This window comes from Drosophila pseudoobscura, chromosome X, assembly GCF_009870125.1.
Source record: "Drosophila pseudoobscura strain MV-25-SWS-2005 chromosome X, UCI_Dpse_MV25, whole genome shotgun sequence".
Classification (NCBI taxonomy): domain Eukaryota; kingdom Metazoa; phylum Arthropoda; class Insecta; order Diptera; family Drosophilidae; genus Drosophila; species Drosophila pseudoobscura.
Window position 1 is genome coordinate 34,705,655 of NC_046683.1, and position 72,089 is coordinate 34,777,743.

The following is a 72,089-nucleotide window of genomic DNA, read 5'->3' on the forward strand; positions in this document are numbered from 1 at the left end:
AAATCTAGCAGCGCCTTCTGATGGTCATCGCTGAGGATTAGGCGCTTTAACTCCATCAGCTCATTCTTAGCGTCGACAAAATTTATTGCGTTGTCTGACCAAATTTGACGCGGCTTTCTCTGGTAGATATGAAGCGCTTTAGGCCATGAAGAAAAGCATCTGTGGATAAGTCCTTTATTAGCTCCAGATGAACAGCCTTGGTAGCGAAACAAATGAAGACGCAGCCGTAGCACTTGATTGGAGACTTGTTGCGTGCCTCCGGTTTGTAGAAAAACGGCCCACAAAAGTCTAGTAATTAGTAATTGTAGTGGTATTTTTTTATTTTATGCTTATTTTGAATGCATGTCTAGTTCTCTTAGAAACTTTCGTGCTAATCTTCCTCGAATATTAGTCTAACAGATATCTTTCCTGCATGCTCGCGTAACAGCCTTCTGCTGGTGTCACACGGGCCACTTGACGGTGCAGTAATTGCATCGCCTCTTGAAAGATGCAGGTATTGCATGTCAACGTCCACAAATATGAGTTTAGGGTTATTTTAGATTTCTGGGAGAAGTGGATGTGTGTAACACCACAGTTCGGCTGCGCTGCGACTTCCACGTGCTTACTCATTTCCTCTCTCTGTCTTTCTCTCACTCTACCTCATGCAGTGTGCACCCATTAGTGGTGCGGAGCAGAATAAAATGGCTGGTGTTGGTGTGAAAATATAAAAAAGAGACAGATGTAAACAAATTTAAAAAAAAAATGTATAGAGATGAAATCCAATAAATGTTGTTGCCAAAAAATCTATTCGTCCTTTTAGCGAACAACGGTACCAAACGACATATAAAATGTATTCTATAAATTACATAAATCATTAGATACATTTGTTCTGACTAAGTACCGGGTATAAAAGTAGAGCAGCGGCCTTTGCCACGGCTCACAATGTTCCCGCTCGTATATACGTTAATACGAATGGACAAATCCAAATGCCGAAAAATGGGCTGTCACGTTGTGTACTGAAAATAGGTTGTCTTGGCACAGAGTTGTTGGAGCAGAAAATATATTCTTTTGAAAATATAACCTTCCTAAATAGTAGAAAAAACGTCTCTGTCTCCAATTCCCAATCCGGCATATGAATCGTACATAACATAAAAACTGGTGTCAGAGGAGGACCAGCCAGCGGTCCTGACGCAGTTCATCGTCCAGATCACACGTCTAAATGAGCGAATTCGGCAAGTGGAAAATTATCTCGAAGATCAGCTCTAATCCGTACTACTCCTAGCTATGATGGCACAGCATTTGGCGTTTTCATGACACAATTCGAAATGTCAGCGTCGAGAAATAATTTACGTAAGCCGACCACGCGCCCGCTTCGGTTCTCTCTTCGATTCCCGGCGCAGATAAATTGAACGGAGAGTCCCTTTAAGAGTTCGCCACGGACATAGAGCGACTGACATGGCTGACTTAAGTGAAAACGGTGACAATGGGTCCGTGAGGAAGATTAACGTATCATACAAAGAAATGACACAGTAAATGATCGACGCTACAGTCCAGACCGAAACTACGTCAAAACTCCGTTCTGTTCAGCTTGAAGAATATTCTTGCAAACGCAAGACCAGTAGAACATAAATAAGTAAAAATAAGCGGAAACTGATGCAAGCATGCATATATGAACGACGCTAAGTCCTCGGATGTCCGGTAAGAGTAAGAGGTCCAAGAAATGCAGAATAGATTGCCAGAGTTGTCATTTATTTATTAATTACAAATTATCTGCTAATAATGGATTAATATTTTAAAAGACCTAACTTAATTCAGGTGATTGTAAGTATTAAGTGCTATAATTGTTCAAAAATGAACACATTATTGTACACGTTCATTTAAAAAAAGAAAGCTCGATGTATAAAGTGTGGTAACAAAATTACATAAAGTAGATAATTATGACTGCCGGGTAGTGAAGTGAAGAGAAACTTATCCATTATGGTCCCAAATAACACTTACATTTACATGCATGCACAAATTGCCACACGCATTAACGTACCCGAGAGTCTGGCGATAATAGGTTAGATAGAGGAGGCTGCCAGGCTCGCTTGGAGCTAGTCGCACTTGGGCCGGTTTCGGCCCGTTGTGATAACGCTTGGGATCTTTCTCTTCCTGCGATGTGAGACTTTATGTCAGCAATTATCCCATCCAGATGCTCTCACAAAGTTAACGATCTTCATGGGACATAGTGTAGACATCTCCGAAGCCACTTGAGGAGACAAAGGGACGAAATGGCTTTCAGCTTTCAGCAAACAATGTACGCACCTGCAAGCTGATTCGGCCTGAAAAAAGCTCTCAGATCAAGTGAGCTTTTAGCTCCGCTTTCAGATACAGTGTGCGCGAGCCCTAACACAGTCGTATTGCGTTTGCCGTCTCCCTCTCCGTGTCTGACGCTTTGTGTTTGTGTTTATCGTGTTCGTTTTGTGTTTGTGTTTTAGCGAAGGCCGTTTGTTCGTTGTTGTTGTTGTATTGATCTACGTTATTGTTTTTGCTACTTGGTTGGTTGGTTATTGGTTATTGGTTTCGACTTAAAGTCATCGTTCAAGCATTTTCCTCGATTAATCTCACCTTTTTATACCCGATACGCAAAATGAGTATTGGGGTATATTAGATTTGTGGTAAAAGTGGATGTGTGTAACGTCCAGAAGGAATCGTTTCCGACCCCATAAATTAAATATATTCTTGATCAGCATCAATAGCCGAGTCGATTGAGCTATGTCTGTCTGTCCGTCCGTCCGTCTGTCTGTCCGTCCCTTTTAGCGCCTAGTGCTCAAAGACTATAAGAGCTAGAGCAACGATGTTTTAAATCCAGACTTCTGTGATATGTCACTGCTACAAAAATATTTCAACACTTCGCCCCGCCCACTTCCGCCCCCACAAAGGACGAAAATAATTTTAAAGATATGAGAAAACCAAAAACGCAGAATCGTAGAGAATGACCATATCTTTTAGACTGCAGAATCTGAATCGGATCGTATTATTATTATAGCCAGCATCAAGAAAACAATTTCATTTTTTCTCGCCCTGTCTCTCTCTCTAACACACACGTAGCATAGGCGGCTTTGCTTAGAGTAAAACATTAGCGCCTAGATCTCAGAGACTATAAAAGCTAGAGCAACCAAGTTTGGTATCTACACTCCTAAGATATCGGACCGAGATAAGTTTGTTTCAAAATTTCGCCACACCGCCTTTCGCCCGCGCAATGGACGAAAGTCTGGGGATATTCACAAATCTCAGAGACTATTAACGCTAGAGTAACCAAATTTGGTATCCGCACTCCTGTTAGATCTCACTATCAAACGAATATCTCCCTCACCCCCTTCTGCCCCCCAAGGGACGAAAATCTGTGGCATCCACAATTTTACAGATACGAGAAAACTAAAAACGCAGAATCATAGATAATGACCATATCTATCTGGCTGAATCTGGATCAGATCGGATCATTTTTATAGCCAAAAGGAACAAATCTATTTGCAGTGGCTACGCAGCGCGTGACGTCACGCTCAGACTGATTTTCTGTCTCTTTCGCACGCAATCTTTGTCGTGGCGTTTAATATAAGCGGCGTCTGCCGGAGGAGAGTCATACTGACTTAGTATCGGGTATAACTGTAGAGTTGCGGTGTCCGCAGCAACTCACAACGTTCCCCCTCGTTTATATTTCTCTTACCTCATCTTTTCATAATGATTACTTGTTGTGCTAAACGCTTCCGCTCGGGTGCCACACGGCGGTCTCAACTGGACCTGTTGGTATTGCACAGCTATTGATAACGACATGCGGGTTTTTATTAGAGAGACTCATACTGAATTCGCTGCGCTCAACTCCGGACTCAAAATGCTACAGCATAAGTTTATAGCGTTGTTGAGCCTCCTTCAACCTCTACATCTCCTCTTTTAAAATTCTCGTCCCGGATAAGCATGTCCATAGCTTGTTTAACCCCTTTTCCGGGCCGGTGCATACGATTTGTCAGCTGTTTACAAATCGTCCCACTAGCCCTGAACATCGAGTTGGTATTCTTCCAACTCCATCTCCGTGTGCTACACCTTCTGTAGCAAAAAACTACTTTCTCCTGATACGGTAAAGATTGCCTATCAGAGGTTCGTGGTTTGGGCAGCAAACTCAAAAAGTTACATAGTGATAGGCCGATATTATCGATTCTTCGAAACATGGCTCAATTTCTTATTCCGGGGTTTTTATAGAAAAACTTAATATATATAGGTCGGATCGTCCATCTCGTAGTGGCGGTGTCCTGATTGCTGTCCGTTCTGACATAACTTTTTTCTGTCGAAGGTCATAACAATATTGAAATAATAGTAGTTAAACTTCGACTCTTCTCGATAAATTTATATATAACGTGCGCTTACATCCCACCTTCCACTGAATTTTCATGCTCCACGCAGCCCATTTTCAAACTGTTGCGCGCCAACTTAGAGAGTCCGATTGTCTTATCGTCCTTAGAGACTTTACTCTTTCTCCATCCGAAGACTCCAACCAGATGTTCCCATTCATGCAGCACGATTTCGTTGATTCTCTGCCCGACTCATCATTGGGTCAGGTAAACGGCATATGCAATAGCATACGTAGGATTTTAGACCTTGTCTTTACTACCGACTCAACGAACGAAATCAGCAAGCAAGTAAGCAGGTCGGGCACAACATACAGAGAAACAAAATCGTGAAAAACTCAAGTGATACACAATTATTTATTAAACAGATTGATTTTTTCACATCATAAACTGTGTCCGCATTGAAAGACAGCAATTGTCTGTGTAAATAATTGAAGGAAATACTACAACGCCAATTTTAATAAATTACAGTGGAATATATTTGTTATTGGTTGTGTTGTTTAAGAAGAATATTGTTCTGAACCACTCTCAGTAAACCAGCATTTGATCAGTTCGGAGTCTCTGAGAGAATAACGTAGCCATACCTATTAAAACGGCAAAGCGATTGGCAACGCATAGTAAAAGAGTCGGCAAAGAAGTATATCAATCCGTTAATAAAGCAGTATTTCAAAGTAATCAATGCAGTGTAAACCTCTGTCAAGCAGTACCATATCAAAACGTCTGAGAGAACAATCTGGAACTTATCTCATGGGTTAGAAGAGTTCTGAAGAAATACCATATAATATACAGAACCAAACTAATCACGGCAAATACGCAAAAGTCTAAGGGTGTATTGCAGGCCAAAGAGGATAATTTCACAGCTATGTGCAATCAAGTTATTGGTATGGCAGAAGATGTGAAGAGACTTACTAAACGTGTCCTGCAATTGGAAAAGGCGGGTGAGGTAATCTCCTAAATGTAATCCAGTGATAATCCTGCGACTAGAGAGTGTGAGAGAGAAGGCGGCGTTGTTGCGAGCTGTTGGCAATTATCGCATGGAATTCGACTGGCATGCTGCGTTTTATATTAATGAGCAGCTGTCTAAAGAAAATCTGGCTGTTTTCAAAGAGGCGGTGAAAATGAAAAAAGGAAAAGCATTATGAGCTGTTTTCACTCGTCGCGCGATCGTGCATGTTAATAAGCATCCAGCTGGAGAGATTTTTAGAGTGGAGACCAAGCATGACCTACAAATACTGCGGGATACATCCGAGGATGAGCTTTCAGCAGGTGATCCAGGTGCAGTTAACAGGCCAGCTGAGACAGACCAGAATAACCTTTTTCGTTAGTAAAACTTCCCTTAGCCATAGTAATATAATTTTGAAGTTTAATGTTTTATGTTTTTATATAGTTATAATTGATTTGTGTATATTGCGTGTGCATGGTCCATAATATGAATAGACTTCCAACGAATAGTAGGATATTGATTCGTACGCTGGCTAAACAAAAAGATGGCATAAATATTTGTCATATAAATGCTCAGAGTCTGTATGGTAAGATTGATGAGTTCCGATATATGTTTGAACAATCGAATGTTGATGTAGTTTGTTTTTCGGAAACGTGGTTCATGCCGCATCTATGTGATAATGTTATTTTGTGTACCGGATTTGATCTATACCGATCTGATCGGGAAGGAAATGGTGGGGGTGTTGCTGTATACATAAACAAGAAACTTAAATCCAAATTAATATGCAAGCACCCTCCAGAAAGTGCAATAGAATACCTTTTTATAGAATTATCGGCCTCTAACAGTTCTCTTAAATTACTATTGGACCGTCTGTTCCAACCATACCGCAATACAATCTACCAACAAGTAATTTCAGACCTATCTGTAAGCTATACTGACGTAATTATAATCGGGGATCTAAACAGCAATATACTGAAGGAACGACATATGGAGTCAGCGATGGCATCGTTAGGCTTGCATCTAGTCAATAATAGTAGACCAACACATTTCTCAAACACTGCAAGTACATTATTGGACCTTTGTTTTGTCAATGATAAAGAAAAAATCGTTCTTTATGATCAGTTATCTGTCCCAACATTTTCCAGACACGACCTACTTTTCCTGACTTATGATTTTAATTGTAAAAAGATTGACGACGACATATGGTACCGAAATTTTAAGAGCATTGACATTACCAAACTTAATGACGAATTCAATACATATGACTGGAATATAATATTTAACATGGATGATGTTAATTCTCAAGTAGAACAACTACGAGCTCACATAACATGTCTTTATGAAAAATACGTACCGCTGCGTAAATTAAAGATTGCACCAAAGAAAAATCCATGGTTCAATCAAAGCATATAACAAATGGAAACGCAACAAAACGTCTGTTCAGTATCAAGAATTTAAAACTTTAAGGAAAAAAACCAACCTATTAATACTGACAGCTAAAAAATCTTTTTATTCTGTAAGGTTTCAAAGTGCAATATTAACAAGAAGGACATGGAGGGTGTTCGGAGCAGAACGCAGCCGATTAGCTGCTTACCAAATAGCACCTAATTCTTGGCCCTCAGCCGCTTATTTTGTTTGTTACTTATGTCTATGTCACTCATTTGTTTGTTAAAGCTTTGCGCTTGCTTGCCCTGCTAAACGCTCTCTGCCATCTCGCTCTTCGCTATCTCCGCTTTGCGTCTGCCTACCGACATCGGCCGAGCGAAGCTGCGCTTAGCGATCGGAGCGGCAATGTAAAGGGCAGGCAAGCCACACTTGCAATTTGGATGTCACGCATTAAAGAACATATCGCAATTTTATTTCTGCGCCGAGTTTTATTTAATTGAAATAATTAGTCGGCCTCCTTCGGCCTCTCCCTGTCTTTTCTCGATACAAGTAGGTGAAGAAGCTCCATTTGTGTCTAAACTGCCTCAACAAAGGCCATTCATTGCAACGCTGCAAGTCAGGGGCATGTAGAAATTGCCAAGCCAAGAATCACACTCTGCTCCACATGCAGTCGGGCGCTGACGCTGAGTTGCCGTCGCCGAGCACGGAACCGACCCAGCATGATCCTGCAAGTGCCCTAGTTGCAAGCAGATATACCAGCCCTCCCCCCTCGAGTCAGAAATCTCTGCCCAGCCAAAACGTGCTGCTAGCTACCGCAATCGTATATGTCAGGGGCCGTTTTGGATCGCTTATTCCATGTCGTGCCATTTTAGATTCCGCTTCTCAGGTTAACTTTATAACATCGAGACTCGCCAATCAGCTGCAGTTATATCCTCACCCGTCTCACGTTCAAATCGCCGGTATTGGAGAGTCAATTCTACCATCCAGCAAGGCTGTAGACATCGTCGTGCAATCTCAAGACAAAAGCTATCACGGTTTCCTCTCTGCAATTATCACTGCCTCAATCACAGGAATGCAGCCTAACTTCGGCCTAGACGCAAAGGATTGGCCAATCCCAAATAATCTAAAACTGGCTGATCCTAATTTCGCCAAGCCCCAGCGTGTCGATCTGTTGATAGGTGCTGGTTTGTTCTTCGAATTAATGTGCGTTGGACAGATTCGACTGTCAGACCAATTGCCAACATTGCAGAAGACGAAACTTGGCTGGATTGTGTCAGGAAGTATTAAAAACTCTGAGAAAGCCCGTGCGGCGCTAGCAGCCGTTGAAGATCCTCTGTCATCTCCGCTTGCGAGACTAATTTGTGCGATATTGTAAGGCGTTTTTGGGAAGTCGATGGAGATTATTCGCCCTCATCAATTTCGGAGGAAGATGTTCATTGCGAACAGCATTTCGTCACAAACTGCATTCGCCTAGATTCCGGAGCTTACTCCGTGCGTTTGCCAACCAAATTCAGTCTAGAGGAATTAGGAGAATCGTATCAGCAGGCGCTACGTAGATTTCTCAATTTGGAGAGGAAGCTAGCAAAAAATGCACAGCTTAAGGAAAAAAATATGGAGTTTCTCCAGGAGTATCGTGATTTAGGACACATGTCGCCAGCTTCGCGGCAGTCAGACCGCCCGCAGTACTTCTTGCCTCACCATTGCGTCCACAAGCAGGATAGTACAACCACCAAATTACGCGTAGTGTTCGATGGATCTGCCAAAACAGCGTCTGGAGTATCACTGAATGATGCGCTAATGGCTGGACCCACCATCCAACCTAAAATTTTGATAACTCTGCTTCGTTTCCGCTTTTTTAAAGTCGCCTTGTGTGGCGATATCTGCAAAATGTACCGCTGTGTACGCGTTTCCCATCCCGATACGCACGTGCAGTGCATCCTATGGCGCAATGACCCGAAGGAGGAGATTCAGGTGTTCAAGTTGGAGACTGTTACTTACGGAACCAAAACTGCCGCTTTCTTAGCAATTCGTGCTATGCATCAATTGCCAAATGATGAAGAATTACGTTTTCCGCTTGGCGCAGATGTTGTTCGAAGAGATTTCTATGTCGATGATCTCATATCTGGAGGGGACAGCATTGATTCTGTCATCAAGATTCGTCAGCAGGTAAAGGAGCTACTTTCGAAAGGATGTTTTCCCATACGTAAATGGTGTTCCAATGAACCCGCTGCTTTGGAAGGCGTATCGGAGGCGGATCGCGAAAAGTTCCTTACCTTTCATGACGGAACTGAAGTAACCAAGGCGCTTGGTCTAGTTTGGGATCCCACCACGGACAATCTTCTGTTTAGCTTCGCTCACGTCGGAGCCGCTGCAGGCCCAATATCGAAGCGTTCGGTCCTGTCTACACTAGCTAGGTTCTACGATCCTCTAGGGCTCATCTCTCCCATCATCACAAAAGCTAAAATATTTATGCAGTCGCTATGGAACGAAAGCCTAAAGTTGAATTGGGACGAAAGCCTGCCCCAGGATCTACATTCGACTTGGATTGAGCTGACTTCGCAGTTGTCGATAGTCGAAAACTTTATGTTTCCACGTTACGTGCTTCGGCAGCAAGCCAGATTAGAAATGCACGCGTTTTGTGATGCGAGCCAAGCAGCATATGTATACATGTGTTCGGAAGCTCTTGGCATTGTGCAAAGTCATCTCTTATGCTCTAAATCCAGAGTCGCGCCCTTGAAAAGTATGACTATCCAAAAGCTTGAGCTATCCGCTGCCCTCGTATTAGCCGATAGTCCACCATAGTTAAGGGATTATCAGCTCCATGCCAAATACATTGCTGGTCGGATTCGTCCATAGCCCTTGCCTGGATTCGAGAATCACCATTGAATTTGAATATATTTGTTTCTAATCGAGTTCAGCGGATTCAGGAGCTCACCGCTGGAATGACTTGGCATCACGTGCCCACAAAGTTGAATCCTGCCGACATCATATCACGTGGATCCAAGCCCACTGAACTAATGGATAGCAGCCTTTGGATCTCTGGACCACCATTCTTACGTCTTGCGAGCTCGGAGTGGCCTGCAGGCTTGCAATTGCCAACCGATGTACCAGAACGTCGTCATGCAGCATTGGTTGTTTCAAACGAAAGGGATGTATCGTACGATTGCAAATTTCAAAACTCATTCGGATCCATGCAGCGCGTCTTTGCTTACATATATCGATTCTACATTCTCAAGGACAAAGGCATAGCGCGGTCGAAGGGTCAACTTACCGTAATCGACATCAAAAATGGTACGCATTTGCTCATAAGGGCAATACAGCAGCAACAATTCGTCAAAATTTCTGGCCTATTGGTGGACGCAAATATGTTGCGGGAATCATTCGCAAATGTGTTAGATGTTTTCGTTTGAAGCCAGTGCTGAGGGAACATATCATGGGAAACTTGCCTGCGGATCGCGTAAGGACTAATCCAGCATTCCACACAACGGGCGTTGATTTTTGCGGACCCTTTTATCACAAGTCGGAAGTCAGAAGCAGGCCTCCTATCAAATGTTACATCGCTGTTTTCGTATGCTTTAGCACCAAAGCAACTCATTTGGAAGTCGTTCGTGATCTATCTACAGAATCCTTTCTGGCAGCATTAAGGCGTTCTATAAGTCTACGTCCCAAACCTCGAATCATTTGGTCAGACAACGCAACAAATTTTGTAGGAGCAAAAAATGAGCTTTTGGAGCTTCGTCAAATGTTCCTCAGCGATCCTCATACGTCGGCTGTGTCACATCTCTGCGTTTCTAGTGGAATCGATTGGAAATTCATCCCCCCTCGCTCACCACATTTTGGGGGTTCGTGGGAGGCGGCTGTTAAAGCAGCTAAATATCATTTTCATCGCATCGTCGGGACCTACATTTTTACTCTTGATGAAATTCAGACCTTGGCTTGTGAAATCTCTGCTTTGTTAAATTCCCGTCCGCTTTATGCAATTACAGAAAGTCCCGATGACCTAGATGTGCTCACGCCAAACCACTTTCTCAATGGAGCCCCGAAAGCTGCATTCGACGAGCCAGATGTGACGCATCTCCGGGTCAACCTACTTAGTCGATGGCAGCGGCTGTGTCAAATGAAGCAGGCGTTTTGGAGAAAATGGAGCACGGCGTATCTTTCGATTCTTCAGGAGCGGAGCAAGTGGCGGTCATCGTCTCCAAACATCAAGCTAGGAGCGCTAGTCATGATGAAAGAGGAAACGCTGTCACCATTAAGGTGGCCGCTTGGCCGCATTGAGAGCGTCATCCCAGGAAAAGATGGAACCATCAGGGTAGTCGTCATCCGCACTCAAAGAGGCCTTTTCAAGAGGGCCGTTGGAAAAATTGCGGTTCTGCCCCTTCAGGATGGATCTGTTGAAAGTCTTTGCCTTCCAACGGGGGGTGAATGTTCGGAGCAGAACGCAGCCGATTAGCTGCTTACCAAATAGCACCTAATTCTTGACCCTCAGCCGCTTATTTTGTTTGTTACTTATTCCTATGTCACTCATTTGTTTGTTAAAGCTTTGCGCTTGCTTGCCCTGCTAAACGCTCTCTGCCATCTCGCTCTTCGCTATCTCCGCTTTGCGTCTGCCTACCGACGTCGGCCAAGCGAAGCTGCGCTTAGCGATCGGAGCGGCAATGTAAAGGGCAGGCAAGCCACACTTGCAATTTGGATGTCACTCATTAAAGAACATATCGCAATTTTATTTTTGCGCCGAGTTTTATTTAATTGAAATAATTAGTCGGCCGATTGGGGATAAAAAACATTATCTCCACAAGGGGGGTTCAAAGACTTGGGAATAGGGAAGAGGACAAATAACACCAAAATTGATGTAGACATCGATGAATTAAATAGAAAATTTGTGATAAACGGGGTACCTGAAGTAGCATATAATCATTATCTTGACAATATACCGAATAGTTCCTGTTCAGTCACAGACATGTATTTAATGAATATTAGGAATATACAGTTCAATCTCATACACAAATACTCATAAATAAAATTGTTCATGTCATTTCATGTAACTGAATATGACGACACGAAAAATACATTAGCAATTAAGAATAGACAATAGCACTTGTAAACTCGAACCCACTAAAAGGGATCAAGCAATAAACTATCTACTTTATTGCTGCCAAGTACCTAAGTAAATACACTGAAATATAACCCCGCACAGGGTAAGTGTACCCAATCTAAAAATACACTCACAAGGAGCCTGTGCGTTCCTTCCCATAGAATAAGAGTACCACTGTTAGCTATATAAGGAGATGCATTTGATCAATAAAAATCAGTATCAGAAACAGTACCATAGCTGCCTGTCACTCATCTTCCATCGCAATCAACAGAGGCTGTCGCTGTGTCTTCAGATCCTCACTTGCGCACCGTAGGATACCCTCTCCGCAGTCCAACTGGTTCAAGTTCTAGTTGCGACGACCAAACTGTAGACGGTTTATGTACCGTATGCAACCCAGCTTCCTACACCTTGGTCATCCATTCAAACTGTATAACAAGCTACAGTGAAAGGATTCGATCTGGACATCAGATTGAAGCAGTCAACAGGACATCTTCAATAAAAATTTTGCATCAGGCCATACACTTACGGTAGCATCTCCTTCCAAAAAGTATCACTTTGGCAAATCTGACATATTCAGGTTATCAGCCAACAGAAAAACAGCTATAGAATTCGATTACCACCAAGGTAATCAATTTTTGTTGTTCCGTGCGTTCCATAGATTGGAAACAGCACAAATCCCTCCATCCAACACATCACCGGCACTATTATCTTTCTGACCGACAACGGTTGCGATTCGGAGCGTATCCAGCTGCAAAGCAAATAAAACACTCCCAACGGGTCAAAAAGTAATAAGTACAAACAGATAGAATGGATACACATATGGAGGCAGAAGCTGCCGCTACAATGGCAATGGATGCGCAGCAAGAGATTGGCGAGGAAATATCGAGGTGCATTCGGAACTATAAAAAAGATTCCCAAGAACGAAAGCAAACGGCCTCTTATTTTCAAGCCAAAATATCAGCACTCGAAAATGCGTGGAATCGCTTCAACAAAAACGACTCCAAACTTCGCGATACAGACAAAACGGATGAATACGTAAAATTCCGTGAAGACTTACGTACAACATAGCCGTCAGCCGTCGGGTGCTATAGGGGGATAAACGGATGTCGGGTCGGCTCGTCACAACTGTAGACTTGGAAAGGGGCACGGGTGCCTCGGGTTCATGGCTTGCCCTGGATCCAAGGCGACTGTGCTCCGCGTCATAGGATACAGGTGGGCACGAGCGAACCGGCACCCGCCGTAACTGTACACACCGGCGGAAGTGCGACTATACTCTCCCCGTGAGGGCGGCTGGAAACAGGTCCTGGTACGGTCATGTCTCTGCCAGGATGCTGGCGAATTGTAGTCGGGCGGAGAGAAGAAAACTCTCAGTGAAATAACCCCAATCCAAGGTGACACTGTCATATGCCGAGGGATGCATGGCCGAGGGGGTGCTCGGTCGCTTATATGCGGACTCTGGATACCTGCCGACCTCCAGTTTTAATAAGGCTTCCCGGGGCACGCGGGCTATGCCCCGGGCGACTAACCCCTTCCCGCCTACTCGTGGGATCAAATATGCCAAATTTAAATATTAAAACAAAAAACACCGCAAAGGAGCACGGCACTCCTCCTAAAGTGCCGGAGGGAAAAGACCATCCCTCTACAAACGCATCTGGGAAACCAGTGCCCAAAAAGACGGGGAAGGAGACTAAGTCGGTCCACCGTCTCGAGGCAGCAGGCGCTGTGAGGAGAGGACCGAAAAGCCAATCGGGCCAATCCACGTCGGGGGGCCCCAAGGGCGACCCGGTTACCGGGGGGGCGACCATGCAGAGCGATATCGCGGCTGGCGGACCCCTTGGGACCGGGAACCCCTTGACAACCCCGGCAGGCGGCGCCTCTGCCTCGAAAGATAGGCCCAAGTTTCAGGACAAAAGACGTGCGGCCTTCATCCTGGGCAACGACGACCCGGTGTTCCTGGCGTCTGCCCAGGGAATCGAATCGCGGCGATGGGCCAAGACAGTCCTGCCCGACTACCAGCCAGCCAAAGCTGGCAAGGCCACAGCCAAGGCCCCAAGCAAGCGGCAACGCTCGGCGGAGGACACCGCCACACAAGTCCAACAGGCCAAGAGGACAAAGACATTGAGCAACCGCTCGTTTGCCGAGGTGGCGAGGGGAAAAACCCTGATTGGAGTCCTAGACAGCGGCTCTAAAGACGGGCAGATCCCTAGGGACAAGTGGCACCTCGTGGAAAACGAGCTCCAAGACCGTTTCCTCCAGGAGTTGGAGGAGAATGGAGGACCACCGCCCAAGTGTGAGGACGCCGGGTGGCACCAAGGCAGGGTGAAAGCCATCGCCTGCCAAGATGCTCGCTCGGCGGCCCTCTACGCGAAGGCGGTAGCGTCGCTCAAGGAGGTCTACCCAGGAGCCCAGCTGGAGGTCGTGAAGTGGGAGGACATCCCCAGCAAGCCGAGGGCCAGAGCGTGGGTCTCGGCGAAGCCTGCAGAGCCGGATAAGATTCTCCGGATTCTGCAGGTCTGCAACCCCCACCTTCCCACAGCCGATTGGAAGGTGGCAAAAGTAGAGGAGAGCAACGGGCAGAGGCGCCAAATTATCCTCGTCCTGAACGAGGAGTCGGTCAGACTTCTCCACGACACGGAGGGCGCTGTGGACTACGGCTACAAGAAAGTAGTCGTAGTACCATACAAGTCCGACTCCAAAGGCATGCAGCCGACGGTCGAGCCAGACCTGGAGCCCCCGGAGATCCCTAGTACGGAGATCAAGCCTGCGGTGTCAGACGTGGCATCAGTGGTGTCGGATGACATTTTAGATGGTTACGTCTCAGACGTGAGCGATCTCACTAGGGATCTCAAACACATCGGGGTCGCGGAGGAGTTGGACTCTTCGGATCCTCGGAAACAGGGTCTCTGGTCTGAGGACTCCTGACTATAAGCTATACGTAGCTGACTCCGCAGGTAAAACTCGTACCTGCATCCTTGCAAAAAGAGATTTGCACTTATTTTTGCTCCCAAATTTCAGCAATGAAGACCAAACAGCAGTGAGCCTCGAAGGCCAGGGGTGCTCACTGAGGATCTGCTCCGCATACATGGGGCATGAACAACCAGACCCCCCTCCACACGCGCCTCTCCGGGCTCTAATCGCAGACTGCTCGGCCAAGGACATCGGCCTAATTGTGGGGTGTGATGCCAATGCACATCACTGTCAGTGGGGAAGCACTGACACCAACGAAAGGGGTGAGTACCTCTTCAACTATTTACTGACCACTCAGATGGTCCTTCTAAATAGGGGGAGTGATCCCACCTTCATTATTAAAAACCGCAAGGAGGTCCTGGACCTCACACTTGCCTCTCACGAGTTACACGGGAACATCGTATCCTGGAGGGTCCTGGAAGAGCACTCCTTCTCGGACCACAGGTACGTGGAAACCGTATTCTCTTTTTCACTACCGAGACCAGCTCAATTTCGTAACCTTAGGCGGACAAACTGGGCTCGGTACTCAGACCATCTCTGTCGTGTTCTCCCTGAGACTCCACCTGAGGAAGAGATCTCCAGGGAAGCCACGAGTCATCTTGTTAAACTATTTACCGACGCCTGCAATGAGGCGCTCGATAAATCCTGCCCCTCTAGCAAGAGCAGAGGCCGGAAGAAACCTGAATGGTGGAATCCGAAACTGAGGGAACTCCGGAAAGCCTCCCGAAGACTCTTCAATAAAGCTAAGGCCGAAAACGCTGAGCAGAACTGGGCCGATTACAAGGCCAGTCTGTCAGTTTACAATAAAGAACTGAGGAAAGCCAAACGCGCCTCATGGCGTAAGTTCTGCAGCGACATTGAGAATAACTCGGAAGCCTCGCGCTTGCGCAAAGTTCTCTCGAAGACTACACCCACTCTGGGCTACCTGAAGAACGCCGACCAATCATGGACAACGTCCAGTAATGAGTCGCTAAATCTTCTCCTTAGCACCCACTTTCCCGGCTGCGATGAAAACAGACCACACTACATCGCGGCTCCCTCCGTTGCCTCAAGTGGTATCATGAACCTGCTAAGCCAGGAGAACATTTCGTGGGCAATAAAAAGCTTCAAACCATACAAATCCACGGGACCAGATGGCATCATCCCTGCCCAACTGATTCACGCTGGACAAAAAGGCACTAGTTGGCTCAAAAGGATATATGAGGGAATCTTCTCCCATGGATATATCCCGGAAACCTGGCTTCATACCAAAGTCGTCTTCATCCCCAAGGCAGGCAAGCCCTCGCACACTGCCCCCAAAGATTTCAGACCCATAAGTCTATCGTCCTTCCTTCTGAAGACGATGGAACGGCTTTTGGGGATGCATCTCACGGTAAATATTCCGCCTAGTCTATTCTCAGACTCTCAGCATGCCTATCGGAAAGGAAGATCCACCGAAACGGCCCTACACACGATCACATCAATCATAGAAGCGTCCATCAACTCTAAGGAATACACCCTGGTAGCCTTCCTGGACATAGAAGGCGCCTTTAATAACATCCTACCGACCGCCATCACGGGTGCACTGACGGAACTGGGGGTTGACTCCCGGACGGTGAGCCTGATCGATCAGATGCTACAATGCAGGACGGTTGAGGCATCACTGGGGACGTCAACGTCCACCAGATTTGTCAGTAGAGGCACCCCGCAGGGCGGAGTCCTCTCGCCCCTCCTATGGAACGTGGCAGTGAACGAACTGCTGCGGGAGATAGAGGGGGGTGGCTGCCGCGTGGTGGCGTATGCGGACGATGTTGCTATAGCATTCTCGGGTAAATTCCCGCAGACGCTATGTGAGTGCCTGACAAGCACTCTCATGAAGATGTCAAAATGGGCAGATAAATGCGGGTTAGGCGTCAACCCGTCTAAAACGGAATTGGTGCTCTTCACTAGGAAGTACAAAGTACCGGCACTGATTCCCCCAAGACTATGTGGGGAAGCGCTAATCTTCAGCAACAACGCCAAGTATCTTGGTCTAATCCTCGATAGAAAGCTCGATTGGAAATTGAGCATAGAGGATAGAGTAAAGAAGGCCACAGTAGCCCTCTATACTTGCAGGAAAGCCATCGGACTAAGATGGGGAATGACCCCCTATATAGTTCGGTGGCTTTACACCACCATCATACGACCGATCATGCTCTATGGAGCGGTAGTATGGTGGCCAGCCTTAGACAAAAAGACATGCCTCAACAAACTCAGCAGAGTTCAACGCATGGCAGAGCTATGCATAACTGGCGGGCTACGCACTACTCCAGGGGAAGCCCTGGATACTGTGCTGGACCTCCTCCCCATAGATCTCATGGGAAAGAAAATGGCAACACTTTCCGCACTCAGAATGAGAGAAGCCGGACTGTGGAAAGCGTCCGCGGTCGGGCACTCGGGAATCCTGACGAGACACCCGCAATTACCAGAGAGGACAGATTATTGTGTCCCTACTGATCACCTCTCGACGCCTTTCCAGGTATCAATCCCACTTAGGGAGGACTGGGAGATGGGCGAACCAGGCCCCGCAAATGCGGTTCACCTCTACACTGATGGCTCAAAGTTAGACGGCCGCGTGGGAGGCGGAGTCTACTGCAGCGAGCTGAACATCAGTCATTGCTTCAGGCTCCCGGACCACTGCAGTGTGTTCCAAGCGGAGGTTGTAGCCATCAAGGAGGCCATTTCCATCGTCTCCAAACTATTTCTAGACACGCACTTAGTGTGCGTTTTCTCGGACAGCCAAGCAGCTATTAAAGCTCTAGGCTCAATATCGTCGAACTCAGCGACTGTAAATGACTGCCGCAGGTCTCTGCACGAGATCGCAGAGCAGTTAGACCTCTTCCTTATATGGGTCCCAGGCCATAGGGACATCGAGGGGAACGACGCCGCCGACGAGCTAGCAAGGCAGGGTACTACAATTCCTCTCCTTATGGAGAGGGAGCAGGTAGCGATGCCTCTGGCTACGTGTAGGCTCCTCACGCACGAATTGTTTGAGCAAAATGCCAATAGGAGATGGCAGCAAACCGTTTCCTGTAAAATCTCAAGATTGATATGGCCATATCGATCGAAGAAGCGCTCAGCCGAGCTGTATAGTCTCAGCAGAGCACAGTGCTCTGCAGTTACTCGAGCCATTACGGGACACTGGCAGATTGGCACTCATGCCTCTAGACTGTCAATCCCTCATAACGACTTCTGCAGGAGTTGTCGCGACGAGGAAGAAGAGGAATCGGTCGCCCACTTCTTCTGCCACTGCCCAGCCCTTGGAAATCGTCGTCTTCGTTTTCTCGGGGCTGCTTTCCTAACAGACATTTCGGACCTGTCCGAAATCAAACCGGGGACCTTGTCCAGATTCATCCAAGCCTCCGGATGGGACTGCCCTTAATTTGCAACAGCCTGTTTCTCCACGGTTTCTAGGCACTGGGAAGGGGCACACGCCCATGCGGCACCACAACGGACCTTCTATAGGTCCAAGTGAGCTTGGGAGGGTTTCATCACTCTCCCAGGCTACCGCCTGAACCTAACCTAACCTAACGTACAACATGTAAGCAACACATTACGATCTTTACCGAATGCATGGATAAGCTATGACAGACTACTAGTGCTCGTGGGGAACGTCAAATCGTCTTTAAGGAAAAGCATGAGAATCCTCCAGTAGATCCCAGAGAAAGCGGTCTGATCCAGCAGCCCTCGAAGGATTACAGCAAACTGCTTTCACTATGTCGCAGACAAAAGGCCATAGTAGTGAAACAACTTTCAGAGGCGGAAGGACGCACATCAAGTGATTTGATAAAATCACTATGGACTCAAGCACAGGAAGTCCACTTCACAATTCATGAGGAATACGAGGACCCAGTGGAAGGAGGACATGGTATCCTACCTAACACTGGAAAGTAAGGTCCAAAAAGCATGGGCAAAATCAGCCACACCAAACACGGATAACGTGCAGCTTCCACGCAGCAGCATCTCAAAGTTTGATGGGGATTTATTCAAATCGACCCAGTTCTTCGATCTGTTCTCATGCATGAAACCAACATGCCTACGGTGAACAAGATGTGGTATTTTAAAACCACCGTTAGCGGGGAGGCAGATAGATTGATTCGACATATCGATCTAAAGGAAAAAAATTATGAAGCCGCTTGAGAAATACTAGTTGACGCATACAACAATCCCAGAGATGTTTCGAATACAGTACTGAACCGCTTCCTCAATCATCAAACAACTAATGACGATCCCAAGCCATTAAATGTGTTGTACATAACAACCATAGAATCCCTTGCATCACTAAAGGGATTGGCCATCAATATATCTACATGGGATCCAATATTGATTGCCATTATCAGCAACAAACTGGTTGTTACAAATAAGGCCTTGTATGAGCAATCATTGGGAAGCTCAAAGGACATTCGAAGAATTTCGTCCAATTTCGTTGGTTGTATGAACCGTCGCGGGAGTGTTAATGTGGTTTTAAAAAGTCCCCGAGAATCGAGGTGTTTTTAGCATAGGCCAGCAGTTCCTGAGGCGTCCTTTTGGAGGCATCTTCCAGTGATGCCAACACTGGGGCGCCCAGGTATCTCCTCCTTGCCCTTGAGAGAACCGGACAGTTGCAGATGAGATGTTCCAGGGTTTCGATAGCCACAGGTTCCTCACATTTCCTGCAACTGTCTCTGTTGGTGATGCCTAGCTTTGCTGCATGTGCAGCAGCCAGACAGTGACCTGTTAGTATTCCCACTATCAGTCTGCAGTCCTTTCGTGGTAGGTGCAGTAGGTAGTGGCTAAGTTTCTCGTTGCGCTCCTTGCACATTATCTTCGAGGTTCTGCAGGTGGTGGTACTCCTCCACCTGCTATCAGTCTGTGCTCTAGCCTGCTTCTCTAGATCGCCTTGCAGCGTTCTAAGGGAGACAGGCACCGGTTCTCCTATTCTCCAGCCCGACGCTTTCCTTAGCTAGTACGTCCGCCGTCTCGTTTCCTTCGATGCCTTGGTGGCTGGGAACGCAGTAGATCCGCATTGACTTTGTCGTGCTTAGGGTATCTAGTGCCTCTCTGCTGGCCAAGACACTTCTGGAACTGACCGCGGACGATTGCAGGGATCTTATCGCCGCTTGGCTGTCGACGAATAAGTTGATCGCATCGTGCACTCTTTAAGTGAGAAGTGCGACCTCTGCAGCTTTCCTGATGGCAAAAACTTCTGCCTGGAATATGCTGCATTGGTCCGGTAGCTTATACGACAGCCTTATCTCAGGGTCTGTGCAGTATAGGCCCGCTCCTAATCCTCCGTCCATCTTGGAGCCGTCTGTGTATATATTGAGGTGCTCAGTTTGGTCCCTTCCAATTTTCCAGTCTTCAGGTCCCAAAGATGTGGTTGTTTTGACGTCAAGGCAAGTTTGGGGGGTCATGTAGTCAGTTGATCTGGTCATTTCCCTGCCGATTGAACTATGCCCGTATCCTTGTGGCGATAGATTTCCTGATGCTATGAGGCGTTGTGCTGCCTTTCCCGCAATCAGGCGAGCGTGAATGTCCAGGGGGTCGACTCCGAGTATGGTTTCGAGTGCTTTTGTTGGGGTTGACCTCAACGCCCCTGTAATACAGAGCAGAGCCTGTCGCTGAGTCTTTTCCATAAGCTTATGGTATGTCTTCTTTTCAGTAGCCTGCCACCACACTAAGGCTCCATACAGCAGAGTTGGTCGCACCACCGAGATGTAGATCCAGTGCATTAGAGCAGGTGACAGGCCCCATGTCCAGTACTGTGCCTAGGTATTTCACCTGTGATTTTGGGGTCAGCCTAGTTTGGTCAATTTTTGGGGGGTCCATATCGGTACCTTGTACCTCTTGGTAAAGAGGATGAGGTCCGTCTTGTCCGCGTTGATACTGAGTCCTACCTCTTCCGCCCACTCACGTATCTCCCTGAGTGTACGTTCCATTAAGGAGCTGAGGGTCGATGGACATACACCCGTAATAAGTATGCTTATGTCATCTGCATAAGCTGTTATCTTTGGGGCCTTCCTTTCAAATCTCTTGATGAGGTCGTCGACCACCAGATTCCACAGTAGTGGCGACAGGACTCCACCCTGAGGTGTTCCTCTGTGTGCCCCCTTTACCATGGAAGCAGTGCCCCACTCCGATTGCACCCGTCTGCAACTTAGAAGGTTTTTGATCCAGACGTTGATTGCAGGGTGTATGTTATTCGCTTCTAGGCGACTTGTTATTTCGGTTGTGGCCACGTTGTTGAATGCTCCTGAGATGTCCACAAATGCTCCCAAAGCATACTTTTTGTTGTGAAGGGCGCTCTCGATGATGGATACTAGCGAGTGTAGTGCCGTCTCCACTGATTTCCCTTTAGTGTAGGCGTGTTGGTTTGTTGACATCAGTCCCTCTACCTCATTCCTGATGTGCAAATCCAACAGCTTTTCTAGTGTTTTTAGTATAAAGGAGGTAAGGCTTATCGGTCCGTAATCCTTGGGACTCACGTGGCTGCACTTTCCTGCCTTAGGGAGGAAGACAACTCTCGAGGTTCTCCATTGGATGGGGATATAGCCCGTACTTAGGCATGCTGAGTATATTGCGAGGAGCCATGGGGTAATAACCTCTTTGGTCAACTGCATCATGGCTGGGAATATCCCGTCCAGTCCTGGTGCTTTTATGCCCGCGAAGGAGTCTATGGCCCAGTGGATTCTCTTAGTGGTTAACAGACCTATTGGAGGGTGCTGTTCCTCGGTTGCTAGGTCCTGATGCTCCTTGGCGTCAGTGACCTCGGTGCATCCAGGGAAGTGCGCCTCCATTAGTGCTGTTAGGGCTTCTTTGCTGCCCTCTGTCCACTGTCCGTTGTCTAGTTTTAGTTGGCTCTGTACTGTGGGCTGCTTTGAAAGCAGCTTCCGAAGCCTGGCGGTTTCGGGTACTTTCTCGATGTTGGAGCAGAAGTTTCTCCACGAGTTCCTTTGTGCCTTACGTATTTCCTTCTTGTAGCTCCTAAGTAGGATTTTATATTCCTCATTGACAATCTCCTCGTTCGCTTGTTTGGCGATCTTGAAGAATTCCTTGAGGTTGTTCCTTTGGAGAGAGAGATCTCGGTTCCACCAGAGTGGCTTGGACCTCCTCTTCGTTCTCGAGGGTTTGCACGATGCATGGTAGGCGTTCAGTAGCTCGTTGGATAGGGTCTTTAGGGACTTCTCTATATCCTCCGCGGATTTCACTGAGCCCGGATTCGCGAGCTTCGAAGTAACTGTCTTTTTAAACTTTGCCCAGTTTGTGTTCCGGGGGTTTCTATAGACTGTTGTCTTCGAAGGGTGTTTGAATTCGCACTTGAACTGAATGTACTTATGGTCTGAGAAGGATGGTCTATCGAGGACCCTCCAGCTAGATACCGTAGTACTGTTTCCCATTGCAACTGTTAGGTCTAGCACGTTAGATGAGGTCGGACCTACGAAGGTGTGCTCCTCCCCAACGTTTGCTATATATAGATTAGTTGCTAGTATAAAGTCTAGGAGTGACTCACCTCTGTCATTGATGTCGGTGCTTCCCCACACATTGTGGTGGGCATTGGCGTCCGTTCCGATGACGAGTTGATAGTTTTTGGTGCCGGCTTCTGTTACCAGGCTCCTGAGTTCGTCGGGTGGTGCGGGTCTGTCGTGAGCCATGTAGCAGGAAGCCACCAGAAGGCGCTTTTCCTCACTTTCCAGCATCACAACCGTCAGGTCATCCGTGCTGTAATGAGACATAAGGTAAGCATGGATTCCCTTTCGTACGAGTACGACGGTTCTGTTCCTGCTTACCGATGTTGAGTAGAACAGGTTATGATTTGAGGACTTTAGTCCGGCCACTGAATTGCCTGTCGCAATCCAGGGGTCCTGGACTAGTGCTATGTCGGCGAGCCCTTGCTCCATGGCGATGAGGAGCTCCGCCGACGCTACCTTGCTTTTATGCAAGTTGAGCTGCAGCACACTCAGCATGGGTGGCTGGCTCACTTGCACCTGACGGGTTGACTACCAGCGTCAGGTCACCGTCTTCCTCTTCTTCGTCTTCAAGCGCAAGACCCTGGGCGGCCTCCACGATGGACTCGAGACCTAGGTCCTTTTCCACCTCGCCTGCCTGCAGGGTATGCGCGTCCTTGTCCTCAGGGTGGCGCTTTTTGAGGCGCAGGTAGACGCTACCCATGCCCCACGCCATCTTCCCGAACTTGGGGTATAGCAGATCCTCTGCTTCCTTGTTTATTTGGAGGATCACACACTGGCCCCCCTCGTTGGGTAGTGGGCTACCAATGTGTAGGATCGTCCAATCGGCCGTTGGCACGTCCGCGTTTTGCCGCTGAAGGAGCTTCAGCGCTCGGTCCCCCTGGATTGTGATGGGGTAGAGTACCTTCGCCTTAGGCTTGGACGGGATAAGCTCCCGGTCCACAACCTCCAGCTTGGCCCCCTCCCACATCGCCTCCAGTTGGCAGACCGTACGCGTCAGCCACCTTATGGTTGGATCATCATTGCACTTCAGGATCTTAACCCCATTTAGCCACCCAGCACCATCGAACGTGGGCATTGGGGCCGCGGGGTCTTCCTCCATCTGTGCAAAGAGTGCGTCGACAAGACGCGCGTGCACCAGCTTCCACTGTGCCGCTGACATCTTGCCGTTTTCTTCGCTGCGGTCAATGAGTGCCACGATCAGATGTCGTTTGGTCACATCGCTGACCTTCGCTTTCGGCTTCGTTGGCTTCTTGGCCGCTTTCGGTGGAGGGGCTGCACTCTTGGGCCCGCGTTGCCGCTTGCTCGCTGGAGTGTCCTTAATGACACTCTCAGTCGAGCGTTGCCTCTTGGTGGCCATCATCTCCTCCACCTTATTGGCATATTCGCCATTCGACGCCCTCATCTGTGGCATCTGGGCATAGTGTAGCCGACCCTCCTCTACTCTCTGCTCGGCCCAGGCTAGCTTGACCTTCTCCTCCTGGGAGATGTCTGCTTTGCCTTGCAGCCGGCTTTTTATGTTGAGGGCCGCTTTGTATTGCGCTTTGGCCTTCATCCCCTCCTTGGAACGCTTCGGCCCTTCCCTACGCAGGGAGCTGGTGCCTGGTTCCGGCGAGCGGAGAAGGCTCTCTTCATCCGTCCTGCTTAGAGAGAGCACGCTCTCCAGATCCGTGTCTGCATCGACTACGGCATCTGTGCGGCTCAACTTGCAGTCCACGGAGTGAGTTGTTTTTGTTGTTGTTATTGTGGCAGTAGCTTTACAACTGACCTGGCCTGCTCCCGCCAAGTCTGAGGTGTGACCGCTGGCGACACGCAGAGAGGACTGCTCCTCCCCGTGCCCGTCGGTGGTAGCAGTCACGCTTTCCACCGACGTTTGGGTTGACATCCCAACCCGTGCTTGCTCCTTCTTCGACTCCATAGTTGGCCCGAGGGTCCATACTGGTTAATATTTTTCGGGGGGACCACCCCCTAGCGTTTAAGGCCTGACCGCCAGGCACCTCTAGCCATGGCCCTGGTTCGGTTCCCCCGACTTTGAATCGGGAAGACGCCGGACCATAGCCTTAGCTAGACACTGCATTACCCCGGACAGAGCAAGCGACAGTGCATTACCCTTGTCCGGGGTAATGCAGTGTCCATTGCCCCGCCGGCACCCTCGTGGAGGGTTCAGCTAGAGGATTTTCGCCAGCCTGGCCACAGCAAAGGTGGCAGCAGAAGCCAACAACGGGCAGGCTGCTAACTTCAGAGCATTGCTAGATTCAAGATAACAGATGAACTTGATCTCTGAACAAATGGCATCAATGTTGTCACTCAAACTAAAAGACACAACATTACGGATCGAAGGAATTGGAGGTCAATCAAAGACTAGCAGAGCACGAGTAAATGTGCTCATGAAATCCCTTCACAATGGTATTACGCAAAAAATTGAAGCTTTCGTATTACCACAGATAATAGCTGATCAACCAGCTCAGGCACTCGATACAGAGAGCTTAAACATACTAAGCCAGATCTCACTGGCAGATCCAAACTTCCATAAGCCAGGCAAAATCGAGTGCTAATCGGAGCCGAGCATTACTACTCGTTGCTGCTACCAGATCAAAAGCAGCTAAGGACAGCAGGCCCGTCGCTACAAAACACGAAACTGGGATGAATTTTGGCAGGAAAAGTCAAATCTGCCCACAATTCCTCACCCATTTGTGCAACGGGAGTAAACGAGCTCATGGAAAGATTCTGGACTCTGGACAATCTAGAGACGGAAGACAAACTACGCACTATAGTGGAAGCACGATGCGAAGCTCATTTTATAGAAATTCTTCAGACAGCTTCAGACGGCCATTTTATTGTAAAGCTCCCATTGTCCATTCTGCTACGATTTCGAATTCATAAGTAAGTATTCACAGCGGACATAGAAAAGATGTACCGGCAAGTGTGGATGAATCCGGAGAATCAATTCCATCAGATGATAGTCTGGAGAAACAATCCATCCGAAGAGATCAGGTACTATCGTCTGAAAACAGTAACATATGGGACAACAGCTGCTCCGTTCTTAGCAATGAAATTTCTGGATCGTTTGGCAATACAATACAAAGACAGACTACCAGTAGGATCAACAACATTAAAAACCGATTTCTATGTTGACGACTGTCTAACTGGAGCAAACACGATTCCAGAGGCAATTCATGTTCGACAAGAACTAAATAAGATATTGCTACCGTCCGGATTCAAATTGCGCAAGTGGTGCTCCAACAATGAGCAACTTCTCTAAGGAATCCCCAAAGAGGATATTGTAACCGATGTAAAATTAGGAGAGACACTAGAGCACTACAGCGTGAAAACTCTGGGTCTCATCTGGATGCCGAAGAAGGATACATTGTGTGGACGAACACAGAAAAGCCAGGCTACACGCATCACCAAACGGGTGGTATGTTCCGAACTGGCCCAAATCTTTGACCCACTAGGACTCTTTGCACCGGTGGTAGTAAAGGCAAAAATCTTCATGCAACAACTTTGGGAGCTCAAACTGGATTGGGATGACGAATTACCATTACAACACCAAATCGAATGGAAAGAATACCGGGACGACTTACAAACATTGAACAAAATGCAAATTCCTCGGCATATCTACGATGGTAAAATTCCAGTTACTCAAGAGCTCCATACTTTTGTAGATGCATCAGAACGTGCATATGGCGCAGCAGTATATGTATGCGCTACATACAAAAACAACCAAGTGTCAGTAAGACTGCTCTGTTCGAAATCACGTGTGGCGCCGACAGCCAAACAATCGCTACCACGGTTAGAACTTTGTGCTGCAGTCCTCGGTGCCGAGCTAAAAAACCGAGTCCGACAGGATCTGCACATGGGCATTAACACGGTTTCAGGATGGTTTTGGAGTGATTCCACAGTTGTGTTATCCTGGATAAACGCATCGTCATCAACATACCATACCTTTGTGGCAAATCGAATAGCCAAAATCCAGGCATTAACAAACCAGTCACAATGGCGTCACGTGTCATCGGCCAACAACGCAGCCGATGTCCTGTCGAGAGGAATCGCAGCAAGCAGACTGGCAGATCACAATCTGTGGTTATATGGACCATTATTTCTGCACGGATCTCGAGACAACTGGACGAAGGCACCCAACATAGAACCCAGCAATCTTGAGAGAAAAGCTAAACATGTAAGCTTGCCAATCACACCTAGCGCACTTGGGGACGAATTATATACTTGCAGACATAGCAACTCGTTTCACAAACTGCAACGCATTGTGGCATATATGTTACGCTTCTGCTACAAAACCAACAGAGCGAACACCACGACGCTCTGCGCAGAAGAACTGACTCACGCCCGCACTATAATCCTGCGAACCATACAACAAGTCGTGTTTACAGCAGAGTTAAAACAGTTCCAACGATATAAGACTGTGGATAGAAAGAGCTCGATCATATCGTTATCTCCCTTGTAAAGTAGTGATCCTAGGCTGGGGTCAGTCTCAGTCTGCCCAGGGTCACCTACAGTTTATTTGTAAGTTGCTGAGACGTTGAGACTGGGGGGGGAGGCGGGTCGTTGGCGCAGGGATCGCCGAGCCGCCGTCAGCGACGGGGCCTTCGGGAGAAATTAAGGGGGGGGAAAGCGGGCGTTGGGCCGGGCGGCGCGAAACTCACCCGAGACGCTGCACTCCCCGACTTCAGCAGGGTAAAACCCCTGTTGCCAAGGTCGAGGTGGGCCGCGGGTCCGGGGTGGTGAAGGAAAAGGATACGGGGGGGCGCCTCTGCCGAAACGCGTACCACTTCTCACTCCAGCAGGGTAAAACTCTGTTGCCAGAGTCAGAGCGGGAGCGTAGTGACCGAAAACAGTCAGGAAAACGGAAGGGGAGTGGGTGGAGAGATGACCGCAGTCGGTGGTCCGACCAGAGAAAACAAATGGAAGCCAAAGAGTTCTTAAATATATGATCGAAGTTTTATTGGATTGATTCCCCTTGCACTCCCTTCTACTCCTACTACTACCTTGGCCATCGGCCAGCTCACCCGCGGATCCGGCGCCTGTGTTCCCGCAGCTCGTCCATGCTTTTTCTTTCCTCTCTGGCGCGCGGCCGTTCAACACTTTTTCTTTGTCTCTTCACTGTCCGCGACGTTCCGTCTTCGCTCGCTTCCAAAAATCGACTCCTTCTCTCGCCACGGTCGCTCGACGTTCTCCCCACGCCTCGCGCTCGTTTTCGGGCCAACGGGAGTTTTTCGAAAGGGATCCGCTCTGCTGCCGGCTGAGCATGGCTCTCTCTCCTCGCTGTCTTCTTTGCGGTTGTTCCGTGTGAGCTGGCCGTTTGGCGGGATTTCGGCTATGCAAAACTTAACTAGCTTATTTACTACCATAGCATATGATTGTGACTAATACAAATCTCGCTCCATTGCGACTCACTATATTTTCAGGTTGTCTTATTATTATTATTATTAACTCTTGTTACTATGTGAGGTTCCCAGTATGGGTCCTCACACCCTCTCCTTACTTCGGGGGGCCCGTGAGCGAATAGTCACTTTGCTCGTCTTGCTGATGTGGACCTGGAAGAAGGTGTTGTCCGCCTCTGCCAAGAATCGGTCATCTTTACGCCGCGGGTTGACGAGTTGTGCCAGGAGCCGGGCTTTCAGGGTGTCTGGCAGCCGGCCGTCGGGCGTACGTACTCTCCAATCCGCCTCCCCAGTCAGCCAACGAACGGCTGGGTTGGGGGTCGACGTTTCTGGTATCTCCGGACGGCCGCCTTCGGGATGTAGGATGGCGTCCAGATCGCAGACGGCCGGTAGCTCTGCGTCTTCGGTGGCGATGTCTTCGGGACGCAGGATGGCGTCAAAGTTGCTGATGGCCGGTGGTCCTGCATCTTCGGGGGCGATGTCTTCGGGACGCAGGATGGCGTCAAAGTTGCTGACGGCCGGTAGTCCTGCATCTTCGGGGGCGATGTCTTCGGGACGCAGGATGGCGTCAAAGTTGCTGACGGCCGGTAGTCCTGTATCTTCGGGGGCGATGTCTTCGGACGCAGGATGGCGTCAAAGTTGCTGACGGCCGGTAGTCCTGCATCTTCGGGGGCGATGTCTTCGGGACGCAGGATGGCGTCAAAGTTGCTGACGGCCGGTAGTCCTGCATCTTCGGGGGCGATGTCCAACCCGTCTATCCGTTCGAGAAGGTTGAGCGTATCAAGGGCCCCGAAGAGTGCCGGAAGCGGTGGCTCTTCCCAGCGGAGCATCTCTTTTTCGAACTCCGTCGGCTCGAATTGCTGGCGGTATCCGCGTGCGGTGGCACCCGGCAGCCCGTCAGGGGTAGTAATGGCCTCTGCCCCCTCGTCGGGGCTCGGACCCGGAGCGGTGAAGTCGGCTGCTTCTCCTACGGTGGCGTGTCCAGGGCCCTGCGCGTGCTCTTCGGCGACCTGGTCGGGGTTGACCTGGCTGGGGCCCTGAGCGTGGGTGAACGTGGCTCTGACGGCGTTGCCAGGGCTTGGGTCCCTGGCGTTGGTGGCCACGTCTCCTGTAATATTGACGTGATCGGGGTCTGAATCGTGCCCCTCGATGATCTGGTCGATGCGGGGCCAGCTTACGACGTCGCCGCATAAATTTTCCCAGCTGAGGACCTCTGGGTGGACTTGGCATTCTCGCGGAGTGGGGCGAAGAATCAGTTCCTCGATGATCTCCCAGTCGACTGGGGGCTCCGGCCTGGCTTTTGTCGTAGTTCTCCGTCGGCGGGGGTCTCTCGCATTCGATGAGCTGTGAATAGGAATGGACTTGTTGACTACAGGCAAGAAATACTTTGATACTCTATGAGTGCGGCGGAGCGGTTATAGACTTAATGAGAATCTCCAAAATGTCGGCCTTGGTTGGTCCCTTCGGTACAATCACGGTTGCGGTTTGCCCTTGAAGGAACAGCCACGCCCGCTTCGTTCGGTGCGTCGTTCTTCGAAGGATATCCGGGTCCCGGAAGCGGATGTGTCCAGGAGAAGCGGCCACGCACGCCTCGTTCGGTGCGTCGTTCCTCGCAAGATATCCGGATTCCTGAAGCGGATGGGTCCAGGAGAAGCAGCCACGCACGTCTCGTTCGGTACGTCGTCCCTCGCAAGTTTTTCCCACCTCACCATCATGGATCCCAGGGGGTCGGCCACGCGCTCCTCGTTCGGCACGCTGTTCCTCGTCGGTTCTTGATGCTGGGCGACCCGGCCTCGGCTGAGATTCGTAGGTTGATCCAGGCGGGATGTGGATCCTATGTCTTGAGTCCTGGTATCATGGCTGTGTTTAAATTGCAGGCGCAAGGGGACTCCTCCACACTGCAGGGTCGCGTCTATTCCGCATAGGAAATCCATCCCGAGGAGGACGTCGTCCAGCACGTCTTTCATTACTAGCACCGGCATCTTTACTTGTTGATCTCCTAGTCGTATGTCTGCCATCAGCGCCTGAGTCAATTCCCGGAGGGACCCATTCGCCAATCTGATCGTCGTTCGTACCATCGCTATACTCTGTCCGTTGTCCAGCTCCAGGGCTTTGCGTTCGCTAACGAAGCTCCGCGTGGCGCCTGTGTCCAGAGTAGCGAGTAGGTCCTCTCCTTCCATGGTTACTTGCGCGCGAATTCGTCCTCTCTCCAGCCGCAGGGTTCCCTTTACTGCCTCGGGGTGGGAGTGGCGGTCTTCGCCCGGTCCCCTGCCGAGTGAAGCGCCTGTCCGTTTCCCGACGAATTCCTGCGACAGCATTCGATGGTGCGTAGCCCGCGACGGCCGCAGTCCCAGCAGTATAAGACTTGGGGCTGTTTACACTCCCTGGAAAAGTGTCCGGATCCGCCGCAGTTCCTACAAGCATGCTGCACGTCGATTATGGTGTCGGCGTCTTGGAGGATGGTTCCATTCCTGACATCCGGCTGCTGCGAGTCCGTCGACCAATCCCTCACCTGGGTTCTATCGTGCCGGAGATCCTGTTTCCTCGCAGCCGCGTGATTCCTTAGTCCTCGTTGACCAGCCGTTGGCCCTAAAGTTTCCCGCGGATGGGTGTCTCGTGCTTGGTTCGCGTAGCCCGTGAGCTCCGACGGTCCCTTGTTACGCGTCACCTCGAAGTTCACAACCAGTTGCGTTAATTCGGAGAGAGAATCAAAATCTTTTCGTCTCGTAAACAACTGGTATTCCGGGAAAATGTTATCGTATATCCTTTCCAATTCCTGAGCCTCCGTGTATCCCGCGCGCTGCATCATTAGTCGAATGTCCACGAGGTACGTTTTAAACGCTTCTTTTGGTCGTTGAAAATGGGTTCGGATCTCGTCCTCTAGCCGTTGAAAGTACCGGGGAGGCAAAAAAAACTCTGAAAACTCTTTGCGAAAGGTCTCCCATGGTTCTCCACTAAGGCGGCTCGTTCGAAACCAACTCTCGGCCCGACCGGTCAACAACACGAGGATTCCTTGTGATAAGTGTCGTAGGTCTATCTTATAAGTGGCTGCCCTCTCTTGCACGTGCTCAAGGAAACTTAACGGATCGCCGGACCCATCAAACACGATTCCCCAGCGGACCATGTTCTCGGTGATCGCAGCGTTCAAAATGCTCCTCGTTCCAGGTGGACCCCTTCGTTGATGGGTCCTTGCTACCGTGCAGGTTTCTCTGCGCGGCACCGACGTCGATGCCATGGAGTAGGCTCTCTGCCGGCACAGCGGATCCCGACGCCACGATACTACGGCTACTGGCGGGCACGACATCATACGCAGCCGGGGGATGGGGTTGTAGACTAAGAGGCGCGAGTGTAGAAGGGCGGGGAGAAAGTGGTTTAACCTCTGGAGTCACGGCGACTCCGTACTGGGCCTCCAATTCCTCCAACCGAGAGCGCGCCGTAATTGGTAAATCGGCCGAGTTTGCGAATGTCGCGAGTCGACGTCTCAACTCTTCGACAGTTCCAGCGCTGTCTAACCCAAGCTCCGCGGTAATCATCTCCAACTCGTTCTTGCGCCTGACCGAAATCCACTTGACTCCCATGTTGAGTTGGTCCGGGTCACTGTTGCTGCACGTGGTCTACGATCAAATGTCTGGGGCGTCGCCCGAGGAATCGAAAACGTAGCTAAGGACGCGGCGAAAGACGGGGCTCTGAATCCTTAAACGGCGAGGACGCGTGCGAGGCTATTCGGTGGTAAATTACCGGTGGGCCGTCTTGGTCGGGGACCTGGACACGGGGGCTGGCAATTAACACACGCTTGTTCAGGGGTACTTTAGTCGTTGGTTTCTGCAGGATTGTTCCGGTTAGAATCCGTTGGTTCGTGTTCAGTTTCGGGGGGAGCGCGAGGTGGACAGAAGACGCGGGATCGCTGTCGTTGTATGCTGCGGGATAGGGACCACTGTATGCTGCGGGATAGGGACCACTGTATTTTGCGCGTTGTGTACTGATCGAAGGCAGGGGATCACTCTGTTTCACACGTTGTATGTTGACCGAATACTGAGGATGACTGTCTTGCGTTGTATACAACCCGGCTTATATTGGGTCTGGCTGAACGGCCGAGCCTCTGCCGACGTCGACGTCTCGGAATCGGCCGAGAACACCACGCGAGAGAGCCGCGGGCGAATGGTTAGGTAAATAGTCGAAGATCGGGGGGTGCGGGTAGTATGAGGAAGGGATAATTTCATGTATTATACTCGTGGGTCGTTCGGCTCATGCCCGCCGCCGACGCCTAGAACTGTTCTCCGGTCTTCACCCCCTCTCTCCGCACTGAAATGTAACAGAGGTCTGGCTGCCCTTGGCTCTTTCCCCACTGTACCGGGCGCTATGATCCCGCATGGTTATGCCTGAGTATAACGGGGACCACGGAATTTTCGTTCTGCTTTGCGTGCTGCTTCGTCGCTGGTACTTCACTTGGATTTTTTTTTTCTCTCTTTCTGCTGGACATGGGAAGGGCATCACTATGCTTTGCTTGGCTGCGGGCTGTACTTTCATTCTGTCGTTTTCCTCTCTCATTTCCTCTTTCCCGTTCTCTCCTCTTCATTTGCCGACGGCTAACGGGGATTGTACAGCTTTTCAGCCACGCTTTGCTCGCTGCTGGCCTGTACCTTCGTATCGTATTTTCTTATTGATACCCTATAAATTTCTCCTCGGTTTGATGCGGCGCTACCTACGCGATCTACTTGTGGGTCTTTAGGCCACGAAGGGTGAAATCCCCCCCAGAAAACTATCGTTTGAATTGTCTCAACAGTCCCTGCTCGGGCGCCATCTGTAAAGTAGTGATCCTAGGCTGGGGTCAGTCTCAGTCTGCCCAGGGTCACCTACAGTTTATTTGTAAGTTGCTGAGACGTTGAGACTGGGGGGGGAGGCGGGTCGTTGGCGCAGGGATCGCCGAGCCGCCGTCAGCGACGGGGCCTTCGGGAGAAATTAAGGGGGGGGAAAGCGGGCGTTGGGCCGGGCGGCGCGAAACTCACCCGAGACGCTGCACTCCCCGACTTCAGCAGGGTAAAACCCCTGTTGCCAAGGTCGAGGTGGGCCGCGGGTCCGGGGTGGTGAAGGAAAAGGATACGGGGGGGGGGCGCCTCTGCCGAAACGCGTACCACTTCTCACTCCAGCAGGGTAAAACTCTGTTGCCAGAGTCAGAGCGGGAGCGTAGTGACCGAAAACAGTCAGGAAAACGGAAGGGGAGGGGGTGGAGAGATGACCGCAGTCGGTGGTCCGACCAGAGAAAACAAATGGAAGCCAAAGAGTTCTTAAATATATGATCGAAGTTTTATTGGATTGATTCCACTTGCACTCCCTTCTACTCCTACTACTACCTTGGCCATCGGCCAGCTCACCAGCGGATCCGGCGCCTGTGTTCCCGCAGCTCGTCCATGCTTTTTCTTTCCTCTCTGGCGCGCGGCCGTTCAACACTTTTTCTTTGTCTCTTCACTGTCCGCGACGTTCCGTCTTCGCTCGCTTCCAAAAATCGACTCCTTGTCTCGCCACGGTCGCTCGACGTTCTCCCCACGCCTCGCGCTCGTTTTCGGGCCAACGGGACTTTTTCGAAAGGGATCCGCTCTGCTGCCGGCTGAGCATGGCTCTCTCTCCTCGCTGTCTTCTTTGCGGTTGTTCCGTGTGAGCTGGCCGTTTGGCGGGATTTCGGCTATGCAAAACTTAACTAGCTTATTTACTACCATAGCATATGATTGTGACTAATACAAATCTCGCTCCATTGCGACTCACTATATTTTCAGGTTGTCTTATTATTATTATTATTAACTCTTGTTACTATGTGAGGTTCCCAGTATGGGTCCTCACACCCTTCTTAGGAGACGATGAGCTCATCCGAGTTGGTGGTAGACTTGAAGAAGCTCTACTTCCATACAACGCAAAACACCCAGTTTTGCTGCCTTACAATGACCCAATCGTCAAAATGATTTTGCGGGAGCTACATGAGGAGAACATGCATTGTGGTGCTCAAGCATTAAGGGCAATCGCAAGACAACAATATTGGATTATCAATGACAAGACAATGGCTAGAAGCATCATCCACAGCTGTGTTAGATGCACCAAGGCTAGGCCAAAGCTGATGCACCAAATCATGGGCAATCTCCCAGCATAACGAGTCACACAAGCACGCCCGTTTCTTAATGCAGGCGTCGACTACTGTGGACCAATCTCGATCCACCATAAGATCCGAGGCAAAAGACCAGATAAGGCGTACATCGCCGTGTTCTGCTGCTTTTCCACAAAGGCAGTACACCTGGAGCTGGTAAGCGACTTGACCACAGATGCATTCTTGGCCTCCCTGCGTCGATTCTTAAGCAGACGTGGGAAGTGCCAAACTATTCATTGCGACAATACAACGAACTTTGTGGGTGCACACAATCAGCTTAAAGAATTAGAAGACTCTATATTCAGATCAAAGGCAAGTGCTCTGATCACGAATCATTGCAACAAAAAGCAAGTGGATTTTAAATTCATTCCTCCCAGGGCTCTATCGTTTGGCGGCCTCTGGGAAGCGGCGGTAAAATCAGCAAAAAAGCTGTTGATAGCAACCACCAACACAGCCTCATTGACATTTGAAGAACTAAACACAGTGATAATCGAAATTGAAGCAATTCTCAATTCTCGACCCATCACTCCAATGTCAAATGATCCCACTGATACAACAGCGCTCACCCCAGGACACTTCTTGTTTGGTGAACCATTGACAACGCCTCCTGACGTCAATAATGATCTTCAAGGAAGAACATTGGTCAAGCGCTGGGAATTGGTATCGCGCCTAAAGCATAAATGGAAGACCGCTTCACCAAACGTACCTGAAGGATTATTAGTTTTGGTTAAGGAAGACAACCTTCCTGTAATGAAGTGGCCAATGGGTCGCATCAGTAAGACATATCCTGGACAGGACAACCACGTACGAGTGGTTGACGTTAAGACAGCATCTGGCGTATACAAGCACCCGATCACTCGTCTAGCGCCGCTTCCAGAAGATGTGGCAATCAAACGTGATCAGTGACACCACGGAGAGTAATGAGCCACCCACACAGCGAACAACAAAATTGTCACCTACATTAACATCAACATTATTGGTGCTGTTGCTCATGCTTCCATTAGCATTGTCACAGTCAATAAATGTGACACAATTCGCAAACAAGCCTGGAATATTCTATGAGAAACTTGGAACATCAAGAATAGCAACGTCTGCGTGGACCATGATCGTATTCTATGACTTGGACCCATATTGGAAGGATATGCAACTAATGTCTGCTGGAATTTCAGAGTTACGATACATGTGCCCTGAACTTAAGAATGTTCCGGCATATAACTCCATAGTTCAACACTTTCAACATGTGTATAACGAGCTACAAGTAGGAAGCGTTTTAATGAAAAACTCTCGAAAACGCAGATCGCCGCTGGACATCATAGGAAATGTAGCAAGCAGTCTTTTTGGTGTTCTCGACGCAAAATACGCAGAAGAGATGACTCAAGTAATTGAGAAAGTTAAAACCAATGAAGACTTTCTACTACATCTGCTCCAAAACCAAACATCAATTGTCGACGCGACAATAAACGTAGTCAGAAAAGACAAAGTAACAACTGATAATCGCCTAAAAATTTTTGAACAGCATATGGCTACTATCAACCGAGAAAGAGGGTCGTATCACAGCGATCATCTGACTCAAGCGTACTTATGACTAATAGCACAATTAACGCTGCTCGCAACAACTCTCCAACGAATGCAGTCCGACATATCTGATGTCCTAATTGGGATTCATCATCGGAGAATAAGCCCCTCGCTGATGTCTCCCGAGCAATTAAGAGACCAACCAGACCAGGTACGGGATCATTTGCCACAAGATCAAATGCTGCCGGTCACAACGAAAGAAGTGATTAAACTATACAGAATCATGCGAGCCGAAGGAACCCCGACTGCATTGAAGTCTTTAGCATCATCCCAATTCCGTTTTGGGATCGTACAAGCTGAAGTCTATTTGACCTCAAAACCACCATAGTAACTGTGAACATCCACCGAGACCAGTTCATGGGCACTACCCAAGAAGAGTTATCTTAAAGTACACAACGAGGAGTTCATCTGCTTTGACCATCAGACGATCTTCAATGTGGACAATCGCTGTGAGTTTCAACTGTTTAACAATAAAACAGAAACACTGTGTCAGGTAACACACACAAAGGCTGACATGGTGTGGCTAAAAACTCAGCATCCAAATAAATGAATCTTCGCAACGCATTCCACAACTAAACTTCAAGCAGTATGCAACGGAGTTCCGCCAACCAGAACACTAGAAGGTCTACTCTCCATGTCCCCTGGATGCACTGCTCGCAATACTGAAGTAAGCATCAGCACCTTCAGCACCTCAATCAGCGAAGTAAAATCGACCTACACTCGGTTTGGTGACGTGAGCCCACCGGAGACATCACCCTCGCCACCAATGTGGCAACTGGAGAATCAGACATCAGACTATCTACAAGAACTTGATGATCTTCCAGCAACTATCAGCCATCAATCGTCACGAGCTGCCACACCATCTCACCACCTTGCAGCACCATCAACTCCCTGCCTATGCAGGCTTAGCAATATCAATTCTATTGATCATTGCCTACATTTTCCGGAAGAAGTATCAACTATGGAAGGCCATCAAATCCCGATCCAGCCGTGTCATCACCCCCTATCCCCCTTGCACGCCGATTTGCCGTCGACTTGAGCGATGGTTGAACACGGTTTCAACGGCCTGGAGGATGTTCAGTTGCAGAAACATGCTTAATTAATAGTTAATAATACCCGTCGGCAGAACACAGTGACACCGTGACACAGTGCTCTATTTAACATGTAATTTAATACCTCACGACAACACACTAACCACTGCAGTGAGTTCTGCTGACAATGCACTCTGTCCGTAGAGGGTGAAGACAGCGGTTCAATTGCTGGCGATCACAATGTCGAAATTGCCCACCAGCCACTAAAATTATCCATAATACACAAAAATATATTTTTACAGACTCGGCACTTTTGTACCTTTTGTTACCTATAAGTATCAGTAGTATCAGAAACAGTACCATAACTGCTTGTCACTCATCTTCCATCGCAATCATCAGAGGCTGTCGCCGTGTCTTCAGACCCACCCAGAGTAGGATACCCACTCCGTAGTTCAACTGGTTCAAGTTCTAGTTGCGACGACCAAACTGTAGACGGTTTATGTACCGTATGCAACCCAGCTTCCTACACACACACACACACACACACATTAACATTTGGTGACCCCCGACCTTGGTCATCCTTTCAAACTGTATAACAAGCTACAGTGAAAGGATTCGATCTGGACATCAGATTGAAGCAGTCAACAGGACATCTTCAATAAAAATTTTGCATCAGGCCATACACTTACGGTAGCATCTCCTTCCAATAAGTATCACTTTGGCAAATCTGACATATTCAGGTTATCAGCCAACAGAAAAACAGCTATAGAATTCGATTACCACCAAGGTAATCAATTTTTGTTGTTCCGTGCGTTCCATAGATTGGAAACAGCACAAATCCCTCCATCCAACACATCACCGGCACTATTATCTTTCTGACCTACAACGGTTGCGATTCGGAGCGTATCCAGCTGCAAAGCAAATAAAACACTCCAGACGGGTCAAAAGTAATAAGTACAAACAGATAGATTGGATACACTGGATGTGGCAATGGCAATGGATGTGCAGCAAGAGATTGGTGAGGAAATATCGAGGTGCATTCGAAACTGTAAAAAAGATTCCCAAGAACGAAAGCAAACGGCCTCTTATTTTCAAGCCAAAATATCAGCACTCTAAAATGCGTGGAATCGCTTCAACAAAAACGACTCCAAACTTCGCGATACAGACAAAACGGATGAATACGTAAAATTCTGTGAAGACTTACGTACAACATGTAAGCAATACATTACGATTTTTACCGAATGCATGGATAAGCTATCACAGACGTCCAGTGCTTGTGGGGAACGTCAAATCGTCTTTAAAGAAAAGCATAAGAATCCTCCAGTAGGTCCCAAAGAAAGCGGTCTGATCCAGCAGTCCTCGAAGGATTACAGCAAACTGCTTTCACTATGTCGCCGACAAAAGGCCATAGTAGAGTCCGTTAAACGCAATCTGCAACAACTTTCAGAGGCGGAAGGACGCACATCAAGTGATTTGATAAAATCACTATGGACTCAAGCGCAGGAAGTCCACTTCACAATTCATGAGGAATACGAGGACCCAGTGGAAGGAGGATATGACATGGAATCCTACCTAACACTGGAAAGTAAGGTCCAAAGAGCATTGGCAAAATCAGCCACACCAAACACGGATAACGTGCATCTACCACGCATCAGCATCCCAAAGTTTGATGGGGATCTATTAAAATTAACCCAGTTCTTCGATCTGTTCTCATGCATGGTGCATGAGACCAACATGCCTACGGTGAAAAAGATGTGGTATCTTAAAACCACCGTTACCGGCGAGGCAGAAAGATTGATTAGAAGAAAATTATGAAACTGCTTAGGGAAATACCGCTTCCTCAATAATAAAATAATTAATGACGATCCCAAGTCATTAAAAGAGTTGTACATAGCAACCATAGACTCCCATGCATCACTAAAGGGATTGGGCATCAATATGTCTACATGGGATCCAAGATTGATTGTCATTATCAGAAACAAACTGGATGTTACAAATAAGGCCTTGTATGAGCAGTCATTGGGAAGCTCAAAGGACAGGCCGGCGCTGATACGATGCTTCAGTTCTTAGAGCAATAAGAAGCCACCAGCATCAAGGAGAGAGCCAAAAGGCACGTCATGTGCAGCAGCAAACACAGGGAGAGCACGATCACCTCTATGCACATTCTGCAAGAGGGCAAGCCATTGGCTCTACGGATGCGAAGAATTTCGCTCCAAATCTCCATCAGAACGACTAAATTGGGTACAAAAACAAAAAATGTGCGTTAATTGTTTTATAACAAATCACAAAACAAACGCATGCCCTGGTCGAAACTGCTTCAAGTGTGACAAGAAGCACAACACGATGCTACATTTGGAAACAGCATCAGGCGCAGCTACAGAATCAAGAGGCCCGACGGTTGGTGCAGCAAATAACAATAGCTACAATCTTCTGGCCACAGCAAAGGTGGCAGTAGAGGCCAACAACGGGCAGGTTGCTAATTTCAGAGCACTGCTAGATTCAGGATCACAGATAAACTTGATCTCTGAACGAATGGCATCAATGTTGTCACTCAAACTAAAGGACACAACATTACGGATCGAAGGAATTGGAGGTCAATTTAAGACCAGCAGAGCACGAGTAAATGTGCTCATGAAATCCCTTCACAATGGTTTTACGCAAAGAATTGAAGCTTTCGTATTACCACAGATAATAGCTGACCAACCAGCTTAAACATACCAAGCAGGATCTCACTGCCAGATCCAAAATTCCATAAGCCAGGCAAAATCGACATGCTAATCGGAGACGAGCATTACTACTCGCTGCTGCTACCAGATCAACAGCAGCTAAGGACAGGAGGCTCGTTGCTACAAAACACGAAACTGGGATGGATTGTGGCAGGAAAAGTCAAATCTGCCCACAATTCCTCACCCATTTGTGCAACGGGAGTAAACGAGCTCATGGAAAGATTCTGGACTCTGGACAATCTAGAGACGGAAGACAAACCACGCACTCCAGTGGAAGCACGATGCGAAGCTCATTTTATAGAAATTCTTCAGACAGCTTCAGACGGCCATTTTATTGTAAAGCTCCCATTTTCCGAACACCCTTCAGCCCTGGGGGGAGTCGTTGGCAACCGCAACAAAAAGATTCCTAACGTTGGAGCGGCGAAGCTCAACAGAAACTTGGAAGAGTTATGTGGACTTCATGGAAGAGTATGAAGGGCTAGGACATATGAAGATTGTGCCAGCATCAAAAGTTCCCAAAAGGCACTACTTCATTCCACATCATTGTGTACTCAAACCTGAGAGCACCACCACAAAGCTTCGGGAACAAGCTTCAACAAGCGGGAAATCTTTGAACGACATTCTGCAGGCTGGACCCACCGTTCAGAGCGAACTTATGTCCATTCTGCTACGATTTCGAATTCATAAGTAGGTTAGGTAAGGTTAAAGCGGTAGCCGGGAGGGGGGGGGGGGGGGGGGATAAGAGCCTCCCGCCCCCAAGCTCACTTGGACCTATAGACAGGTCCGTTGTGTTGCCGCATGGGCATGTGCCCCTTCGCGTTGCCCGAACCGTGAGAGCATACTACTGCAGGTTAAGGGCAGTCCCATCCGGTGGCTTGGATGTATTTGGACAAGGTCCCTGGTTTGATTACGGATAGGTCCGAAATGTCCGTGAGGAAAGCGGCCCCGAGAATACGAAGACGACGATTTCCAAGGGCTGGGCAGTGGCAGAAGAAGTGGGGGACCGATTCCTCCTCCTCCTCGTCGCGACAACTCCTGCAGAAGTCGTTATGAGGGATTGACAGTCTAGAGGCGTGAGTGCCGATCTGCCAGTGTCCCGTAATGGCTCTAGTAACTGCAGAGCACTGTGCTCTGCTGAGTTTATACAGCTCTGCTGAGCGCTTCTTCGATCGATATGGCCATATCAATCTTGAGACTTTACAGGAAACGGTTTGCTGCCATCTCCTATTGGCATTTTGCTCGAACAATTCGTGCGTTAGGAGCCTGCACGTAGCCAAAGGCATCGCTACTTGCTCCCTCTCCGATAGGAGAGGAATCGTAGTACCCTGCCTGGCTAGCTCGTCGGCGGCGTCATTCCCCTCGATGTCCCTGTGGCCGGGGACCCATATAAGGAAGAGATCTAACTGCTCTGCGATCTCGTGCAGAGACCTGCGGCAGTCATTTACAGTCGCTGAGTTTGACGATATTGAGCCTAGAGCTTTGATAGCTGCTTGGCTGTCCGAGAAGACGCACACTAAGTGCGTATCTAGGAGTAGTTTGGAGACGATCGAAATGGCCTCCTTGATGGCTTCAACCTCCGCTTGGAACACACTACAGTGATCCGGGAGCCTGAAGCACTGACTGATGTTCAGCTCGCTGCAGTAGACTCCGCCTCCTACGCGGCCGTCTAGCTTTGAGCCATCAGTGTAGAAGTGGACCGCATTAGCAGGCCCTGGTTCGCCCATCTCCCAGTCCTCCCTAGATGGGATTGATACCTGGAAGGGCGTCGAGAGGTGATCACTGGGGATACAGTAATCTGTCCTCTCTGGTAATTGCGGGAGTCTCATCAGGATTCCCGAGTGCCCAACCGCGGATGCTTTCCACAGTCTGGCTTCTCTCATTCGGAGGGCGGAAAGTGTTGCCACCTTCTTTCCCATGAGATCAACCGGGAGGAGGTCCAGCACAGTATCCAGGGCTTCCCCTGGAGTAGTGCGTAGCCCGCCGGTTATGCATAGTTCTGCCATGCGTTGAACTCTGCTGAGTTTATTGAGGCCTGTCCTTTTGTCCAAGGCTGGCCACCATACCACCACTCCATAGAGCATGATTGGTCGTATGATGGCGGTGTAGAGCCACCGAACTATATATGGGGTCATTCCCCATTTTAGTCCGATGGCTTTCCTGCAAGTATAGAGGGCCACTGTGGCCTTCTTTACTCTATCCTCTATGCTCAATTTCCAATCGAGCTTTCTATCGAGGATAAGGCCAAGATACTTGGCGTTGTTGCTGAAGACTAGCGTTTCCCCACATAGTCTTGGGGGAATCAGTGCCGGAACTTTGTACTTCCTAGTGAAAAGCACCAGTTCCGTTTTAGACGGGTTGACGCCTAACCCGAATTTGTCTGCCCATTTCGACATTTTCGTGAGAGTACTTGTCATGCACTCACACAACGTCTGCGGAAATTTTCCGGAGAATGCTATGGCAACGTCGTCCGCGTACGCCACCACGCGGCAGCCACCCCCCTCTATCTCCCGCAGCAGTGTGTTCACTGCCACGTTCCATAGGAGGGGCGAGAGGACTCCGCCCTGCGGTGTGCCTCTGCTGACAAATCTGGTACACGTTGACGTCCCCAGTGATGCCTCAACCGTCCTGCATTGTAGCATCTGATCGATCAAGCTCACCGTCCTGGAGTCAACGCCCAGATCCGTCAGTGCGCCCGTGATGGCGGTCGGAAGGATGTTGTTAAAGGCGCCTTCTATGTCGAGGAAGGCTACTAGGGTGTACTCCTTAAAATTAAGGGACGCTTCGATGATCGATGTGATCGAGTGTAGGGCCGTTTCGGTGGATCTTCCCTTCCGATAGGCATGCTGGGAGTCTGAGATCAGACTGGACGGAATGCACGCCGTTAGATGCAGCCCCAGGAGCCGCTCCATCACCTTTAGAAGAAAAGACGATAGACTTATGGGTCTGAAATCTTTTGGGGCAGTGTGCGAGGGCTTGCCTGCCTTGGGTATGAATACGACTTTGGTCTGAAGCCAGGTGTCAGGAATGCACCCGTGGGAGAAGATTCCCTCGTAGATTATTTTGAGCCAGTTAATGGCTTTGTGTCCCGCGTGAATCAGTTGGGCAGGGGAAATGCCGTCTGGCCCCGCGGACTTGTAGGGTTTAAAAGTTCTGATCGCCCAGGAAATGTTCTCCTGGCTTAGCAGTCTCAGGATGGCATTTGAGGCGACGGAAGGAGGCGCGAGGTAGTTGGGTCTGTTTTCATCGCAGCCAGGGAAGTGGGTATTTAGGAGAAGATTTAGCGACTCCTCGCTGGACGTAGTCCACGATTGGTCGGTGTTCTTCAAGTAGCCCAGGGTGGGTGTTGTCTTCGAGAGAACTCTGCGCAAGCGTGAGGCTTCTGAGTTACTCTTGATTTCGCTGCAGAACTTACGCCAGGAGGCGCGTTTGGCTTTTTTAAGTTCTTTGTTGTAGGTTGACAGACTGGCTTTGTACTCGGCCCAGTTTTGCTCAACGTTTTCAGCCTTAGCTTTATTGAAGAGTCTCCGGGAGGCTTTCCGGAGCTCACCCAGTTTCGGATTCCACCATTCAGGTTTCTTCCGGCCTCTGTTCTTGCCAGAGGGGCATGCTTTGTCGAGCGCCTTATTGCAGGCGTCGGTAAAGATCTTAAGAAGACGAGTCGTGGCCTCCGTGGAGAACTCCTCCTCAGATGGGGGCTCAGGGAGAACACGACAGAGGTAGTCAGAATACCGAGTCCAGTTTGTCCGCCTGATGTTCCGGAATCGGACTGGCTTCGGCACTGAGAAGGAGAAGACAGTTTCCACGTACCTGTGGTCCGAGAAGGAGTGCTCTTCCAGGACCCTCCAGGATACAATGTTACGCTGTATCTCATGAGAGGCAAGCGTGAGGTCCAGGACCTCCTTGCGGTTTTTAATGATAAAGGTGGGATCACTACCCCGGTTTAATAAGACCATCTGTGTGGTCAGTAAGTAACTGTAAAGGTACTCACCCCTTTCGTTTGTGTCAGTGCTTCCCCACTGACAGTGATGTGCATTGGCATCACACCCCACAATTAGGCCGATGTCCTTGGCCGAGCAGTCTGCGATTAGAGCCCGGAGAGGCGCGTGTGGAGGGGGGTCTGGTTGTTCATGCCCCATGTATGCGGGGCAGATCCTCAGTGAGCGCTCCTGGCCTTCGAGGCTCACTGCGGTGTGGTCTCCATTGCTGAAATTTGGGAGCAAAAATAAGTGCAACTCTCTTTTTGCAAGAATGCAGGTACGAGTTTTACCTGTGGTTTCAGCTACATATAGCTTGTAATCAGAAGTACTCAGACCGGAGACCCTGTTTCCGAGGATCCAGGGCTCCTGAATGAGTACTATGTCGGCTCCACCCTTGGCCAGGTGGAGCAGTAGAGCAGCGCATGCTGCCTTACAATGGTGGAGGTTTATCTGCAGGAGCGTCAACGACATTCCTGAGGGTCGCCTCCACCATTGTTACTTCTGGATCGCTGTCAGGGGACTCCGGCTCCTCCCCGACAATGATATGGCTGAGACCTCTGGCTAGGTCGCTCTCGTCGAACGCGTAGTCGTCCAGGATGTCGTCCGACATCAAGGACGCCGCATCCGACGCCGGGTTATCCTCCTCACACGAGGCCCCCTCTTTCGGGATCTCCGGCAGCTCCGGGTCTGGCTCGACCTCCGCTTGCCTGCCCTTGCGATCGGACTTGTACGTGGATATGGTGACCTTCTTATAGCCATAATCCACTACACCGTCCGACTTTGCGAGGAGATCTATTGATTCCTCATTTAGGACGAGGATAATCTGGCGCCTCTGCCCTTGGATATCCTCCACCTTTGCCACCTTCCAATCGGCTGTAGGAAGGTGGGGGTTGCAGACCTGCAGTAACCTGAGGATCTTCTCAGGCTCTGCAGGCTTAGCCGAGACCCACGCTCTGGCTCTCGGGCGACTAGGGACAGCTTCCCACTTCACGGCCTCCAGTTTCGCCCCTGGATAGACCTCTTTTAGGGCCGCCACCGCCTTAATGTAGAGGGCCGCAGAGCGAGCGTCTTGGCAGGCGATGGCTTTCACCTTGCATTGATGCCACCCTGCGTCCTCACACTTTGGCGGTGGTCCGCCGTTCTCCTCAAGTTCCAGTAGGAACCGGTCCTGGAGCTCGTTCTCCACCAGGTGCCACTTATCGCGGGGGACATGGCCGTCCTCGGCGCCTCTGTCCAGGATACCGATCAGGGTCTTGCCCCTCGCCACCTCAGCGAACGACCGGTTCGTGAGGTGGGTCTTCACCCGCTTGGCTTGCTGGGCTTGACCTGGCTGATTTGCGGGGTCCTCCGCTGAGCGTTGCCGCTTGTTGGGGGCCTTGGCTGCGCCCTTTCCAGCTTTGGCTGGCTGGAACAGGGGAAGGATTGAGCAGGCCCACAGCCTCTGCTCCTTTCCTTCGGTTGACGCCTTGAAATTCGGGTCTTCGTTGGACAGGATGAAGGCCGCTCGTCTCCTGTCCTGGTACGACGGCTTCCCTCCCCGTGGTGCAGAGACGCTGCCCGCCGGGGGTCCCAAGGGTTCTTCGGTCCCGGTGCGCTTACCAGCCGCGATTACGCTCTGCTTGGCAGCCACACCGGTATCCGCTTCGCCCTTGGAGCCACCCGACTTGGAAGAACCCGATTGGCTTTTCGGGCCCCCCCTCGCTGCGGCTGCTGCCTGAAGACGGTGGACCGACTCAGTCTCCTTCCCCGTCTTCTTTGGACCCGGTTTCCCAGGCGCTGGTGCAGAGGGATTGGCTTGTCCCTCCGGTACTTTAAGAGGAGTACCGAGCTCCTTTGCGGTGTTTTTATTTTTAATATATGATTTGTTTGGCATTTTTGTTCCCACGAGTAGGCGGGAAGGGGTTGGTCACCCGAGGCATAGCCCGCTTGCCCCGGGAAGCCTGATTTAAACTGGAGGTCGGCAGGTATCCAGAGTCCGCATATTAGCGACCGGGCATCCCCCCCGGCCATGCATCCCTCGGCATATAACAGTGTCACCTTGGATTGGGGTAATTTCACTGAGAGTTTTCTTCTCTCCGCCCGACTACCATTTGCCAGCATCCTAGCAGAGACATGACCGTGCTAGGACCTGTTTCCAGCCGCCCTCACGGGGAGAGTATAGTCGCACTTCCACCGGTGTGCACAGTTACGGCGGGTGACGGCTCGCTCGCAACCCTCTGTGTCCTAGGGGGGTGTGAGACGCAGACCGCACCGGGTATTACTAACCGGAGCGGCTGCGCCTCAGTTCCGAGTTCACAGTTGTGCGAGCCGACCCGTCATCCGTTTGTCCCCCTGTAGCACCCGATGGCTGACGGCCAATTCATAAGTAAGTATTCACAGCGGACATAGAAAAGATGTACCGGCAAGTGTGGATGAATCCGGAGAATCAATTCCATCAGATGATAGTCTGGAGAAACAATCCATCCGAAGAGATCAGGTACTATCGTCTGAAAACAGTAACATATGGGACAACAGCTGCTCCGTTCTTAGCAACGAAATTTCTGGATCGTTTGGCAATACAATACAAAGACAGACTACCAGTAGGATCAACAACATTAAAAACAGATTTCTATGTTGACGACTGTCTAACTGGAGCAAACACGATTCCAGCGGCAATTCATGTTCGACAAGAACTAAATAAGATATTGATATTGCAAGTGGTGCTCCATCAATGAGCAACTTCTCCAAGGAATCCCCAAAGAGAATATTGTAACCGATGTAAAATTAGGAGAGACACTAGAGCACTACAGCGTGAAAACTCTTGGTCTCATCTGGATGCCGAAGAAGGATACATTGTGCGGACGAACACAGAAAAGCGAGGCTACAAGCATCACCAAACGGATGGTATGTTCCGAACTGGCCCAAATCATTGACCCACTAGGACTCTTTGCACCGGTGGTAGTAAAGGCAAAAATCTTCATGCAACAACTTTGGGAGCTCAAACTGGATTGGGATGACAAATTACCATTACAACACCAAATCGAATGGAAAGAATACCGGGACGACTTACAGACATTGAACAAAATGCAAATTCCTCGCTTCTAGCTCTTGCTTAAGCCGGTTGTGTTTTTTTCTTGCTCCCGCATTCTCCGCCCTTTGCCTAAATATCATACAACATTGTTGTGACTTTGTTTTGATATATTATCGCATCTCTTTAATTTGATTCTACTTTGTGTTAACCACCAGTGTTTTGTTAGTAAACAAGTGTTTAATATAAATTCAATATTGCAATCGTAACGCATCGGACTCGTGCAGGCAATTTGTTATTGTTTTTTTGCTCAGTCTGCTTTTCGTTATCGCTTCTTCGGTGTGCACTGTTCTCGCGCATCAGCGTTTGCATCGCCCACACTCTCTCGTGAGCATAAGCGGGCTGCTCGCATTGTTGCTCTCACTCTCTCTGGATTGCTTATACTCTCCCTCTCTGTGGACTTTTCTTTTGTGTCTCTGCTTTGGTGAGTTTACTGCTCGTTTTCTGCACTTCGTTGGATCATCTGTTTTGAATTATTGCTGCTGCAGCTGATTGTCTGGCTCGCTCTGCTGTCTGCTCTCCTACTTTACCTGCGATCTAACTCCGCTCTTTTATTATTCGTGCACAGTGATTCTACTGCTGTCAATAATGGCAATCGTTTGTAGTGCAAAGAAATGTGAATTCGGTGGTGTTATCATTGGTGATTCATTTCTTAGCTGCTGGCTGTGCGACAATTTTGCCCACATAAAATGTGCTGGTGGTGGAAATTTTGGCCGGTTGAATGATCTAATCTCGAACGCCTTGGGCCTGTCTTGGTCATGTCTGGCTTGTCGGGAGATTGAGGCCGAAATGCGCACATTTATGAGACAGACTCGAACTGGGTTTCTGGATGTCCGGAAACAATTTGTTGCTCTCAACGAGAATTTTCTTGCCCTTGAATCACAGTTTCTTGGGCTCAAACTCTTGAGCGAATCGCCTAGACGGAAAATTCCGCATAATGATACCAATCTCTTGCAATCTAATCCGATTGGTACGCCTGCCTCCCACCTTAATCCATCGGCAGCATTTCCGTGTCGTCATGCCACGCCGTTGTCTGTAAATCCGCCAACGGTGGCTCCGGAGTTCTTTACACCGAGCAATGTGGCCGTCATTTCTGACGCGGTGAGTGCTCCTAGTGCGGGTGTGCTGGTTGCTGACGACGTCTTGCCAACTCCTGCTCCAATTCCTGCTCCAATTCCTGTTCCAATTCCTGCTCCAATTCCTGCTCCAATTTCTGCTCCAATTCCTGCTACAACCATTGCTGCCAATTCCTCTGCCCTTGGACCGAGATCTCTTTTAGGAGTGGCTCCACCATCTCGATATCGCTCGGGACTTCAACTTAGAGCAGTGGTCCCTCGGAAAGCAATATTTGTTTCTCGTCTTATTCCTGAGGCAACAACAGAGGATGTTAAACAACATCTCTCCTCTAAACTTAACACCTCGCCTGTTGATATAGTTGTGACTAAATTTACATTTAAACATAAGCGCAACATATCATCATTTAAAATTCTTCTCCCTGATTCTTTACTATCCAGTTCTCTAAAACCGTCAATATGGCCTGAGCATACAATTGTGCATGAGTTCCTTCTCAAAGATTCGAACTCGAATCCTAGAATAACTGAACATGCTCCAAAAAACTGAAGTACTATTTTTCCATGCACTATCAGAACGTTCGCAGTTTGCTGGGAAAATTGCGTCAAATTCATACTAATAGCGCGTCCTTTGATTTCGATGCCATCGCGTTTACCGAAACCTGGCTTAACTCCTTTGTCAATGATCATGAAATTTTCATTGATAGTTACACTATTTATAGAATGGACCGCCCATCTTTTGCAGGTGGGGTTCTGATTGCAGTTAAATCTGTTTTCTCATCTGAGTTATTCCCATTTAATAACATTCACGGAATTGAATTTGTTGCAGTCAAAGTTCGTGTTGGCTCCGCATTTTTCTATTTAACCTGCTCTTACATTCCTCCCAGGTCTGATGCTGAGCTTTACTTACACCACCTCTCAGCAATTAATATTGTTGTTTCTGCATTAGGGTGCCATGATCGAATTATTGTCATGGGGGACTTTAACCTCCCATTTCTTTCTTGGCTGCCTTGTGATGACGCTAACCTATTGTTTCCCAATTGCCATAATGACTTTATCAATGGGCTAACGGATAGTTCCCTTGTCCAAATTAATGCCGTTAAAAACATGAGGGACAGACTTCTTGACCTCGTTTTTGTTAACGATGGTTCTCTTGCTACGGTATCTAGAGCAAGTCCAATATCTCTCCCTGAAGATCCTTACCATCCAACTTTGTTGATATCACTGGAGTGTACACAATCTGGATGTGTTAACAGTTCCATGGCTCCTTGTCACATAAAGTGTTTTCGCAAAACAAACTTTATCGATTTAGATCTACATCTCTCGCGTGTTGATTGGTCGTTTCTTTATTCATTACCGAACATAGATGCAACTGTTGACTCGTTTTATAGTTCTATTTACTCCGCCCTAAATACGTTTGTTCCTGATATCACTGTACCTGTATCGTCCAAGCCTCCTTGGTTCTCCAAGTATTTATCATACTTAAAAAATAATAAATCCCGGCTCTATAAAAAGTACCAGAAGTCGGGCTCCACGTTGGCTTTAGCTCTATACTCCTCCGCTCGCTCTCTGTTCCTTTCCGTCAATAGTCAGTGTTATAATCATTACCTTTCACAATGTAGTAGAAACTTTCGTAGTGATCCTAAAAAATTCTATTCGTTCGTTAACTCTAAGCGCAAGTCAAACGTTTTTCCTCCGTCCCTTCATTACCAGAACAAAACAGAAGCTTCTGCTGTTGGTATTGCAAATTTATTCGCTAACTTTTTCCAAACAACGTACTCGTCTCATATTTACAACGCATCCACTCCGTATCCGTACCAGCTACCTCAAGCTAACAGCATTTTTCTGCCCTTTTTCGAGGAAAGCGTTGTTCTGGAAGGTTTGTCATCTATGGACCAAGTTGCATCTTAAAACACTGTGCCCAGTCCCTTTATAAACCCTTGACCTTTCTCTTCAACCTCTCTTTGGAACAGTCTTGTCTCCCAGTAATTTGGAATGAGTCCTATATCATTCCGCTTCACAAAAAAGGTTCAAGATCAAACATTGAAAACTATCGTGGTATCGCAAAGCTTTCCGCCATCCCGAAGCTTCTTGAGTTCCTGGTCACCCGGCAACTGCAACATCTTTGTTGCAGCCTAATATCTCCGTCGCAACACGGTTTTTTCAGACATCGTTCAACATCGACTAACCTTCTTGAGTTTTCTAACCTAATCCACCGTGGTTTTCAAATTGGTTCGCAGACGGATGTAGTTTTTACTGACTTCAGCAAGGCATTCGATTCTGTGAACCATGCTCTGCTTATTCACAAGCTCTCTTTATTAGGGTTCCCAACGAATCTTCTAGATTGGATTTTGTCCTATCTCTCTAACCGCACTCAACGTGTTTTGTTTTCTAACGTGTTGTCAAATACTGTAAATGTTACTTCAGGTGTGCCACAGGGAAGTCATCTGGGACCGCTTCTGTTCATTTTATTTGTGAATGACCTTCCTCAAGTCATAACATACTCTACTGCACTAATGTATGCTGATGATGTCAAAATCTGTCTTTCTTACTCTGATTGGTATTTGCACACACGCCTTCAACTTGATCTAAGTGAACTACTATTGTGGTGTTCAACTAATCTTCTTTTTCTGAACCTTTCCAAATGCAAACTTATGACATTTTATCGTCGCGCTCCTCATTTTGTCCCATATGTTCTAGGAAATCATGTCCTTGAACGAATTTCGAGTTCAAATGACCTCGGAGTCCTTTTTGATCATAAGATGTGTTTTAACGCCCATATAGCTGCAACTGTAAATAAAGCTAAGGGTGTTTTAGCGTTCATCAAGCGTTGGTCCAAGGAGTTTGACGACCCGTACGTTACAAAACAACTGTACATCTCGTTAGTACGTCCTATATTGGAGTATTGTTCTTGTGTGTGGAGCCCGCAGTATAAAGAACAGCAGGCTGTTATTGAATCCGTGCAAAAGCAATTTTTAATTTTTGCCCTTCGGAACTTTAACTGGGACTCAGGTAGAATCTTGCCACCCTACCGGTCTAGGCTAAATCTTATTGACCTGCCGTCGTTGCACCATCGCAGAATATGCAATGGCGTAATGTTCGTGCACAAGCTCCTTCTTGGGACTGTTGACTCCCAAACTCTCTTGGGTCAGATTGACTTGGCCGTTCCATCTAGACCTACCCGTACTTTTAGGCCTATCCGTCTACCCATATGTAGATCTAATTATGCTGATCATGAACCTTTTAGGGTTTTATGCCATAATTATAACTCCCTCTGTCAAACCCTATCCCCTGAACTGTCTCTTAAACTAATTGCATGCAATATTTATAATCATTTAAATTTAGCTAACTTTTAACTTATCTTTTTCCGCCTTTAGTAACTAAGTACCATTATTAACAGATAATTGTTAATTAAATAAATAAATAAATAAATATCTACGATGGTAAAATTCCAGTTACCCAAGAACTCCATACGTTTGTAGATGCATCAGAACGAGCATATGACGCAGCAGTATATGTACGCGCTACATACAAAAACAACCAAGTGTCAGTAAGACTGCTCTGTTCGAAATCACGTGTGGCGCCGACAGCCAAACAATCGCTACCACGGTTAGAACTTTGTGCTGCAGTCCTCGGTGCCGAGCTCAAAAACCGAGTCCGACAGGATCTGCACATGGGCATTAACACGGTTTCAGGATGGTTTTGGAGTGATTCCACAGTTGTGTTATCCTGGATAAACGCATCGTCATCAACATACCATACCGTTGTGGCAAATCGAATAGCTAAAATCCAGACATTAACAAACCAGTCACAATGGCGTCACGTGTCATCGGCCAACAACGCACCCGATGTCATGTCGAGAGGAATCGCTGCAAGCAGACTGGCAGATCACAATCTGTGGTTATATGGACCATTATTTCTGCACGGATCTCGAGACAACTGGACGAAGGCACCCAACATAGAACCTAGCAATCTTGAGAGAAAAGCTAAACATGTAAGCTTGCCAATCACATCCAGCGCACTTGAGGATGAATTATATACTTGCAGACATAGCAACTCGTGCCACAATCCATCCCAGTTTCGTGTTTTGTAGCAACGAGCCTCCTGTCCTTAGCTGCTGTTGATCTGGTAGCAGCAGCGAGTAGTAATGCTCAGCTCCGATTAGCATGTCGATTTTGCCTGGCTTATGGAATTTTGGATCTGGCAGTGAGATCCTACTTGGTATGTTTAAGCTGGTTGGTCAGCTATTATCTGTGGTAATACGAAAGCTTCAATTCTTTGCGTAAAACCATTGTGAAGGGATTTCATGAGCACATTTACTCGTGCTCTGCTGGTCTTTGATTGACCTCCAATTCCTTCGATCCGTAATGTTGTGTCCTTTAGTTTGAGTGACAACATTGATGCCATTCGTTCAGAGATCAAGTTTATCTGTGATCCTGAATCTAGCAGTGCTCTGAAATTAGCAACCTGCCCGTTGTTGGCCTCTACTGCCACCTTTGCTGTGGCCAGAAGATTGTAGCTATTGTTATTTGCTGCACCAACCGTCGGGCCTCTTGATTCTGTAGCTGCGCCTGATGCTGTTTCCAAATGTAGCATCGTGTTGTGCTTCTTGTCACACTTGAAGCAGTTTCGACCAGGGCATGCGTTTGTTTTGTGATTTGTTATAAAACAATTAACGCACATTTTTTGTTTTTGTACCCAATTTAGTCGTTCTGATGGAGATTTGGAGCGAAATTCTTCGCATCCGTAGAGCCAATGGCTTGCCCTCTTGCAGAATGTGCATAGAGGTGATCGTGCTCTCCCTGTGTTTGCTGCTGCACATGTCGTGCCTTTTGGCTCTCTCCTTGATGCTGGTGGCTTCTTATTGCTCTAAGAACTCCAGGCCGTTGAAACCGTGTTCAACCATCGCTCAAGTCGACGGCAAATCGGCGTGCAAGGGGGATAGGGGGTGATGACACGGCTGGATCGGGATTTGATGGCCAATGGGTCGCATCATTAAGACATATCCTGGACAGGACAACCACGTACAAGTGGTTGACGTTAAGACAGCATCTGGCGTATACAAGCGCCCGATCACTCGTCTAGCGCCGCTCTTTCCAGAAGATGTGGCAGTCAAACGTTCCCACAACGTGATCAGTGACACCACTGAGACTGATGAGCCACCCACACAGCGAACAACAAAATTGTCACCTACATTAACGTCAACCACTTGTACGTGGTTGTCCTGTCCAGGATATGTCTTAATGATGCGACCCATTGGCCACTTCATTACAGGAAGGTTGTCTTCCTTAACCAAAACTAATAATCCTTCAGGTACGTTTGGTGAAGCGGTCTTCCAATTATGCCGAGCTTGCTTGGAGGTATTCTGTAGACCATTGTTTCCAGAATGAATGCTTTAGGCGCGATACCAATTCCCAGCGCTTGACCAATGTTCTTCCTTGATGATCAGTATTGACGTCAGGAGGCGTTGTTAATGGTTCACCAATCAAGAAGTGTCCTGGGGTGAGCGATGTTGTATCAGTGGGATCATTTGACATTGGAGTGATGGGTCGAGAATTGAGAATTGCTTCAATTTCGATTATCACTGTGTTTAGTTCTTCAAATGTCAATGAGGCTGTGTTGGTGGTTGTTATCAACAGCTTTTTTACTGATTTTACCGCCGCTTCCCAGAGGCCGCCAAACGATGGAGCCCTTGGAGGAATGAATTTAAAATCCACTTGCTTTTTGTTGCAATGATTCGTGATCAGAGCACTTGCCTTTGATCTGAATATAGAGTCTTCTAATTCTTTAAGCTGATTGTTTGCACCCACAAAGTTCGTTGCATTGTCGCAATGAATAGTTTGGCACTTCCCACGTCTGCTTAAGAATCGACGCAGGGCGGCCAAGAATGCATCTGTGGTCAGGGCGCTTACCAGCTCCAGGTGTACTGCCTTTGTGGAAAAGCAGCAGAACACGGCGATGTACGCCTTATCTGGTCTTTTGCCTCGGATCTTATGGTGGATCGAGATTGGTCCACAGTAGTCGACGCCTGCATTAAGAAACGGGCGTGCTTGTGTGACTCGTTGTGCTGGGAGATTGCCCATGATTTGGTGCATCAGCTTTGGCCTAGCCTTGGTGCATCTAACACAGCTGTGGATGATGCTTCTAGCCATTGTCTTGTCATTGATAATCCAATATTGTTGTCTTGCGATTGCCCTTAATGCTTGAGCACCACAATGCATGTTCTCCTCATGTAGCTCCCGCAAAATCATTTTGACGATTGGGTCATTGTAAGGCAGCAAAACTGGGTGTTTTGCGTTGTATGGAAGTAGAGCTTCTTCAAGTCTACCACCAACTCGGATGAGCTCATCGTCTCCTAAGAACGGAGATAACGATATGATCGAGCTCTTTCTATCCACAGTCTTATATCGTTGGAACTGTTTTAACTCTGATGTACACACCACTTGTTGTATGGTTCGCAGGATTATAGTGCGGGCGTGAGTCAGTTCTTCTGCGCAGAGCGTCGTGGTGTTCGCTCTGTTGGTTTTGTAGCAGAAGCGTAACATATATACCACAATGCGTTGCAGTTTGTGAAACGAGTTGCTATGTCTGCAAGTATATAATTCATCCTCAAGTGCGCTGGATGTGATTGGCAAGCTTACATGTTTAGCTTTTCTCTCAAGATTGCTAGGTTCTATGTTGGGTGCCTTCGTCCAGTTGTCTCGAGATCCGTGCAGAAATAATGGTCCATATAACCACAGATTGTGATCTGCCAGTCTGCTTGTTGCGATTCCTCTCGACAGGACATCGGCTGCGTTGTTGGCCGATGACACGTGACGCCATTGTGACTGGTTTGTTAATGCCTGGATTTTGGCTATTCGATTTGCCACAAAGGTATGGTATGTTGATGACGATGCGTTTATCCAGGATAACACAACTGTGGAATCACTCCAAAACCATCCTGAAACCGTGTTAATGCCCATGTGCAGATCCTGTCGGACTCGGTTTTTGAGCTCGGCACCGAGGACTGCAGCACAAAGTTCTAACCGTGGTAGCGATTGTTTGGCTGTCGGCGCCACACGTGATTTCGAACAGAGCAGTCTTACTGACACTTGGTTGTTTTTGTATGTAGCGCGTACATATACTGCTGCGCCATATGCACGTTCTGATGCATCTACAAAAGTATGGAGCTCTTGAGTAACTGGAATTTTACCATCGTAGATATGCCGGGGAATTTGCATTTTGTTCAATGTTTGTAAGTCGGCCCGGTATTCTTTCCATTCGATTTGGTGTTGTAATGGTAATTCGTCATCCCAATCCAGTTTGAGCTCCCAAAGTTGTTGCATGAAGATTTTTGCCTTTACTACCACCGGTGCAAAGAGTCCTAGTGGGTCAAAGATTTGGGCCAGTTCGGAACATACCACCCGTTTGGTGATGCGTGTAGCCTGGCTTTTCTGTGTTCGTCCACACAATGTATCCTTCTTCGGCATCCAGATGAGACCCAGAGTTTTCACGCTGTAGTGCTCTAGTGTCTCTCCTAATTTTACATCGGTTACAATATCCTCTTTGGGGATTCCTTAGAGAAGTTGCTCATTGTTGGAGCACCACTTGCGCAATTTGAATCCGGACGGTAGCAATATCTTATTTAGTTCTTGTCGAACATGAATTGCCTCTGGAATCGTGTTTGCTCCAGTTAGACAGTCGTCAACATAGAAATCGGTTTTTAATGTTGTTGATCCTACTGGTAGTCTGTCTTTGTATTGTATTGCCAAACGATCCAGAAATTTCATTGCTAAGAACGGAGCAGCTGTTGTCCCATATGTTACTGTTTTCAGACGATAGTACCTGATCTCTTCGGATGGATTGTTTCTCCAGACTATCATCTGATGGAATTGATTCTCCGGATTCATCCACACTTGCCGGTACATCTTTTCTATGTCCGCTGTGAATACTTACTTATGAATTCGAAATCGTAGCAGAATGGACATAAGTTCGCTCTGAACGGTGGGTCCAGCCTGCAGAATGTCGTTCAAAGATTTCCCGCTTGTTGAAGCTTGTTCCCGAAGCTTTGTGGTGGTGCTCTCAGGTTTGAGTACACAATGATGTGGAATGAAGTAGTGCCTTTTGGGAACTTTTGATGCTGGCACAATCTTCATATGTCCTAGCCCTTCATACTCTTCCATGAAGTCCACATAACTCTTCCAAGTTTCTGTTGAGCTTCGCCGCTCCAACGTTAGGAATCTTTTTGTTGCGGTTGCCAACGACTCCCCCCAGGGCTGAAGGGTGTTCGGAAAATGGGAGCTTTACAATAAAATGGCCGTCTGAAGCTGTCTGAAGAATTTCTATAAAATGAGCTTCGCATCGTGCTTTCACTGGAGTGCGTGGTTTGTCTTCCGTCTCTAGATTGTCCAGAGTCCAGAATCTTTCCATGAGCTCGTTTACTCCCGTTGCACAAATGGGTGAGGAATTGTGGGCAGATTTGACTTTTCCTGCCACAATCCATCCGTTTCGTGTTTTGTAGCAACGAGCCTCCTGTCCTTAGCTGCTGTTGATCTGGTAGCAGCAGCGAGTAGTAATGCTCAGCTCCGATTAGCATGTCGATTTTGCCTGGCTTATGGAATTTTGGATCTGGCAGTGAGATCCTGCTTGGTATGTTTAAGCTGGTAGGTCAGCTATTATCTGTGGTAATACGAAAGCTTCAATTCTTTGCGTAAAACCATTGTGAAGGGATTTCATGAGCACATTTACTCGTGCTCTGCTGGTCTTTGATTGACCTCCAATTCCTTCGATCCGTAATGTTGTGTCCTTTAGTTTGAGTGACAACATTGATGCCATTCGTTCAGAGATCAAGTTTATCTGTGATCCTGAATCTAGCAGTGCTCTGAAATTAGCAACCTGCCCGTTGTTGGCCTCTACTGCCACCTTTGCTGTGGCCAGAAGATTGTAGCTATTGTTATTTGCTGCACCAACCGTCGGGCCTCTTGATTCTGTAGCTGCGCCTGATGCTGTTTCCAAATGTAGCATCGTGTTGTGCTTCTTGTCACACTTGAAGCAGTTTCGACCAGGGCATGCGTTTGTTTTGTGATTTGTTATAAAACAATTAACGCACATTTTTTGTTTTTGTACCCAATTTAGTCGTTCTGATGGAGATTTGGAGCGAAATTCTTCGCATCCGTAGAGCCAATGGCTTGCCCTCTTGCAGAATGTGCATAGAGGTGATCGTGCTCTCCCTGTGTTTGCTGCTGCACATGTCGTGCCTTTTGGCTCTCTCCTTGATGCTGGTAGCTTCTTATTGCTCTAAGAACTCCAGGCCGTTGAAACCGTGTTCAACCATCGCTCAAGTCGACGGCAAATCGGCGTGCAAGGGGGATAGGGGGTGATGACACGGCTGGATCGGGATTTGATGGCCTTCCATAGTTGATACTTCTTCCGGAAAATGTAGGCAATGATCAATAGAATTGATATTGCTAAGCCTGCATAGGCAGGGAGTTGATGGTGCTGCAAGGTGGTGAGATGGTGTGGCAGCTCGTGACGATTGATGGCTGATAGTTGCTGGAAGATCATCAAGTTCTTGTAGATAGTCTGATGTCTGATTCTTCAGTTGCCACATTGGTGGCGAGGGTGATGTCTCCGGTGGGCTCACGTCACCAAACCGAGTGTAGGTCGATTTTACTTCGCTGATTGAGGTGCTGAAGGTGCTGATGCTTACTTCAGTATTGCGAGCAGTGCATCCAGGGGACATGGAGAGTAGACCTTCTAGTGTTCTGGTTGGCGGAACTCCGTTGCATACTGCTTGAAGTTTAGTTGTGGAATGCGTTGCGAAGATTCATTTATTTGGATGCTGAGTTTTTAGCCACACCATGTCAGCCTTTGTGTGTGTTACCTGACACAGTGTTTCTGTTTTATTGTTAAACAGTTGAAACTCACAGCGATTGTCCACATTGAAGATCGTCTGATGGTCAAAGCAGATGAACTCCTCGTTGTGTACTTTAAGATAACTCTTCTTGGGTAGTGCCCATGAACTGGTCTCGGTGGATGTTCACAGTTACTATGGTGGTTTTGAGGTCAAATAGACTTCAGCTTGTACGATCCCAAAACGGAATTGGGATGATGCTAAAGGCTTCAATGCAGTCGGGGTTTCTTCGGCTCGCATGATTCTGTATAGTTTAATCACTTCTTTCGTTGTGACCGGCAGCATTTGATCTTGTGGCAAATGATCCCGTACCTGGTCTGGTTGGACTCTTAATTGCTCGGGAGACATCAGCGAGGGGCTTATTCTCCGATGATGAATCCCAATTAGGACATCAGATATGTCGGACTGCATTCGTTGGAGAGTTGTTGTGAGCAGGGTTAATTGTGCTATTAGTCCTAAGTACGCTTGAGTCAGATGATCGCTGTGATACGACCCTCTTTCTCGGTTGATAGTAGCCATATGCTGTTCCAAAATTTTTAGGCGATTATCAGTTGTTACTTTGTCTTTTCTGACTACGTTTATTGTCGCGTCAACAATTGATGTTTGGTTTTGGAGCAGATGTAGTAGAAAGTCTTCATTGGTTTTCACTTTCTCAATTACTTGCTATTGTGCCGGAACATTTTTTAATTCAGGGCACATGTAACTCTGAAATTCCAGCAGACATTAGTTGCATATCCTTTAAATATGGGTCCAAGTCATAGTATACGATCATGGTCCACTCAGACGTTGCTATTCTTGATGTTCCAAGTTTCTCATAGAATATTCCAGGCTTGTTTGCGAATTGTGTCACATTTATTGACTGTGACAATGCTAATGGAAGCATGAGCAACAGCACCACTAATGTTGACGTTAATGTAGGTGACAATTTTGTTGTTCGCTGTGTGGGTGGCTCATCAGTCTCCGTGGTGTCACTGATCACGTTGTGGGAACGTTTGACTGCCACATCTTCTGGAAAGAGCGGCGCTAGACGAGTGATCGGGCGCTTGTATACGCCAGATGCTGTCTTAACGTCAACCACTTGTACGTGGTTGTCCTGTCCAGGATATGTCTTAATGATGCGACCCATTGGCCACTTCATTACAGGAAGGTTGTCTTCCTTAACCAAAACTAATAATCCTTCAGGTACGTTTGGTGAAGCGGTCTTCCAATTATGCCGAGCTTTCTTGGAGGTATTCTGTAGACCATTGTTTCCAGAATGAATGCTTTAGGCGCGATACCAATTCCCAGCGCTTGACCAATGTTCTTCCTTGATGATCAGTATTGACGTCAGGAGGCGTTGTTAATGGTTCACCAATCAAGAAGTGTCCTGGGGTGAGCGATGTTGTATCAGTGGGATCATTTGACATTGGAGTGATGGGTCGAGAATTGAGAATTGCTTCAATTTCGATTATCACTGTGTTTAGTTCTTCAAATGTCAATGAGGCTGTGTTGGTGGTTGTTATCAACAGCTTTTTTGCTGATTTTACCGCCGCTTCCCAGAGGCCGCCAAACGATGGAGCCCTGGGAGGAATGAATTTAAAATCCACTTGCTTTTTGTTGCAATGATTCGTGATCAGAGCACTTGCCTTTGATCTGAATATAGAGTCTTCTAATTCTTTAAGCTGATTGTTTGCACCCACAAAGTTCGTTGCATTGTCGCAATGAATAGTTTGGCACTTCCCACGTCTGCTTAAGAATCGACGCAGGGCGGCCAAGAATGCATCTGTGGTCAGGGCGCTTACCAGCTCCAGGTGTACTGCCTTTGTGGAAAAGCAGCAGAACACGGCGATGTACGCCTTATCTGGTCTTTTGCCTCGGATCTTATGGTGGATCGAGATTGGTCCACAGTAGTCGACGCCTGCATTAAGAAACGGGCGTGCTTGTGTGACTCGTTGTGCTGGGAGATTGCCCATGATTTGGTGCATCAGCTTTGGCCTAGCCTTGGTGCATCTAACACAGCTGTGGATGATGCTTCTAGCCATTGTCTTGTCATTGATAATCCAATATTGTTGTCTTGCGATTGCCCTTAATGCTTGAGCACCACAATGCATGTTCTCCTCATGTAGCTCCCGCAAAATCATTTTGACGATTGGGTCATTGTAAGGCAGCAAAACTGGGTGTTTTGCGTTGTATGGAAGTAGAGCTTCTTCAAGTCTACCACCAACTCGGATGAGCTCATCGTCTCCTAAGAACGGAGATAACGATATGATCGAGCTCTTTCTATCCACAGTCTTATATCGTTGGAACTGTTTTAACTCTGATGTACACACCACTTGTTGTATGGTTCGCAGGATTATAGTGCGGGCGTGAGTCAGTTCTTCTGCGCAGAGCGTCGTGGTGTTCGCTCTGTTGGTTTTGTAGCAGAAGCGTAACATATATACCACAATGCGTTGCAGTTTGTGAAACGAGTTGCTATGTCTGCAAGTATATAATTCATCCTCAAGTGCGCTGGATGTGATTGGCAAGCTTACATGTTTAGCTTTTCTCTCAAGATTGCTAGGTTCTATGTTGGGTGCCTTCGTCCAGTTGTCTCGAGATCCGTGCAGAAATAATGGTCCATATAACCACAGATTGTGATCTGCCAGTCTGCTTGCAGCGATTCCTCTCGACATGACATCGGGTGCGTTGTTGGCCGATGACACGTGACGCCATTGTGACTGGTTTGTTAATGTCTGGATTTTAGCTATTCGATTTGCCACAACGGTATGGTATGTTGATGACGATGCGTTTATCCAGGATAACACAACTGTGGAATCACTCCAAAACCATCCTGAAACCGTGTTAATGCCCATGTGCAGATCCTGTCGGACTCGGTTTTTGAGCTCGGCACCGAGGACTGCAGCACAAAGTTCTAACCGTGGTAGCGATTGTTTGGCTGTCGGCGCCACACGTGATTTCGAACAGAGCAGTCTTACTGACACTTGGTTGTTTTTGTATGTAGCGCGTACATATACTGCTGCGTCATATGCTCGTTCTGATGCATCTACAAACGTATGGAGTTCTTGGGTAACTGGAATTTTACCATCGTAGATATGCCGGGGAATTTGCATTTTGTTCAATGTCTGTAAGTCGTCCCGGTATTCTTTCCATTCGATTTGGTGTTGTAATGGTAATTTGTCATCCCAATCCAGTTTGAGCTCCCAAAGTTGTTGCATGAAGATTTTTGCCTTTACTACCACCGGTGCAAAGAGTCCTAGTGGGTCAATGATTTGGGCCAGTTCGGAACATACCATCCGTTTGGTGATGCTTGTAGCCTCGCTTTTCTGTGTTCGTCCGCACAATGTATCCTTCTTCGGCATCCAGATGAGACCAAGAGTTTTCACGCTGTAGTGCTCTAGTGTCTCTCCTAATTTTACATCGGTTACAATATTCTCTTTGGGGATTCCTTGGAGAAGTTGCTCATTGATGGAGCACCACTTGCAATATCAATATCTTATTTAGTTCTTGTCGAACATGAATTGCCGCTGGAATCGTGTTTGCTCCAGTTAGACAGTCGTCAACATAGAAATCTGTTTTTAATGTTGTTGATCCTACTGGTAGTCTGTCTTTGTATTGTATTGCCAAACGATCCAGAAATTTCGTTGCTAAGAACGGAGCAGCTGTTGTCCCATATGTTACTGTTTTCAGACGATAGTACCTGATCTCTTCGGATGGATTGTTTCTCCAGACTATCATCTGATGGAATTGATTCTCCGGATTCATCCACACTTGCCGGTACATCTTTTCTATGTCCGCTGTGAATACTTACTTATGAATTCGAAATCGTAGCAGAATGGACATAAGTTCGCTCTGAACGGTGGGTCCAGCCTGCAGAATGTCGTTCAAAGATTTCCCGCTTGTTGAAGCTTGTTCCCGAAGCTTTGTGGTGGTGCTCTCAGGTTTGAGTACACAATGATGTGGAATGAAGTAGTGCCTTTTGGGAACTTTTGATGCTGGCACAATCTTCATATGTCCTAGCCCTTCATACTCTTCCATGAAGTCCACATAACTCTTCCAAGTTTCTGTTGAGCTTCGCCGCTCCAACGTTAGGAATCTTTTTGTTGCGGTTGCCAACGACTCCCCCCAGGGCTGAAGGGTGTTCGGAAATAGGAGCTTTACAATAAAATGGCCGTCTGAAGCTGTCTGAAGAATTTCTATAAAATGAGCTTCGCATCGTGCTTCCACTGGAGTGCGTGGTTTGTCTTCCGTCTCTAGATTGTCCAGAGTCCAGAATCTTTCCATGAGCTCGTTTACTCCCGTTGCACAAATGGGTGAGGAATTGTGGGCAGATTTGACTTTTCCTGCCACAATCCATCCCAGTTTCGTGTTTTGTAGCAACGAGCCTCCTGTCCTTAGCTGTTGATCTGGTAGCAGCAGCGAGTAGTAATGCTCAGCTCCGATTAGCATGTCGATTTTGCCTGGCTTATGGAATTTTGGATCTGGCAGTGAGATCCTACTTGGTATGTTTAAGCTGGTTGGTCAGCTATTATCTGTGGTAATACGAAAGCTTCAATTCTTTGCGTAAAACCATTGTGAAGGGATTTCATGAGCACATTTACTCGTGCTCTGCTGGTCTTTGATTGACCTCCAATTCCTTCGATCCGTAATGTTGTGTCCTTTAGTTTGAGTGACAACATTGATGCCATTCGTTCAGAGATCAAGTTTATCTGTGATCCTGAATCTAGCAGTGCTCTGAAATTAGCAACCTGCCCGTTGTTGGCCTCTACTGCCACCTTTGCTGTGGCCAGAAGATTGTAGCTATTGTTATTTGCTGCACCAACCGTCGGGCCTCTTGATTCTGTAGCTGCGCCTGATGCTGTTTCCAAATGTAGCATCGTGTTGTGCTTCTTGTCACACTTGAAGCAGTTTCGACCAGGGCATGCGTTTGTTTTGTGATTTGTTATAAAACAATTAACGCACATTTTTTGTTTTTGTACCCAATTTAGTCGTTCTGATGGAGATTTGGAGCGAAATTCTTCGCATCCGTAGAGCCAATGGCTTGCCCTCTTGCAGAATGTGCATAGAGGTGATCGTGCTCTCCCTGTGTTTGCTGCTGCACATGTCGTGCCTTTTGGCTCTCTCCTTGATGCTGGTGGCTTCTTATTGCTCTAAGAACTCCAGGCCGTTGAAACCGTGTTCAACCATCGCTCAAGTCGACGGCAAATCGGCGTGCAAGGGGGATAGGGGGTGATGACACGGCTGGATCGGGATTTGATGGCCAATGGGTCGCATCATTAAGACATATCCTGGACAGGACAACCACGTACAAGTGGTTGACGTTAAGACAGCATCTGGCGTATACAAGCGCCCGATCACTCGTCTAGCGCCGCTCTTTCCAGAAGATGTGGCAGTCAAACGTTCCCACAACGTGATCAGTGACACCACGGAGACTGATGAGCCAGCCACACAGCGAACAACAAAATTGTCACCTACATTAACGTCAACATTAGTGGTGCTGTTGCTCATGCTTCCATTAGCATTGTCACAGTCAATAAATGTGACACAATTCGCAAACAAGCCTGGAATATTCTATGAGAAACTTGGAACATCAAGAATAGCAACGTCTGAGTGGACCATGATCGTATACTATGACTTGGACGCATATTGGAAGGATATGCAACTAATGTCTGCTGGAATTTCAGAGTTACATGTGCCCTGAAATAAAAAATGTTCCGGCACAATAGCAAGTAATTGAGAAAGTGAAAACCAATGAAGACTTTCTACTACATCTGCTCCAAAACCAAACATCAATTGTTGACGCGACAATAAACGTAGTCAGAAAAGACAAAGTAACAACTGATAATCGCCTAAAAATTTTGGAACAGCATATGGCTACTATCAACCGAGAAAGAGGGTCGTATCACAGCGATCATCTGACTCAAGCGTACTTAGGACTAATAGCACAATTAACCCTGCTCACAACAACTCTCCAACGAATGCAGTCCGACATATCTGATGTCCTAATTGGGATTCATCATCGGAGAATAAGCCCCTCGCTGATGTCTCCCGAGCAATTAAGAGTCCAACCAGACCAGGTACGGGATCATTTGCCACAAGATCAAATGCTGCCGGTCACAACGAAAGAAGTGATTAAACTATACAGAATCATGCGAGCCGAAGGAACCCCGACTGCAAAACACGTCATCTTCAAACTGACGCTACCGCTGGTTTCAACAGCTTAGCTCGAAGTTTTCAGCATCATCCCAATTCCGTTTTGGGATTCAACAAGCTGGAGTCTATTTGACCTCAGAACCACCATAATAACGGTGAACATCCACCGAGACCAGTTCATGGGCACTACCCAAGAAGAGTTATCTTAAAGTACACAACGAGGAGTTCATCTGCTTTGACCATCAGACGATCTTCAATGTGGACAATCGCTGTGAGTTTCAACTGTTTAACAATAAAACAGAAACACTGTGTCAGGTAACACACACAAAGGCTGACATGGTGTGGCTAAAAACTCAGCATCCAAATAAATGAATCTTCGCAACGCATTCCACAACTAAACTTCAAGCAGTATGCAACGGAGTTCCGCCAACCAGAACACTAGAAGGTCTACTCTCCATGTCCCCTGGATGCACTGCTCGCAATACTGAAGTAAGCATCAGCACCTTCAGCACCTCAATCAGCGAAGTAAAATCGACCTACACTCGGTTTGGTGACGTGAGCCCACCGGAGACATCACCCTCGCCACCAATGTGGCAACTGGAGAATCAGACATCAGACTATCTACAAGAACTTGATGATCTTCCAGCAACTATCAGCCATCAATCGTCACGAGCTGCCACACCATCTCACCACCTTGCAGCACCATCAACTCCCTGCCTATGCAGGCTTAGCAATATCAATTCTATTGATCATTGCCTACATTTTCCGGAAGAAGTATCAACTATGGAAGGCCATCAAATCCCGATCCAGCCGTGTCATCACCCCCTATCCCCCTTGCACGCCGATTTGCCGTCGACTTGAGCGATGGTTGAACACGGTTTCAACGGCCTGGAGGATGTTCAGTTGCAGAAACATGCTTAATTAATAGTTAATAATACCCGTCGGCAGAACACAGTGACACCGTGACACAGTGCTCTATTTAACATGTAATTTAATACGACAACACACTAACCACTGCAGTGAGTTCTGCTGACAATGCACTCTGTCCGTAGAGGGTGAAGACAGCGGTTCAATTGCTGGCGATCACAATGTCGAAATTGCCCACCAGCCACTAAAATTATCCATAATACACAAAAATATATTTTTACAGACTCGGCACTTTTGTACCTTTTGTTACCTATAAGTATCAGTAGTATCAGAAACAGTACCATAACTGCTTGTCACTCATCTTCTATCGCAATCATCAGAGGCTGTCGCCGTGTCTTCAGACCCACCCAGAGTAGGATACCCACTCCGTAGTCCAACTGGTTCAAGTTCTAGTTGCGACGACCAAACTGTAGACGGTTTATGTACCGTATGCAACCCAGCTTCCTACACACACACACACACACACATTAACATTTGGTGACCCCCGACCTTGGTCATCCTTTCAAACTGTATAACAAGCTACAGTGAAAGGATTCGATCTGGACATCAGATTGAAGCAGTCAACAGGACATCTTCAATAAAAATTTTGCATCAGGCCATACACTTACGGTAGCATCTCCTTCCAATAAGTATCACTTTGGCAAATCTGACATATTCAGGTTATCAGCCAACAGAAAAACAGCTATAGAATTCGATTACCACCAAGGTAATCAATTTTTGTTGTTCCGTGCGTTCCATAGATTGGAAACAGCACAAATCCCTCCATCCAACACATCACCGGCACTATTATCTTTCTGACCTACAACGGTTGCGATTCGGAGCGTATCCAGCTGCAAAGCAAATAAAACACTCCAGACGGGTCAAAAGTAATAAGTACAAACAGATAGATTGGATACACTGGATGTGGCAATGGCAATGGATGTGCAGCAAGAGATTGGTGAGGAAATATCGAGGTGCATTCGAAACTGTAAAAAAGATTCCCAAGAACGAAAGCAAACGGCCTCTTATTTTCAAGCCAAAATATCAGCACTCTAAAATGCGTGGAATCGCTTCAACAAAAAAGACTCCAAACTTCGCGATACAGACAAAACGGATGAATACGTAAAATTCTGTGAAGACTTACGCACAACATGTAAGCAATACATTACGATTTTTACCGAATGCATGGATAAGCTATCACAGACGTCCAGTGCTTGTGGGGAACGTCAAATCGTCTTTAAAGAAAAGCATAAGAATCCTCCAGTAGGTCCCAAAGAAAGCGGTCTGATCCAGCAGTCCTCGAAGGATTACAGCAAACTGCTTTCACTATGTCGCCGACAAAAGGCCATAGTAGAGTCCGTTAAACGCAATCTGCAACAACTTTCAGAGGCGGAAGGACGCACATCAAGTGATTTGATAAAATCACTATGGACTCAAGCGCAGGAAGTCCACTTCACAATTCATGAGGAATACGAGGACCCAGTGGAAGGAGGATATGACATGGAATCCTACCTAACACTGGAAAGTAAGGTCCAAAGAGCATTGGCAAAATCAGCCACACCAAACACGGATAACGTGCATCTACCACGCATCAGCATCCCAAAGTTTGATCGGGATCTATTAAAATTAACCCAGTTCTTCGATCTGTTCTCAGGCATGGTGCATGAGACCAACATGCCTACGGTGAAAAAGATGTGGTATCTTAAAACCACCGTTACCGGCTAGGCAGAAAGATTGATTAGAAGAAAATTATGAAACTGCTTAGGGAAATACCGCTTCCTCAATAATAAAATAATTAATGACGATCCCAAGTCATTAAAAGAGTTGTACATAGCAACCATAGACTCCCATGCATCACTAAAGGGATTGGGCATCAATATGTCTACATGGGATCCAAGATTGATTGTCATTATCAGAAACAAACTGGATGTTACAAATAAGGCCTTGTATGAGCAGTCATTGGGAAGCTCAAAGGACAGTCCGGCGCTGATACGATGCTTCAGTTCTTAGAGCAATAAGAAGCCACCAGCATCAAGGAGAGAGCCAAAAGGCACGACATGTGCAGCAGCAAACACAGGGAGAGCACGATCACCTCTATGCACATTCTGCAAGAGGGCAAGCCATTGGCTCTACGGATGCGAAGAATTTCGCTCCAAATCTCCATCAGAACGACTAAATTGGGTACAAAAACAAAAAATGTGCGTTAATTGTTTTATAACAAATCACAAAACAAACGCATGCCCTGGTCGAAACTGCTTCAAGTGTGACAAGAAGCACAACACGATGCTACATTTGGAAACAGCATCAGGCGCAGCTACAGAATCAAGAGGCCCGACGGTTGGTGCAGCAAATAACAATAGCTACAATCTTCTGGCCACAGCAAAGGTGGCAGTAGAGGCCAACAACGGGCAGGTTGCTAATTTCAGAGCAATACTAGATTCAGGATCACAGATAAACTTGATCTCTGAACGAATGGCATCAATGTTGTCACTCAAACTAAAGGACACAACATTACGGATCGAAGGAATTGGAGGTCAATCAAAGACCAGCAGAGCACGAGTAAATGTGCTCATGAAATCCCTTCACAATGGTTTTACGCAAAGAATTGAAGCTTTCGTATTACCACAGATAATAGCTGACCAACCAGCTTAAACATACCAAGCAGGATCTCACTGCCAGATCCAAAATTCCATAAGCCAGGCAAAATCGACATGCTAATCGGAGCTGAGCATTACTACTCGCTGCTGCTACCAGATCAACAGCAGCTAAGGACAGGAGGCTCGTTGCTACAAAACACGAAACGGATGGATTGTGGCAGGAAAAGTCAAATCTGCCCACAATTCCTCACCCATTTGTGCAACGGGAGTAAACGAGCTCATGGAAAGATTCTGGACTCTGGACAATCTAGAGACGGAAGACAAACCACGCACTCCAGTGAAAGCACGATGCGAAGCTCATTTTATAGAAATTCTTCAGACAGCTTCAGACGGCCATTTTATTGTAAAGCTCCCATTTTCCGAACACCCTTCAGCCCTGGGGGGAGTCGTTGGCAACCGCAACAAAAAGATTCCTAACGTTGGAGCGGCGAAGCTCAACAGAAACTTGGAAGAGTTATGTGGACTTCATGGAAGAGTATGAAGGGCTAGGACATATGAAGATTGTGCCAGCATCAAAAGTTCCCAAAAGGCACTACTTCATTCCACATCATTGTGTACTCAAACCTGAGAGCACCACCACAAAGCTTCGGGAACAAGCTTCAACAAGCGGGAAATCTTTGAACGACATTCTGCAGGCTGGACCCACCGTTCAGAGCGAACTTATGTCCATTCTGCTACGATTTCGAATTCATAAGTAAGTATTCACAGCGGACATAGAAAAGATGTACCGGCAAGTGTGGATGAATCCGGAGAATCAATTCCATCAGATGATAGTCTGGAGAAACAATCCATCCGAAGAGATCAGGTACTATCGTCTGAAAACAGTAACATATGGGACAACAGCTGCTCCGTTCTTAGCAATGAAATTTCTGGATCGTTTGGCAATACAATACAAAGACAGACTACCAGTAGGATCAACAACATTAAAAACCGATTTCTATGTTGACGACTGTCTAACTGGAGCAAACACGATTCCAGAGGCAATTCATGTTCGACAAGAACTAAATAAGATATTGCTACCGTCCGGATTCAAATTGCGCAAGTGGTGCTCCAACAATGAGCAACTTCTCTAAGGAATCCCCAAAGAGGATATTGTAACCGATGTAAAATTAGGAGAGACACTAGAGCACTACAGCGTGAAAACTCTGGGTCTCATCTGGATGCCGAAGAAGGATACATTGTGTGGACGAACACAGAAAAGCCAGGCTACACGCATCACCAAACGGGTGGTATGTTCCGAACTGGCCCAAATCTTTGACCCACTAGGACTCTTTGCACCGGTGGTAGTAAAGGCAAAAATCTTCATGCAACAACTTTGGGAGCTCAAACGGATTGGGATGACGAATTACCATTACAACACCAAATCGAATGGAAAGAATACCGGGCCGACTTACAAACATTGAACAAAATGCAAATTCCCCGGCATATCTACGATGGTAAAATTCCAGTTACTCAAGAGCTCCATACTTTTGTAGATGCATCAGAACGTGCATATGGCGCAGCAGTATATGTACGCGCTACATACAAAAACAACCAAGTGTCAGTAAGACTGCTCTGTTCGAAATCACGTGTGGCGCCGACAGCCAAACAATCGCTACCACGGTTAGAACTTTGTGCTGCAGTCCTCGGTGCCGAGCTCAAAAACCGAGTCCGACAGGATCTGCACATGGGCATTAACACGGTTTCAGGATGGTTTTGGAGTGATTCCACAGTTGTGTTATCCTGGATAAACGCATCGTCATCAACATACCATACCTTTGTGGCAAATCGAATAGCCAAAATCCAGGCATTAACAAACCAGTCACAATGGCGTCACGTGTCATCGGCCAACAACGCAGCCGATGTCCTGTCGAGAGGAATCGCAACAAGCAGACTGGCAGATCACAATCTGTGGTTATATGGACCATTATTTCTGCACGGATCTCGAGACAACTGGACGAAGGCACCCAACATAGAACCCAGCAATCTTGAGAGAAAAGCTAAACATGTAAGCTTGCCAATCACACCTAGCGCACTTGGGGACGAATTATATACTTGAAGACATAGCAACTCGTTTCAAAAACTGCAACGCATTGTGGCATATATGTTACGCTTCTGCTACTCACCCAACAGACCGAACACCACGACGCTCTGCGCAGAAGAACTGACTCACGCCCGCACTATAATCCTGCGAACCATACAACAAGTGGTGTGTACATCAGAGTTAAAACAGTTCCAACGATATAAGACTGTGGATAGAAAGAGCTCGATCATATCGTTATCTCCGTTCTTAGGAGACGATGAGCTCATCCGAGTTGGTGGTAGACTTGAAGAAGCTCTACTTCCATACAACGCAAAACACCCAGTTTTGCTGCCTTACAATGACCCAATCGTCAAAATGATTTTGCGGGAGCTACATGAGGAGAACATGCATTGTGGTGCTCAAGCATTAAGGGCAATCGCAAGACAACAATATTGGATTATCAATGACAAGACAATGGCTAGAAGCATCATCCACAGCTGTGTTAGATGCACCAAGGCTAGGCCAAAGCTGATGCACCAAATCATGGGCAATCTCCCAGCACAACGAGTCACACAAGCACGCCCGTTTCTTAATGCAGGCGTCGACTACTGTGGACCAATCTCGATCCACCATAAGATCCGAGGCAAAAGACCAGATAAGGCGTACATCGCCGTGTTCTGCTGCTTTTCCACAAAGGCAGTACACCTGGAGCTGGTAAGCGCCCTGACCACAGATGCATTCTTGGCCGCCCTGCGTCGATTCTTAAGCAGACGTGGGAAGTGCCAAACTATTCATTGCGACAATGCAACGAACTTTGTGGGTGCAAACAATCAGCTTAAAGAATTAGAAGACTCTATATTCAGATCAAAGGCAAGTGCTCTGATCACGAATCATTGCAACAAAAAGCAAGTGGATTTTAAATTCATTCCTCCCAGGGCTCCATCGTTTGGCGGCCTCTGGGAAGCGGCGGTAAAATCAGCAAAAAAGCTGTTGATAACAACCACCAACACAGCCTCATTGACATTTGAAGAACTAAACACAGTGATAATCGAAATTGAAGCAATTCTCAATTCTCGACCCATCACTCCAATGTCAAATGATCCCACTGATACAACATCGCTCACCCCAGGACACTTCTTGATTGGTGAACCATTAACAACGCCTCCTGACGTCAATACTGATCATCAAGGAAGAACATTGGTCAAGCGCTGGGAATTGGTATCGCGCCTAAAGCATTCATTCTGGAAACAATGGTCTACAGAATACCTCCAAGAAAGCTCGGCATAATTGGAAGACCGCTTCACCAAACGTACCTGAAGGATTATTAGTTTTGGTTAAGGAATACAACCTTCCTGTAATGAAGTGGCCAATGGGTCGCATCATTAAGACATATCCTGGACAGGACAACCACGTACAAGTGGTTGACGTTAAGACAGCATCTGGCGTATACAAGCGCCCGATCACTCGTCTAGCGCCGCTCTTTCCAGAAGATGTGGCAGTCAAACGTTCCCACAACGTGATCAGTGACACCACGGAGACTGATGAGCCACCCACACAGCGAACAACAAAATTGTCACCTACATTAACGTCAACATTAGTGGTGCTGTTGCTCATGCTTCCATTAGCATTGTCACAGTCAATAAATGTGACACAATTCGCAAACAAGCCTGGAATATTCTATGAGAAACTTGGAACATCAAGAATAGCAACGTCTGAGTGGACCATGATCGTATACTATGACTTGGACCCATATTGGAAGGATATGCAACTAATGTCTGCTGGAATTTCAGAGTTACATGTGCCCTGAATTAAAAAATGTTCCGGCACAATAGCAAGTAATTGAGAAAGTGAAAACCAATGAAGACTTTCTACTACATCTGCTCCAAAACCAAACATCAATTGTTGACGCGACAATAAACGTAGTCAGAAAAGACAAAGTAACAACTGATAATCGCCTAAAAATTTTGGAACAGCATATGGCTACTATCAACCGAGAAAGAGGGTCGTATCACAGCGATCATCTGACTCAAGCGTACTTAGGACTAATAGCACAATTAACCCTGCTCACAACAACTCTCCAACGAATGCAGTCCGACATATCTGATGTCCTAATTGGGATTCATCATCGGAGAATAAGCCCCTCGCTGATGTCTCCCGAGCAATTAAGAGTCCAACCAGACCAGGTACGGGATCATTTGCCACAAGATCAAATGCTGCCGGTCACAACGAAAGAAGTGATTAAACTATACAGAATCATGCGAGCCGAAGGAACCCCGACTGCAAAACACGTCATCTTCAAACTGACGCTACCGCTGGTTTCAACAGCTCAGCTCGAAGTTTTCAGCATCATCCCAATTCCGTTTTGGGATTCAACAAGCTGGAGTCTATTTGACCTCAGAACCACCATAATAACGGTGAACATCCACCGAGACCAGTTCATGGGCACTACCCAAGAGGAATTCCGACGTCTTAAAGTACACAACGAGGAGTTCGTCTGCTTTGACCATCAGACGATCTTCAATGTGGACAATCGCTTTGAGTTTCAACTGTTTAACAATAAAACAGAAACACTGTGTCAGGTAACACACACAAAGGATGACACGGTGTGGCTAAAAACTCAGCATCAAAATAATTGGATTTTCGCAACGCATTCTACAACCAAACTTCAAGCAATATGCAACGGAGTTCCGTCAACCATAACACTGGAATTAACTGGTCTACTCTCCATGTCCCCTGGTTGCACTGCTCGCAATACTGAAGTAAGCATCAGCACCTTCAACACCACAATCAGCGAAGTAAAATCGACTTACACTCGGTTTGATGACGTGAGCCCACCGGAGACATCACCCTCGCCACCAGTGTGGCAACTGAAGAACCAGACATCAGACTTTCTTCAAGAACTTGTTGATCTACGCCAGCAACTATCAACCATCAATCATCACGAGCTGCCACACCATCTCACCACCGTGCAGCACCATCAACTCGCTGCTTACGCAACCCTAGCAATATTAATTTTATTGATCATTGCCTTCATTTTCCGGGAGAAATATCAACTATGGAAACCAAGGCCATCAAATCCCGATCCAGCCATGTCATCACCGCCTATACCCCCTGCACGACGGTTTGCCGTCGACTTGAGCGATGGGTGAACACCAGTTCAACGGCCGGGAGAATGTTCAGCCACAGACATATATTTAATGAATATTAGGAATATGCAGTTCAATCTCATACACAAATACTCATAAATAAAATTGTTCATGTCATTTCATATAACTGAATATGACGACACGAAAAATACATTAGCAATTAA